The 69,431-nt window shown below is 40.1% G+C and overlaps 2 protein-coding genes across 25 annotated transcripts; one reads left to right on the top strand and one right to left on the bottom strand.

Moving 5' to 3' along the window:
• Positions 1-13,072: 13,072 nt before the first annotated feature.
• On the bottom strand, positions 13,073-21,309 carry ANAPC13 (anaphase promoting complex subunit 13). 8 transcript variants are annotated; one of them, XM_074312873.2, is made up of 3 exons: positions 21,181-21,309; positions 18,267-18,392; positions 13,073-14,094 (listed from the first exon to the last, which is right to left on the bottom strand). In XM_074312873.2, exons 2-3 carry the CDS (start codon positions 18,363-18,365, stop codon positions 13,969-13,971), a joined length of 225 nt encoding a protein of 74 aa, XP_074168974.1. In that variant the 5' UTR covers positions 18,366-18,392; positions 21,181-21,309; the 3' UTR covers positions 13,073-13,968. The 8 variants fall into 8 exon arrangements, with proteins under 8 accessions (XP_074168974.1, XP_019603793.1, XP_019603769.1 ...); XM_019748234.3 differs by lacking the exon at positions 21,181-21,309 and adding an exon at positions 20,960-21,101; XM_019748210.3 differs by lacking the exon at positions 21,181-21,309 and adding an exon at positions 20,900-21,038.
• Positions 20,851-60,584, top strand: CEP63 (centrosomal protein 63). Of its 17 annotated transcripts, none has more exons than XM_019748123.3 (16): positions 20,857-20,990; positions 23,582-23,619; positions 32,624-32,692; positions 33,640-33,817; positions 39,541-39,636; positions 40,484-40,606; positions 43,121-43,234; positions 45,820-46,053; positions 46,298-46,434; positions 47,307-47,444; positions 50,259-50,373; positions 51,258-51,455; positions 52,924-53,010; positions 57,056-57,261; positions 58,025-58,304; positions 60,192-60,584. In XM_019748123.3, the coding sequence occupies exons 2-16, from the start codon at positions 23,591-23,593 to the stop codon at positions 60,348-60,350; spliced, it is 2,163 nt and encodes a 720-aa protein (XP_019603682.3). In that variant the 5' UTR covers positions 20,857-20,990; positions 23,582-23,590; the 3' UTR covers positions 60,351-60,584. The 17 variants fall into 17 exon arrangements, with proteins under 17 accessions (XP_019603714.3, XP_074168970.2, XP_074168971.2 ...); XM_074312864.2 differs by having other exon boundaries at positions 20,899-21,019; XM_019748147.3 differs by lacking the exon at positions 20,857-20,990 and adding an exon at positions 21,038-21,134.
• The last annotated feature ends 8,847 nt before the right edge of the window (positions 60,585-69,431 follow it).

Genomic DNA, 69,431 nt, shown 5'->3' on the forward strand with positions numbered 1-69,431 from the left:
GATGTCGTTTAGTTGTGGAATTAACCAGCCCTGGTCTGGGTTGGTTATATGAAATAATAAATCTCTCCTGCTAGTTGAATTTCATCTTACTTGGAACCAAAAGTCTCCTAAATGATATAGCGATATTGTCGTTTTCCCTGTTGGATATAAGACATTACCTGGATACAGTTTATTTGTTGTTCTTCTACATTTGACAACACAATACAAACTGGAGTTCAACCTATTCTGGTTCAGAGTTTTCATTAGCGTTATTATTGAAAAAGTCCAGCATCACATAGGTTTTTGGCACAAACAAGTGATATTCTTCAATTTCATACAATATATGTAGAACATCTGAGTAATAGCTCCAATATTTTGGTTACTTCTTCTCATGAAGGCTAGAAGCAAGCTGAGGGGACAGGCCAGGGAGGGGACAGGAAAGGGTCTGTGGTTCTCACTCCGAGCACATCCAGTACTTAGGCGTCTGCTTATTCAATAGGTACAATCTGGAGTTGGTCAGAAAGGGACACCTTGTCCGGAGAACTCTTTCATATGACAAACATTTGGGAACCCGGGGCTGAGATGATTTGCCTCTCAGGCCCTTTCAACGCAGTCAGGCTAGCACTGTCATCTAATGGTGTGGGGACCACCATGCCAACAGCAGGGGGCCCTTTCTCTCAGTGTCATAATTATCACTGAGATAATGAAAACCTTAGTGGTAAAGATTTTTTAAATAAAGGTTTTCATGAAAGGATAAAAGTTTTTTTTTTACCTTTTAAAAATCACTGAGACTTAAATAACAAAATTAAACAGTGTAATTATTATTGAGAAAAAAAACAAACACCAGCCCATGGTTTCCTTTTAAAGAGTAATCTTTTTAAGGGCTAAGAGAATGACCATTTCAAAATGCATTGGCTTCTCCCATCCTTATGCCCTGTACCTCACTTTTCAAACGATGGATATGAATAGTTTTTGCTTGCCCTTCTAGCTTTTTAAAACGAAAACAGTTTCTACTCCTTCCCTCCCACACACACTTTCTCACGAGCAGATACATACTTACATGAGTACTCTCAGACCTCTTGTGGATCCACATATTTTGGACATGTATATAAAGCCATTTATAGGGTTTAATCCATGAATCATAAACAGAAGATTCTCATTAGGAATGGGCAGTGGCCTCTTTAAGCTTTCATAGTACTTAAATATTTGAAGATGGACAACTCTCAACATTTTATGGGAGGCTCATAGATTCCCACCCGACTCTGCATTTTCGTATTAAAAACTCAGATATGGTATTAAGCCTGAGAGACAATAATAATCTGATGTGATCACAGCACTATATTTGGGGCCTGGCACAGAGTAAATTGTCACAAACATTTTCTAAGAAAATGAATACCCCTGTCCCCATCCAGTTTTAAGGATTGAGTAAGGGAAATAGGGGTTTTCAGGATAAAAAGTTACAAAGCAGAGCTTTAGGGAAAATCAATGACTTCAGGATAAATCATAAGAATTCCGGTATTCCTGGCTTGTTAAGCACTGAAACAGTTTTTAAATTTCTCTGTTAACTTCAACAGGGCTGTAGACAGTCTCATGCAGATTTGTTATTTTTCAGTGAATGAAATTTTGTCTTTAGTGTAAAACTGGCTGCTTCTTGAGCCCATTTTTCGGGGTTGTAGTTGTTTTCAACAGCCTTGCAGGACCTGGGTACTCACTCCATTGCTGGGGCTTATGCTTTCCCACTTGCTCTCAAATTAGCTTTACTGAAATCCTATCTTTATATGGGTCAGGGCTTCCTTTTTCCTTAAAAACTTTTTCCTCCCCACTTTAAAAACAAACAAACAAAAAAAACACCCTCCTGTTTCCAGAAATTCCTTGGACTTCTTATTTCCTGTTGGCTTATTGAGGGGCATTTTTTGCTAATGAAGTTTCGAGATGATTTCTTGAAACGGTTATAAAGTTATGTAACTTGACTTATTTAAAACTATCTTCTTTGCTAAATTCTTAACCGTTGAGTCTCTTTCTCTTTTCAGAACACAGGCTCCTTCTGGACGACTGTTGGTTATAACAGTGAAACAAGAGTAGATTTTATACATATTGATCTCAGTTTTGAAGAATGCCAATCCATTATGCATTTTCCCCCCTTTTCTGATCCCAACGTTAGCAATCCTGTTTGTTTGTTTGTTAAACTTTTACTTATTATTTAAGTGTGTTTTCCCAGGACCCATAAGCTCCAAGTCAAGTAGTTGTTTCAGTCTAGTTTTGGAGGGCACAGCTTACAGTGGCCCATGTGGGGATCGAACCAGCAACCTTGCTGCTAAGAGCACCGCTCTAACCAACTGAGCTAACCGGCGGCCCCCACAAGCCCATGTTTTGAATCCGTTTTTATTACCTCCTATTTTTAACTCTGCCAACATATACTATTTCACCTAAACCCACTTTCGAACTCCAAGGGTCTGCTATGGAGTTATTTCAGGCTCCTGCAACATGCTGTCAGGGAAAGAACCTTGTCTCAGGAGCCAGAACATAGGACCCAATCCCGCAGTCTGACTTGGTATTTCCATCTGCAAAGCAAGGAGCCTGCAGTGGATGTCTTTATAGTTCCTTCAGTCCCAGGCCCTGATTCTGTCCAGGCATGATGCTAGCCATTGTAGTTCTAAAGGCGTCAGAGGAGAAAATTCTAGAGTCCATGGGTTCTTTTCTTTAATTTTTCTGCCTAGTAACTCTAAAAAAATTTCTTTCTTCCATCACATAAATCTTTTCTCATTCAACCGAGGCCTGCTTTTCTTCAACCACACGGATAGATGGCATTTACACACAGATCATGTGGCATCTAGAATCCAGAACCTGGCTCCCCCGTGACCATTGGGGTGCTGGGCAGGGAGCGTTTATTGGGAACACTGCTGTTCCCTCCTGGGCCTCCCCCATCCCCGGGTTAAAAACAAGAAAACTTTCCTGAACTTTCCCATTCCTCTGTGGCCTGGCTGCGAACGCTGAAATTCCATCCCGTGTTTGTTGTCACTCGCGGGCCCGTTTCCATGGTTACCCAGATTCCAGGCGCTGGCCCAGGGCCCTCCACGACCCATCCCTCAAAGTCTCCTTGGCAGAGCGGAAACATTCCTCCTCACTGCTGAACGCCAGAACCAAGGAAGGCTCTCTCCTCTGCGCTGCGCAGCCCCGCCCCACCCCCGGTTGTATGTGAGGTGCATGTTCTAGGTGGTTCTGTTTGGCATTAGTTTTGGGGGTAAGCACCATCTACCAACTTCCTCCATTGCTCTTTTCCTCATTGAAGCCAAAGAATTACTTTCTTGTACCAAACATTACATCCTTGGCAAACACTCCAGATGGTTCTCATTAAAATTCCAATTCCTTTTTTTGCAATTCCTCTCCCACCCCAACCCCCAGTTCTCTTCAAACTGCTATCTCAAAAATAAACATCAGGTTGAAGACTGAGGCATCCTGAGTATACCAGCTTGAAGGAGTGGAATCTTTTCAGAGCCCCCTGTTGTGGCCAGGAAAGAGCCCCCTCCCCCCCCAGCTCCTCTTCTTACCAGTGGCCACCTCCCCTTTCATAGAGTTGGCATAACTATGCACTTGGAGCTGAGGGGGAAAGATGTTAACGATGCCCTTAACCATGGGCTTCTGCCTGTGTAGGGAGAGGAGCAGAGGAACAGCTAGGTCCCTGCTCCCCCACAGGCCCTGGGGCTGGGGAGAGGGCTGCTGTGCACCCCAGTTAGTGCACACTGAGGCGTCAGCAGGCTACTCAACACACTGGCTACGGGAGTGAGAGACGCTTGCTCTAAGAAACGGGTAGGAAAGATTGCTAATGCCTTTTGGCCACAATTGCAGCTGAGCAAGCCACAGCCGTTGCTTCTACATCTGGAAAACTCTGCTTACGCAGGAAAAGTGTGTGTGTGTGTCTCTAAGGATGTGTATTTGCTGTATTTTTATTTCCAACTTTATATTACGAAAAAGTGTTAAAAATACAAGAAAGTTGAGAGACTAGTGCAATGAACACCCATATTCCTCCACCTAGATTCAGTGTTACATTTTGTTGTATTTGCTTTCTTTCTTTTTCTACTAGAGAACGATTGATCAATCTCTGTATGTCTTTTACAATGTTTTACAATCTTTTATGTATCAATATAATCATCTAATATATGAATACATCCTTGTAAAATATTCACACGTTGAAACAGAACAGACATTTAGAGGTTAGAAGCAAACGCCCTCCACAGGCCACCCTTAGCTTCCCCACCCCTACCCCGCAGGATAGCTTGGTTTGTGCCCTTCCTGACCTTCGTCTGTGTTGATGCGGAAATATGCATGTTTAAATACAAACATATACTTTTGTTATATGTGTTTTTAAACATAAATGAGATAATACTACGAATGCTGTTTTTCCTCAGCTGTGGAATGGATACCCTGCATCCCGTCTACAACACTCACAGAGCATCTAGAGCAGGGGTGTCCAATCTTTTTTCAACGTTTTTTACCAAGGGCCATATGTGGTAAAATACGCAAACAGCTGGGTGACTTACTCGAGGTGAAGTACATATTGCCTCACCTGGTTTATTTAAGTAGACTAAATATATTTTTGGAATTTGTTGCGGGCCAATTAAAAATGGATTGTGGGCCGCAGTTGGCCTGCGGGCTGCAGTTTGGACACCTCTGATCTAGAGACTGAATCTAGACACTGAGATCTCTGCTATGTTGATGCAGGAAAACCATTAAACCAAACCAAACCAAACCAAACCAAACCAAGCACAAAAAATGAGAACCCCTTCACCCGATGTGCCAGCAGAGTCAGTAGATCTCTTGGTGGTACGTCTGCCCCAGGGGGAAGCCAGGTCACATGCAGAAGCTCAGCCCTAAGGGAACCTGGCAATTGTAGGCAGTGCTTTTCAGGGTCCAATACACAGCAAGGCAATCTACAAAGTGGTAGGCATGGAGTTGGCGGAATCAATCCGAAGTATCCGCCATGATCATATTTTCATGTTTTGTATCTTTTTTTCTGTGAATTTCCTGATTACACCTATTGCTGAGTTTTCCAATTGAGTTGCCTTTTTTAAAAAAAATTAATTTATAGATGTTTTATGGGTTATCTGGAAAATAATCTTTTATATGTTATATATCTTATTACCACTTCTATTCTTTTAACATTGTATCTTTTGTCATGTAGAAATCTTAAGTTTATGTTGTTATGCTTTCTGGTTCCTAGGTTTTATAGCTTAATTAAGAAGGCCTTCCCAACCCCAAGGTTCCTAAAGTATTTAACTACATCGTTGTAAATTTTTTTATGTTTAATTCTTAAAACTGTCTTGAATACATGCCATGAAGTAGGGATCTATTAATACCTTAGTTTTGGGTTTTTTCTTTTTTTTTTTTTTTTTTTTTTGCTTTTTACTTTTCTTAAATGGAAAGACAATAGTCCCAGCATAATTTGTTGAATGGATTTATTTTTGTCATACTTTAAATTTGGAGGAGTTTTTAAAATACAGAATAACCTCTTAGCTTAAAAAATTGCTTATCACTTCACATTTGGTTCTCTAAAAGCCTTTAAAAAGTAGGGGTTTGGAATATCCTAAGGCACAGACATGACAAGATCATTCCCCTAATCAAAAACCTTGACTGGGTCTCCCCTCCCTCAAGATCAAAATATAATCTCTGTTGACTACCCCTCTGTCTACTCAGCACCCTCTACGGGCCTTTCCAATCTTATTTCCCTGTTCCTTTGCCTAGAAGGGAGGTCACATCATTTGATTTGGCTACAAAAGCAAAAAACGTGTATAGATATCTATGTCAGCACTTTCTTTATGACCTTGTCTGTTTATGATACTTCTCTCACCTACTGGTATTTCTCAATGTCAGTATTTTGGATAGAACAAGTCTTTATTGCAGTATATGTTTAAAAGCTCTGGCCAACATACCACTAAATGCAGCAGTTTTCTCTGACATCCCCCTTTCCCACCATCCTCATTATGGTGAAAACCAAAAAAAATTCCCACATTTCCCCAAACACATCAGCTCTGCCCCTTAGTTGGACGGAAGGGAGAGAGAGAGAGGGAAAAACTGGTATTGAATCAGAAGTGACATAATATCACTGCCATGAGGCACCTTCCTAGCTCTCCTAATCTCTAGATGTTCAAATCAAACCTGTCTTTCAAAGGCTATCTTTTTCACAAAACTTTCCTGCATTCCCTCAGCTGTAGATCTATTCTGATTCCCGACTTGCATGGTATTATCTCTATATCTCCATTCATCCATCCACACACTCATCCTCTATCCATCCATCCGTCCATCCGTTTGTCCAGGCACACCGACCACTTAGAGTACACCAGGCACACTGACCACTTTCTTCTTAGGTTATGGCTCTTTGCGCAGTGTCTTATTTTGTCTAATACATTATAATCTCAGGTATAATCCCATGTTTGAGCCACCTTGGCATTTCCCAGAGTGCTTCATAAAGAGCGGTGCTACTGCTGAATGTTAGTGGAAGGAAAGTTACTGAACGCTGACACAAGTTTTAACGTACATTCCAAATCTTTATTCAAAGGCGGTGAGAATAATTTTTAAAATAATGATATTCTGATTTTTGCAATATCTACATTATTGTTTTTGAGAATTTCCCATAACCCCAACACTTTTTCAGGAGGAAATAAAGATGTTACAATTTCCTTCCCCAGCCACTCTAAATCTTGCCCCTAGAGGCAATGACTGCCAATAGTTTGCTGTCTTTCCTTCCAGATCTTTAAAAACATATTCATGGAAATTCTCATACAGCTTTGCCTACCTGTACATTTATTATGTTTAAATTAGCACATATATTAAGAGTTAGTATATGAAATATGAATTTGAGAATAAATGACGAATTTACAAAGTAAATAAATTAGGATGTTTAACTTAAGTGTATATAGTTTTTTATAACTACAAAACAGATTTTAAATGCATTGTACTCTTTTTACTCCCCAGCCCTGTGATGTAGGCTCAGAGAGGTTGACAAGCAGACTGCTGGTCACACAGCCAGTACATGGTGGAGCTAGGATTTGAACCCAGATCTTCTGCCTCCTTATTTATTCTGTTTCTACTACGCAAAACAATCCCTGAGGGTTATTTGGGAATGATTATTTACATAATGAAGTTATTCTTTGTTTGATTTTAGAGTATCAATGTAGAATTCACTTGAAAGCTTATTTTATTAAAACAAACAAAGCTAGATTATCAGATGCTTACCATGTGCCGAAACTATTCTATGCACTTCACTTGCGTTGTCTCATTTAATCCACCAAAAAGCCTATCATGTAAGCGGTATTTCAACCCTATTTCCAATGAAGAAACTGAGGTTCAGAAAGGTAAATAACTGATTTGGGGATGCTGATGGATGCTGTGCTGGGTTTTGAACCTTGGTCTCTAAACTCTGTACTCTTAGCCACTATGCAGCAGCCTTTATACATTTTACTTATGTGTAATTTCAAATAAGTAACTATTCTGTAAAATAAAACAAGAAGCAAGCTTGATGTGAGCTGTATTTTAAAAGTATTTGCATTACGAAAGAAGAAAGATAATTCCAGCGCACAGAGTAAAATTATTTAGATAAGTGGCTAAGAGAAGGGAGAAAAACAGCAAGACAGAGAGAAGTAGGAACATACACAGATAAAAATTGATTGCTGGCTTGATTGAGAGAAAGAGAGAAAGTAGGTGAAAGAGATTGGAAGCAGTCAATGGGAGGAGAGGGGGAAGGACCAGCGCTGCAGCCCTCTCCTCTTCTGCTGAGAGTCCAGTCCATCTGGGATTCTTCAACCCAATCAGGGGCTCACTTTTCTTGTACTCCTGGAGCCACTGCTGCCTGTAGTCCTGGGTTAAGAACTTGGACTTGTGAGCATCTAATCTCCCCAAGAGCAGCCCTGGGTGAGCTGGAGCTGGAAGTGGGGAGGAAGGATTATGTCTCAACATCAGCACAGCCTGGGGAGAGGCTGGGAGGAGAGCAGCTGGGAACACAAGAGCCAGGAAGATGGGACTAGAGAGAAGCCCTCAACCAGATGGGCCCATTGTCCTTTCTGTCTGGGCTGAGAGGGGCGTGGCTGTGTGGGGTCTTAGTTGGTGACAGATGTTAGGGCATCCCCACTAGCAAAGAGGCAGGGATGCTGCCACCTCACTCTTCCTCAGGAAGTCCTGCACGGTTAGATTGTGTGCCAGTTAGCATGACTACCAATCTGTGAGCATGGGGGTGGGGGCGGAGAACTGATTGAAACTAAGGTGAAGGTGGGAGGAAGCATGGCAGAGATGCCAAGAGAGTGGAGGTAAAATCGTAGCATGGGTGGAGGAAAACACCTTTTGTCCTTGGGAGGTGGCAGCACGAAAAAGGGGATCTGAGTCACCAGGGAAGGCATGGAATAACTGGGATGGGTTTATACATCAACCTCCCTCACTTCCTTTCGAGTCATTTGGTTGTTTTCAAATTCTCCACCCTTTGCCGGCTCCCTGCCTCTCCCCATAAAATCCGGTACTTGTCTGTTGTGCATATATGTGTTTGTGTGTATATGTGATTTGCTGGCTCTAGATAAGAATAAAATGAGCTAAAACCATAGGAAGTTGTGACTATTTTTGACCTATAAAATGTTTTTTTTTATATGGTTCAACATGATAGGGTAAATTAAAAAACCAAGTAGAAACCCTTCATGAACTAATGTGTTGAACCATTGTTCCCAGCTCTGTAATTGTGCTGTTTGTATCATATTTCAGTCAGAGGTTCTGGTCTGAGACTACTGCATTGCTGTACCCAGGATGATAGAAGGCAAGTTCACGTAGTAGTTGGCTAAGAGCCAGAGGAAATTGAGGCAAGGGCATGCCCTGGGGTTGGGTGATAACCTTGCTTCCAATTCTCTTAGCTGTCCACAAAACCTGTCTTGCTGCACTTCCAGCATTTCTTCTATACCTAGCCCTCACCCCATGGGTCAGTTAGGCTAGCTTTCAGGTGGCAAGAATGACACAGGTTTCAGTTGAGCTCAGGAAACAATTTCAGCAATGGTAACACCTTTCAGGATGCCACAGTGAGCCTGACATCTTCCCCAGCTTCTCTCCTGCTTTGTCTCCTGGACCTGCCTAATTTTCTGTCACTCCAAAGGCCAATTCTCACAGGGTCTTGAATTCTCACTCCCAAGGTGAGGGCATTTACTGGGTCCCATTAGTCACTGTCCAATAGGGAACTCCTACAGATAGCTACCATAGTCCAGCATACCAAGGACCAGCAGTATAATTTATGGAGCCTGGTACAAAATGAAAATGAGGACCCCTTGACAAAAATTACTGATACAATTTCGAGACAGCCACAGCAGGCCCTTCTGAGTGTGGGGCTCTGTGTGATTGCACAGGTTGGATGTCCATGGAGCCAGTCCTTGTTGGCTGAGGTTCAAAGGCCAAGGTCATAACCTGGAGCCAGGAAGGCCAAGATATGAAGCCTTCTCAAGAGACCACCATTTGCATTTCCATGCCAGCCTGTAACCCCCCACCCTCACTACTTTCCACAGGAGTTCACTGATGGTGTGTGTCGTGGCAAAGAACTGGGGAAAGAATTTAACTGTGGGTAAAGCAGGGCCAAATCCAGAAAGGAAGCTTTGGAAAACAGTCATTCCAGGGTGAAGCCTAAATTATCCAAATGATTTAACACAAAGAGCTGGGGTAAAGCTTAATGGAAGAGTCCCCAGGCCTGATGAAGAGTGTAATTTGGGGTTCACAGGCAGGCAAAGTTCTGACGTGCCCTAACCTTCTGTGTGCCCTCACTTGGCCTCCTACGAACCACGAGTGAGGAGCCCACTAGGTGAGCTGCCCAGTCCAAGTGTGGCTGGCCAGAATCCCAGGGATTCACATATGCAGAATCACTTCCAAGCAAAACACCACGTTTATTCAGTATCCTCAGTTTCAAGTTGACTAAAAGAGCTGCCTGCGATTCAGACTTTCTCAAAGGAATTGAGCGCCCCCTGCTGGGTACTAAGTAGCATTGATACTCAGCGGTCCACTCCCAAAGCACCAAAATCGGAAAACGACACCTTACGGATTTAACCTTGTATGAAAACCAGTGACAACAATGTTACTCATGCTGGAAAAGTTAGGAGTTATATGGATTTGGTAATAGATTGAATTTTCAAATGTTTCATGACTCCCAGATTTGTAATAAAAATTACTGTTTCAGTTCTTTATCTCAATTAGAGAAACAAGGTAAACATTTTGAAGTTCAGAATGTTGCACTGGATTTTCTCCCAAGAATGGAATGTTCACAGAAGATTTTACAGGGGAGGTCACATGGTCCAGGAAAAGGACATGAGTTTTGGGATCAGACAACTTGCACTGAAATCCATTTACTATTTGAGTGACTTGGAATAGGTCCTTTAACTTGGAACATGTCATTTAAAGTCATCATGTCCTGATTAATAAAGACAATATCCACTTTCAAAGTGGATGCAAGGGCTACAGATCATGTGTCTACAGCACACAGAAGCACTCAGTGAACCATGGCTGCCACTGTTATTGTTACTATATCAGTAAGTTAGGCTTCAAAGGATGGGCAGCTCCTGGACCCAGATTCTATTTCTAGACAGAGGCTGAATCCGGACTCGTGTTTCTGGTTCAGAGAATTCACCTCTGGGTCACAAGGGCAGTGCTCGTACTGGGCCCTCGAGTCTCTTCAGAACCACACAAACACGATACAGGGTGCTGGTCTTCATGAAATACCTCTCACTGGGCACATCCGGACAACTCTACCTCTAAGACATAACCAAGACCCTCTATTTCCACCTCCACCTTTCTAGTCCCAGCCACCATCATCTCTCACCCGAGTCAATGCAAAGCTCTTCTGTCTTTCCACTTCTATTCTTGCCTGCTGGAACCCAGTGACTTATATTTAAAAATATAAAATATTATCTGATTATGCCACTCCCTCATCTCCTTCTGCCTGGCTGCCCACCTTGTAACGCCAGTCCCATCTCTAGGTTTTATGTAACTTGCCCTCTCTGCAATCAATCCTCACCGCCCCCACTACTTCCTCAGGCTACTCCTACCCATCCTGCAGGTGGTGGCTCACAAACCTGAAGGAGGGTATAAGAAACATCACATTTTATTTTCTTTAAAGCAAATTGAATCTTTTTGGCCTCACTGTGCTGCAGCAGAAATTAAATCTGTGGTCACTGCAGTGTCCTGTCCTTCTCTTAGAGTCTCACAAGCATTTAGGGTGCTCACGAATGACCTGTCACATGGGCGAGGACCATCGGGGTCCCCACTGCTATCCTCACTGCTGACTGAGAGGCCCTGGAGAGAGGTGGCTCCAGTCTTCAGGGTCTTTGTCTCGGCTGGAAGACACAGTGTTGAGCTTCAGGTCTCATTAAGTTTACCATCTCACTGGGTACCACCAGCGAATGGGGGACAGCTTTCCACTACGCCTAAGAGGCACCTTCTCTCCCTGCCACCCGCTTCCCAAACAGGGGTAGGCTTGTTTTTGAGCACATCTGCTATGTGGTGTGAACAGTAAGCACAAAGGACCTGGCCACTTCCTCGGAGAGTGGGAAAAATTCAGAAACCACATTAGTATTTCAAATTATGTGCTGTAAAAGCTACTTATGACAAGGTCTTGCCATAATTACCCAATCCAAATCAGGTTCCCCTGGTCCTAACTTCTACCCTGCACTAGTCATTGTCATGGCCCAGAGCCCCGTCACCTGGTTTCTCTGTGCATCCATTCCCTGGGGACTGTGTGTTGGCTGCCAAGAGCTCAGAGCTGCACTGTTCTCTGAAGAGCCACCTACACCGGCAACGCCTGGGAGGTTATGCTCTCCCTGGGGGATGGTGGGAGGGGCAGAGCCAATGAGTGACCATCACATACTGAGTACAAAGGCCTGACCACTGGTCTCAGTGGGAACACTCTTGGTGCCATCATGTCCCACAGCTCCCATGGGATCAGGCTGAGGTTCACTTCAGCTGAAGCCACATCTTTGCTGACCTTTTCCCCGTCCTATCCTGCTTGCCCACAGGTTTCCGGAGACCACAGGTTTCAGTAAGTCCTTCGCAGGAGAAACGCTGCCTCAGGCTTTGCTTCTGGGAACTCAGTCTGTTACATCCTCTATTTTTCCTTCACGGAACGTCACAATTTGAAATCATGTATTTGCACGGCTATTAGTTTAATGCTTATTTATCCTACTAAATGAAGGCAGGGGCCATACTTATTGTGTTCACTGCTGTCTTCCCAGCACCTAGCTAGGTGCCTCCCACAGAGGAGAGCAATGCTTTGACCTGGAAAGCTGTAGGCACCAAGGTACCAGAGTCTCTCACTTCTCTTTGCAGACACTTTCCTCCTTGGGTATTTTGGTATGTTGTTTGAAAGCCATCCTACAACAGCCTCAAATCTCTCGTGCCCACCAACCTCCAGCCAGTCTTAGAGGAACAGATTCCAAAGTCCCCACTGACAGTTTGGCCTAGGTTTGGTCACCTAATTCCTGATACCCTGAGCTATGGCTCTGACCATCCCACACAACTTGGCGTGGGGGCAGTTCTCAAATGAGGGTCGTAAGCCAAGCACATAAACTGACAGTTGTCTACCTTACAGGTATCATACTCTTATTCACTTGAAATCAAGACAATTTTCCTATTTTACTGGTCTAACATTCCTGGGAAAGGCTGAGCCTACAAGCAAGGCTGGATTCACATGAACATCGAAGTTCCTAGATGTCAGTGTTTTAGATATTACATACCACAAATAAAGTTGTGGTGAAACCCTCATTGAACTAGAATGTAGAAGAACATAATAGATACTTTAATTTTTTGAAAGGCTTTGTTTTCTCTTGGTAGAAAGCTTTCTCGACATCCGAATTCTTTTCTACTGGGTTGTCCTTGGTTGAGGACTGGTGCCTCGGGTCTGTATTCTGAGATGAATGGCTTCAAGGCAGGACACCTACACAGGAATATGAGGCTGGATGCGTCTGGGTTATGGCAGAGTTGCCACAGCCATGTTTCTGATTGAAATTCTAAAATCAACTCACTTCTGTGATCTACTTCCTCCCCCTAAAAGATGGGCACACAGAAAGACCCAATAAAAAAAAGGACGAGAAGAGAGATTTCAATTATTCAATGTTTTCAACGAGGGATACAGAAGTATGAGCCAGAGCCTCTTCCCACAGAGTTTACAATCTGGATAGAAAACAACAAGACAGACACCACTCAGTGGAGGCAAATAAATCCAGGAGATAAATATACATGAATGGGTTTTGCAAAATACAAGTTTTCATGTACATGTATAACCGAATACTGACTCCCTGGTGTTTCAGTTACGTCTCAAAGGGCTTTGAGAAAATAAATCCCATTACTGGATAAAACTAGTGGTCCATCTAAGAGCCAAAGATCCTTTCCAGAGGCACCAAAATGGTAGGGAGAGCAGAGGAACATGTCAGATACCCTTTTAATTTGTAAATGTGTCCAAAGTTTGAAAACACCATGAGGAATCTAAGGAATCCCAGCAGTCAGTGAACGGGCTTCGAAATACATTACACCTACAGACTTCATACACATCCACTGACTGCTTCTCCAAGCCGGGGTATATGAGAAGTGAGTAATTCTCCTTATGTCGGCTTTCTCTTTCTTAGCCTTTTTCTTTCATATCTTCAACCACTTCTGTCACAGGACAAATATAAGTAGATGGGAAGTGTTAAACTCTGAGTAAAGCAAAATTAGAGTTAAAGGCAAATGTTTAACTAAACATGTTTAAACACAAGCTAGTAAATGGAAAACTTTAGGTTCAAAGAGCCAAATAGTCTGCATTCCTGAGAAATCTCAATCAGTTTCTCATTCTGGTAAGTATTTCCACATTGCACTTTGCTGCCACAAACTAAGTGGATGTACATTTTTGAGTGCTGATCTAGCATTCAAAGATTTAAATTAGGAGACTGAAAGAAAACATTTTGTATCTGTGAATTAAAAAAAAAAATCCATCCATGAAAAAGGATCCAGGTGTCAGTTTCCTATGGGGGGAACGTTCTCATGGAGGTACTGTAAGGCCAAGTCCGTCCACTTCATTTCTTGTTCTTTAACAGATTCTGTGGTGCCACCGTTGTCCTGCTCAGGTTCGGGAAGCTCATTCTGAAAAGGTACAGTGGACATTCAGAACGATGGCGTACTGTACATTAACAAACTCCTTAAAACGCAAGATCACGTCGAGTTAAAACCTATGAGTTCCTACAAATAAGGCAGCACAATTGATAGAAATATATCTTAAAGAAAGAGCTAGAATAAAAAGATGTAAGGAAGTACCAGTAGTATTGCTTAGGGATCTCCAGAAGGAATGATGGCTTATGGCGCTAGCACTTGTGCAGGAGGCCGTGTGGCAGAAGACTAAGGGCACAAGTTTCTGGAAGCCCCTGGGATTTAAAACCACAACTACATGGTTTGCTGGGTTACTTGGGCAAGGTATTCAAACCCTTAGAGCCTTTGTTTCCTCTCTGAAAATAAGAGAAAAAAGTAGGCATCACCTCATAGGACTTTTGTGAGGACTAAATACAGTAATTTAGATCAGTGCTCAAGGAATATTTGCTATTATTAGTGGCTGGGAAAATTGATAAGAGCCAATACTAAGTATTTTTGGGGGGAGGCTGCCTTAATAGAATACCACGTTTGCCGGCATACTCTTTAAACACAAGAAATGTATTCTGACTATCCTGCATCCAACATGCCTATATTATAATGGAGGTAAATGGGGAGACTGAAAACATAACATGACCTCCCCCTAGTGGTGGAGCCGGGCAACATAAAACATGGCAAATGACCAGTCATATCCAGCCAGCATTTTCTTAAAATGGTAAGCCAGGAGCCATACTTAGTGTAGAATCTGGGATAGTTTCTTTATATATATTTTTCCCAAGCTTTATTGAGATTTATTTTACATATAACATTGTGTAAGTTTAAGGTGTACGTGATGATTTGATACATATATATACTGTGAAATGATCACCACAATACCCTTGATTAACATTCATCACCACATAGTTACCATTTGTGTTTGTATGTGTGTTTGTGTGTGTGTGTGTCGTTGAGAACTTTAAAAATAGTTTCCTTATATTTGAAATTTAAATTTATTACTACCAAGACTCTGCTTTGTATCAGACTTCATTAATACCAATAAATTTCCTTTTAATTATCTGTATTTATACTTTTTTTTTATTTTTTAGGGCTAGTGAACTGCTAATATCTAGACTCATGATTTCCTACCGGATTCCCATTTGCAGTACATGAATATAATGTTTTTCTCCTTTAGAATTATTTTCAATATATATAAAATTATTTACTTATAACATGACAAGTATATTTGAATCACATATATCTTGTACAAATGTTAAGACTGCAATTCAAACATACTTGTACTAATTGAAAAGAACTACAGAGTGCCAAAAAAAGTATACACATTTTAAGAAAGGAAGACTATTAAAATTGTAATACTCAATATATACTAATAACAAAAGATGAATACAAGTCACGTCTAACTTCTGCAATTACAAGAGGTGCTCAAAGTGGTTACCATCAGCATCCAGACACTTCTGATTACGGTGAACTACTGCTTGAGCAACATGGACCAAAGTATCCACTTGTATAGATTTTTTTGGCACCCCCAGTTTTATTTATTGTAAAGCAATAATATGCTGAAACTTAGAGAAAATTTGGTTCCAATAATTACTTATAGCTGACAAAATATAAACAAATCCTTGCTTAATGAATTACTTAAGCAGAGGCAGGCAACTTTGCTTAATTTCATCCCATCTGTGGTATGTGTTCTAAAATAATGTCTTTCATTTGGTCACTATTGTCTCTTGGCAATGAATGATGTCAACATATAAAATTGCGTATGTGCCTGGAAGACAAACACAAAGTATCATACATGCAACCATCTATTATGGTATATTATAAAAATGGCCACAATTCTTGGCGGCCATTCCGATGAAAAGGCAGAGGCTATTTCCCTAGTCTTAGGTTGGGACTGGCCAGGTGACTTGCTTTGGCCAATAAAAAGCAGCGGCAGTGCCAGTGGGCCAGTTCTTGGCCTAAGCTCCATGAAGTGTGCAGTTTCCTCTCATGCTGCTCTTAGAACCCTGAGATGGCCATGTGAAGTCTGGGCTAGTCTACTGGATAATGAGAGACTGGCCTAGTCACCTCATCACCTCAACTCACAGCCTGCTTAACTGCCAGACATGAGGAAGTGTCCTGAACTACTGAGCCTCCAGGTAGCTTGCTGCACAAACAAGTCCAGCAGGGATTAGCCAAGCTAATGAAGACCAGAAGACCCTCTCAGCTGAGCTACAAAGTCAGGAGATAAGTAGCTACTGTTTTTAAGCCACTATGTTTTAGGGTGACTTGTTAGGCAGCACCAAAAGCTAACTGATACACCAATGCCTTAGTATCACAAGAAGTGCATGAGCCACGCTACAACCTGGAAGTCAGCATGGAAATTTACCTCTCCCTCATTCCCTGCCACACAAATGATCCCCAAATCCTGCCATAAGCGTGTCCAGAATTTGGCAATTCCCCTCCATTTTCTTGCCATTGTTCAGGCCCTCCTCCCTTGCCTGGGCCACTGTAATAGCTTCCTAATTGGTCCCTCTGCCCTGTCACTTGCCCCTTACTCCATGGCAGACATCCTCTGACAGTGCTGCTAAACTGATTTTCCAACACCTAAATTTGAGTGTGGCAGACTTCTATTTTGAAGACCACTCACTCCTGGATATCCCCTGGATGAGGTCTAAGCACGGTAACAAATATTCCTCTCGAAATCTGGTCCACGCCCAACCGTTCTGCCGACCTTATACAACAAACGTATTCTCCAGGCACATTGAATACCTCACTCTCTATTAGTCTTTCAGAACTCTGAGCCTCTGTACATCTGCCCCCGCTGCTGGAGGGCCCTGGTCTGTCCCCACTAAACTTCTGGTCTTTCCTTATAACCAGCTTAAACTTTACATTCGCTTGGAGGTCTTTCCTGACGCCCACCAGGCAATGAGCCACTTCCTATACTACGGGGGCTGTTCATGACCCCACTTAGAACCCTTATTATTATACAATTTCTTTATATGTGTTACCTCTCTCTAGATCCCCAGAGGCAGAAACTGTATCTTATGTTCACATAGTCTTATGGCACACAGAAGGCTTCAAAGAAATGCTGGTGGAATGAAAGAAACAAAAGTTTACAGGACAGGAGCTGGAGCCTCCCAGACTCAAGTATGAAGTCTGACTTATCAGCTACCCAACCCTGAGCAAGTTCCTCTCTCGGATCCTGTTTCCTTCCTGTGAAATGGGGATACCACCACCAACCTTGCAAGGTTGTTTTAAGGATTAAGGATAATGTATGTCAAATTTCAACCTCAGTCCAAGGCATAAAACTGGTATTCAATACGTGGCAGCTATAATCCTCATTACGCTCTCTTTTGACTATTTTTCTAAACTTTAACTAAGCTGCCTTATTATTTGATATGTGTATTACTCATTGAACTTATTATCACATCTTATTTGTAAATAAAAATGTGGGTGAGCTGAATTTTCTTTCTCTGTAAACAGCAGCCGTAGTCTACCTGTAAGCTGTATTTTATTAAGAACTGTTTTCAGAGCAGTCAGCGTGTTCTAAAGAGAAACTGTCCCTAGGCCCTAATCTTTGTCCTCTGTTAGGCTTCTATGACATAAATAAGATATTTAACAAGCATTTATACAAGAAAAACTTTTAAGTCATTTATGACGTAAGGTTTAACAAACTCCTTGCAGGACTGTATGCCACAGATCAGGAAAGAGTATTCCAGGAGCCTGTTGGTCTACATGCAAAAGAAGAAAAGCCAAATGTCTTCTGAATATTTTCCAGGGAACTTAGGATAGGTGAGTGTTCCAAGAATGTTGCGTTTTTAAAAATGCCAACGGACTGACAAACCATAGGTAGAGAAGACATACTGTATAGCTTATATGACCCTGCTTCCTGTTCCTCCCCACCTTATGCGTTAAACTCTTCTTATCTGATTTTTTGGCTTTGGTGTAGTCAACAGAAAATGGCTCAGAAGGCCTGGGTTCCAGACGTGGCATGACTCCTATCTGAGCTGGTCACAACAGCTCTTTGAACTCTATTTCTCTTCAAATAAAAAGTCTAGATGCTTCTCGAGTTAGTGGACTTCACAGCTTTGATTTCTTTGTCCTACTAGTTTGTTTGTCCATTGACATCCTACCTCTACTAGGCCCCACCAGATCGTATCTTTTACCCATTATCCTCAGCACAAATTACAGCCTACCAGTGGTATCGCAACATCCTCGTAAGGCAGCTTATCTTCTCGCCAAGCATCGTCAATCAAATCCAGGATCCTTCCGTCTCTCTGTACCTCACTGTCCATTCTCCTGCAGCTTTAATCTTGTCAAATCTGTAAGCCAAAAAGGTAATTTCTTCAACAAGACTGAGGAGATGATGTAATCAGCCCTAGGATTCCCCAGGCTTTTTAGCCTGGATGTGTCTTTTGGCGTAATATCACCCTGGGGAAGATCCATCTTCTCATCTGGGTCAGATGACAACTTATTTATAAGATCACAGTTCCTCCCCTCCCACCCCAGCTGACAGATGCTCTATAGTGTACACTGGACAGACATTAGACATAGCCCAGCGGACAAACCGGTGTCATAGTATGACAAGATAATATATTTGAGGACCTCCTTTACGAGGCCACAGCACATCTAGAACGCAGCTTTTCTCTCCTAACTTGCACATTCCCCTGGTGTCTTTGATGAATCCTTGACTCATTCATAATCAAGTCTCCTCTCTGGCCCCTCTACTCTCTCCTGCACCATTTTCACAAAAGTCTCCACCTGCCTTGGCTCTAACCTTGGCATTCTTTGGCACAGGAGCTAAATGAAGCACAGGAGCATAGTGAGATCCACACTGAACTGGGTTATACAAAGTGACCAGCCACAGACCTGCAGAAATCCTCAGCTGAGCTTGTGAAGGAAATGGCCTTTCTTAAGAGGGTACCCAGGCTGAGCCCTGAAAGGAGCACCTCCAGGTGAACAATAGTGGGACAACCCCATGCTGCTTGTTTCTTCTTCCCTTTGGGATTCCTTCCTCTGATTCTTAACGCTGTGCCCCCTTTGATGCCTGGCCCAAGTGGTCAAGATGCTTCCTTAGCTCCTTGACAACGGCCGAGTCCCCATTTTTTTTTCTGAACACCAGTAGCCAGCTTGGAAAATACCTCTAGACTCTGTTTCCAAGTGTGGACTCTGCTTCTTCATCACAGATATCACTCTACTGTGCTCCCTGCTACAAAGCAGCCATCCTAATGGTCTGGAATTCAGTGGCACCAAAGGCACTTTAGTCACTCCCACTTCTGAGACTGTGAAGACTTATACAAGAAAACAGTCTTTGGGGGTGAAACCCAACTCCTTCGTATAGGCCTGTGCTTGTCCCCAACAATATGACTCCAAGATAGCACTAATACTTGGGTAATAAGGATAGGCTTTTCCCCCCATGATAAGGATCCAGGCAAAACCGAAACAAAAGATGCCCAGCTACTCTGCCATCAGTGAGCCAGATGAAGTCTTAATGTTTCACTACTACTTCTTAGTAGTACGAGAATTAATCCAGTACTACTAAGTGGATAACTCACAAGCTGAAGGATCCTGTCTTCAGGAAATTTACACACAAGGGGTCCTTTCTCTCAGTTCCAGTTATATTTTTGGAGACCCTGTCATACACAAGCCCTCCTTTTTCTCTGCTGCCACTCCTTTGTCCTGGATGCTCTGACCTCTGGGATGCCCTCCTCCCTTTTCTCTGATCAAAACCTGATTTTCCCAGGCGCACACAAATTTCACCTTTTCTGTAGTTTTCTCAAATCACTCCAGCTTCAGCAGGCATTCTGCCCTCGAATGCTTCCTTCTTGTCCTTATGACCCACTAAACTAGTTAGGTCAGCCTTGTGACAAGACTGCTCAGGTACGTCTCCAATTGTTAGGTGTAAATTTTCTATCAATGACCCCTTAATCCATTTCCCCCCAATTTGGCCTCAATCTGTTTTCACCTGTTCCTCTTCTAAACATCTCTAGCCCTATCAGACTTTCCATGCACTTAAAAGCCTTTCCCCCGTGTACTTTTCCTTCCAAACTCAACGTGGGCGTCACATCATCAGGGTCAACTCCCCATTTCCCGAGTGGTGTCTTCACTCTTAAGGGGCTGGAAGAGTGGAAAGCATCAAAAGAGGCAAAGTCCAGGACACGGCCCCTGTCACAAGCACTGGCTACACTTGACAGCATTAACCACTACCAGTTTCCTGAACAAACTTTTCTTACACGTGTGATAGCCTCAATGCCTGGAAAGCTCTTTCCCCTTTATGTCCCTGATAATCCCTGTCGGTCTGAAAAACTTGGTTCCCGGGTCACCTCCTATAGGAGGCTATTCAGGTCCCCTAGTTCCCCGGGAATAGTGAATGATCCCGACTGGGAGCTTGTCACACTGGCTGTTTCTTGCTTTCCAGACAGGCGGCGCGTGCGTTCCTTGGGGCAGGGGCACGTTTTATTCCTCTGTGCTTCAGAATTTTGTAAATACACAATTACATGATCAAAGCAGGCAGCTTTTTTCTCGCCCCCCCCCGCCCGCTAAAAATGACCCTCGCAGGCCACCACCATCCGTACAGGAGTGTGAGCCCGCCTCACAGCCCCGACTTCCGGCTCGAGGCTGGATATACCAAGTGTGGCAGCGGGGGAGGTCCAGGTCCAGGCCCGCCACCCAAGTTTCTTTCCACGCGATCCAGTGAGCGGTAAGGGCAGTGATGAGGCTGAAATGAAGACATCGGCCTCGGTCGCAGGGAGTGGGGGGAATGCGACGCTGAGGAACGAACGCGTTCTCGCCCTCCAGAACCTAGGCTAGGGGCGCGGGAAACCCTTACCAGCACCCGACCCAGCGCAGCACCCGTGGCCACCGGAGCCCACCCTCGGCACCACGTGACCGGCACTTTTTCCTCCGATGCCCGGATATGGGTGAGCCCATTTGCTTGCGCGGAGGGGAGGTGAGGCAGGACGTTTATTGCCATTAAAAGGGAGGGAGCAGGGGGCGGAACGAACGTGTCGACGGCAGATGCTGGACGTCAGGTTGACGGTGACGCGCGCGCGCCCCCGGCGGAGGTAACGGCGGGAAGGCTCGGGGGCGCGCGCGCGCTAGCGCCCTAACCTCATGTGCGCACGGAGGACGGGCGAGGGGCGGGCCTGTGCTATTCCTGAGGCAGTCTTGGCTGCGGCGGCCGTGGTGCCGTCCGCCGCGCGGCCCGATGGCTCCGGGCTGGCTTCCGCAGCTGTCCGCCAGCCGCCAGGCCCGCCCCCGCCGGCCCAGGCCAGCTCCGGCGCCCCGCCCTTCGGCCTCGTCGCCCACACCCTGCGGGCCCGCGAAGGCGGATGTGGCCTTGCCGGGCGTGCCATCGGGCCAGCCAGGTGGTCAGCCCTTCCCTGCGGCCGGGCCAGCGGGAGGGCGGCGGGTGGCCAGTTTTCTCTTCTAGGGAGGGGCCGCCGGCACAGCCCTCCCGCCCAGCCTGTCATTTCTGGTTAACTTGCTACCGTAGCTTGGTTGTGACTTAAGCCAGCCACGGCGGGTGATGCCGGTTCGTTTATGGTGGGAAGTTTAGCAATTTAAACAGTGAGTTGGCTTAAAAACAACGTTGACACGGGAGAAATGGAAATGTGAAAGAAATCGTGAAGGATTGAAGTTGGGGCACCTCTCACTTACGGATTGCTCCATAGAAATCAGGGATAGGAAATAAGTGATAGAGCCATGGTTTAAAAAGTGACAGTTCCTTACGAACACTAATCATGAAGATATTTGAAGACAGTATAGATAGGCTCATAATAAGGTTTTTCCTATGTCCCCTTACAACGTCGGAGAGTGAAGATGAGTCTGCTGTCAGTGACTAGTCTTCATTTATAGTTACAGTACGTTTATTTGCACAAAGTAGTCTTTCTTGAGCTTTACATACGATCACTTAAACCTTAAGTCTTACAAAAATTATTCTTTTAATAAAGCAGTATTGTAGGGTAGGTACCCTGTAGTTAGTTACACAGTTCTCCACATGCTTGCTTTTTATTTTATAGCTAGGAGGAAATCATACAAGGATCACCAACACATTACTTTCAGATGTTTCCATTTAGATTCATCATAGTTGTAACTTAATGATAAAATTAAGTATTATTTTCTTACGTGGAATGCGGTATCATCTTTAAATTGACTTTTATCCTGAGCTGCTTGTCCTTTCACGGTATCATCAGTGATCAATATAGTAAGACTGAAAGTTAAATGTGTTAAGAGATTTATAAACATTCAGACAGTTACACTGTCCTTTAAAATGTATGTAGATTCAACTTTTAAAAATTATTTGTAATAATTGTGTATGTTAATTGTATCCATATACCATTTACCTCCCATTAAAAGGTAGAAGACCTTTGCTTGGTCCTCCTTCCTGTTCTCATTTATGCAGTAGAGGTGGCACATGTTGACTGCATCAGCAGTCCACTCTATCAGAGCTTCCTACTTTAAAAAAAAAAAGTCAGCTTGGTTTGAAAGTTGAAGCCAACATTTACATAGGTTTGAGAAACTGAATTTTTGATTTTTATGTTTAGTTGGGTTTTTTTTTCTCTAAGAGGTAAGTTTGTTTTTTTCACCTCTACAAAACCACAGTACTGCTATCCACCTATGAAAATTAATAAATATTCCATAATGTCAGTATTCAGTCTGGGTTCAGACTTCCCCGCTGTCCCTTAATGTCTTTTTACAATTAGCTTCTTGGATCATAGTCCTGTTCAGATTCATGTATTGCATTTGGTTAATACACCTTTTAAATCTTTTTAAATATAGTAGTTCCCTTGCCTTCCTTTCCCTCCCTCAGCATTCTACATTTAGCTGATTGTATCCCCATGGTATCATTTAACATGTATATCTATTTCCTTTAAACCAGTAGTTAGATCTAGAATTGCACTATCCATTATAGCAGCCACCAGCCAGCTGTGGCTATTGAAATGAATTAAAATGAAAGAAAACTGAAAATTCAGTTCTTTAGACGCATTAGCCATGTTTCAAATGCCAAATAGTCACAGGTATCTCGTAGCTACCATTTGGTGTAGATATAAAACATTTCCATAACTGCAGAAAATTCTGTTGAATAGCACTGATCTAGAAGCGTGATCAGATTCAACGTTGAAATTTTTTTTTGTGGAGGTGGGCAAGAATATTTCCCAGATGGTGCAGTACACTTCCGGTTGCATTGATTATCAGAGAGGCACACAATGTATGAATTGTTCCTCTTTTTGTGATACTAAGATTGAGCAGTGTACTGATCCATCCATCATGAATTTCCCCATAAGCGTTGCACTTAATGGTGAAATCTTTTCATGGATTTAGATTGCCTATATCTATTGTTGCTTTAGGGGTTGCAATATGGTGATTTTCTAATTTTGTCATTCCTTTAGTATTTATTAGCTGGAAATCTTTCAGGAAGAACTTTCTCCCACCAGCTACTTGACTATCATCAGCTATTTGAAATACTGGAGGGCAAGAAAAATGCTTAATTCTTTCCCTCTATTTTCAGACTGCAGTAATGAGTTGGTGGCCTAACAACCTCCAAAGGTAACCGTGATGTTTTTGCCTTTTTAAAAAACCAAAAAGGTTTTTGCCTTTTTAAAAAAAATCATCATGAACTTATAAGCTTGAATATATTTAAATTGTTTCAACCTATTGCAGTCTTTTTTTTTTTAATACTCAACTTGTCCTGTCTTTGGCCAGTGGCAGCAGCCCCTTTAAGTTGACTCCTATCCACTTTGATATGACAAGTAGTCTTTGATAATTTATTCGTTTGCTGGTTAAGCATGTTCCTGCCTCATTTATACATTTCTGGCCAAGAACCCTGGTTCCTTTGAGTTGGAGATGGTATTTAGAGACCACTGTCTGGGAACTGTGCTCTTGCTGCTAGGTTGGTCATTAGTTGTAGGATTTACAGTGATCAGAGTTAGGAAATACATTTTTTAAGAGAGAAATATACAGAATTTACACTATTTCCAATTTAATTTGATTGTATAGGGTTTTTTTGCATATTTGATTTTATATTTATATCTTTTTTGCTGAAAATATTGATTCCTAATGTCATTAACATAATTACTTTTTTCTTATCCTGTTATATATAACTGTTTGAAATTAACAATATCAGTTTATTAGTAACAATATGATTCCTGAAGAGTGTTTAGGATTTCTTTGTAGTTCTTTTTTATCCTTAGTATGTACCCCCTTTAGGATATATACAGTAAAATTATTGCATTTTAAAGGCATATGAAACAATTTGCTTTATGGTTAGGCTGCCAACTTGATATCTAGTGTTAGGCACGGCTGGAGGAATAAGTTGCGCGAGACCAAGATTGGTCTATTAGAATTTATTTGGTGTGTTTGAGCTGAGGAAGGTCAGGCTAGAAAAGACCGTAACCTCCCTGAGCAAAGAGGAGTATGGAGTTTTATAGGAGGGGGTGAACGAGGCTGTTCCCCCTTCAATGCTTCAGACGGTTTTTGTTGACAAAGGGTTTCAGGGCATAGCCAGGCATTCCAGCTCACATCCTGGCCCGAGGTTGCATTGGGACAGCTGGGGACAGCCCAGGCCCGCCCAGGCGCCTAGGAGATAAAGCAAGACAGAATCATGACAAGATGGCTTTTAAGATGAGGTTTCTGCTCCTGGCCTAAATATGGCTTAACATCTAATTGATACTTGATTTATTTCATTTTATTTTCAATTTTATAATACTGCTTTTTTTTCTCATTTGGATTTTTTTGGGGAATATTGGGGACTAGTGTATTTCTCCAGGGCCCATCTGCTCCAAGTCGTCCTTTAATCTAGTTGTGGAAGGTGCAGCTGAGCTCCAAGTCCAGTCGCCATTTTCAACCTTTGATTTTATATTTGTATCCAACGTTTAGTTATAAGGGGCACAGCCCACCATCCCATGCGGGAATTGAACCGGCAACCTTGTTGTTGTGCTTTAACCAACTGAGCCATCGGCCACCCCTCCAGAAGCTGAGTGGCAGCTCATTGTCTTCAGTCTAGTTGTGGAGGGCACACAGCTCACTGGCCCATGTGGGAATCGAACCTGCAGCCCTGTTGTTCAGAGCTCGCTCTCTAACCAACTGAGCCATCCGGCTGCCCCTGGATTTGTTTCATTATATAAAAAAATATTAGCATAGTTTCTATAAAACAAGTACCTGTAAAACAAAGTACATCCAGACAAGTTGAGTTTTCATCCCTGTTTTCTCCACCCTATTCCCTTTCTTACAGGTATCATATTTACTAGTTTTGGGTTTATCCTTCTATGAAAATAAATGTACCATATATATGTATGTATTCATGTATATATGTCACATATACATATATACATATACAGACATATACATACATATATACACATACATATTTTTCCCTTTCTTAGATAAAATGTAGTATTTGCATATACTGTTTTGTATCTTGCTTTTTTCACCTAATAATATACGAGGTTTGACAATTAAGGATGTGAACTCACATAGAAAAAGTGCTACATACCTCATTGCTGAATATCACTATGGTCACCTTTAAAGAACTCCCTTGGGAAGCTATGTACCGATTCCAGCACCTAGTCCACCCTTCAAAGCAATTTTGGAATTCTTTTTCTGGAATGACCATCAGAGGTGTCATTGTATTACACTTGATGTCCTGAATGTCATCAAAATGTGTTTCTTTCAATATTTCCTTTATCTTTGGGTAAAGAAAGAAGTCATTGGGGGCCAGTTCAGGTAAGTAGGGAGGGTGTTCCAATACAGTTAGTTGTTTACTGGCTAAAAACTCCCTCACAGACATTGCAGTGTGAGCTGGTGCATTGTGATACAATAACCACGTATTGTTGGCGAAAAGTTTGGGACATTTTCGTCCTTTTCATGCAGCTTTTTCAGCACTTCCAAAGAGTAAACTTGGTTAACTGTCCAGTTGGTACAAATTCGTAATGAATAATCCCTTTGATATCAAAAAACGTTAGCAACATTGTTTTGCCTCTTGATTTGGACTGATGGAACTTTTTTGTTCGTGGAGAATTGGCTTGACTTCCATTGTGCACTTTGATGCTTTGTTTCGTGGTCATATTGGTACACCCATGTTTCTTGACCAGTGATAACACGGCCCAAAACATCATCTTGCCTCTCCAAAAGGTCTTGGCAAGCTTTGACTCTCCTTTGCTTTTGTTCATCAGTGAGCTCCTTTGGGGCCATTTTTGCACACACCTTTCTAATGCCAAGATTTTCCTTTTTCTCTATTGATGTTTACTTGGTCTGCTGTGCTTTGCACACTCAGCCGAAGATTTTGATTCACAATTCAGCGAATTTTTGCAAATGTTTGTTAGTTCTGCTTGTTACTGGCCTCCCTGACCTCTCTTCATCAGTGACACATTCTCTCCCCTCAGAAAAACGTTTAATCCATTTGTACACTGCTGTTTTCTTCATGGCACTAGCCCATAAACTTGGACTAACACGTCCCTGATTTCACTTCCACTCTTGCCAAGTTTAACAAGAAATTTAATATTTGTTGGTTGCTCTAATTCAAGCTCAGACATTCTCATGACGGCACACAAAAATGTGCAACATGCACGCCATTCAGCAAGACACTGCCACATGTCAACACGAGCACAGCTGTGAGACACTGATATACCAAGGTTATGAAACCTTAACTGAGCTGTTTGTACAGTGCTGCCAATGTCAGCGCACTATGGCAAGTTCACGAACTTAATTGTCATATCTCCTACGCCTTGTAGGTCCCTCTACAGAAGTATATAGAGAGTGTTATCCCTTTTTGCAGCTTCATAGTATTCCATCAGTGGATGACTATTCAACTAGTCCCCTGTTGATAGGCATTTGTGTTTTTTCCTACTATTGCAAATAGTGCTGCAGTGTATATCCTTGTGCATATGTGATTTTGTATTTTTGCCAATGTGTGTTTGGGATAGTTTTCTAGAACTGGCATTTTTGGATCAAAGGGTAATAAATGCATATACAGAAGATGTCAAAAAATGTGTACACATTTTAAGAAAGGAAAAAACTATTAAAATAGTAATACCCAATATATACCTATAACGAAAGATGAATACAAGTCATGTGTGTACATTATTTTGGTACCTCTGGCATATCAGTTGCTAGGTATTAACCAAAATCCCTTTTATAGTAGTTGTATCATTTTGCATTTCTACCTGTAATGTATGTGAGTGCGCATCTTTCCATGCCTTGTCATCAGAATATATTGTCAAACTTTTAATTTTTTTTTAAAAGATTTTTTATTTGGGTAAGGGGAACAGGACTTTTTATTGGGGAACAGTGTGTACTTCCAGGACTTTTTTCCAAGTCAAGTTGTCCTTTCAGTCTTAGTTGTGGAGGGTGCAGCTCAGCTCCAGGTCCAGTTGCTGTTGTTAGTTGCAGGGGGCGCAGCCCACCGTCCCTTGCAGGAGTCGAGGAATGGAACTGGCAACTTTGTGGTTGAGAGCCCACTGGTCCATGTGGGAATCAAACTGGCAGCCTTCGGAGTTAGGAGCACAGAGCTCCAACCGCCTGAGCTACCGGGCCGGCCCAAACTTTTAATTTTTGATTAATGGAGAAGAAAAGGTAATTCAGTGTAGTTTAAATTTGGTGATGGTAAGTAAGGTTGAGCATATTTTCATATGTTTTAGGTCATTTGCATTTCTTTTTCTGTGAGCTACTTGTTCATGTCCTCTGCCCATTTTTCTATAGATTTCTTTTCCCCCCCTCAATATTTAGGTTCTCTATGTAGTTTGGATAATTCACCCTTTGTGATAAAATTTTGAAATATTGTTGTCATTTGTCTTTTAACTTTGATTACAGCATTTTCCCCATGTAAAAGTATACTTTTATCTACTCAGATTTCTCAGTCTTTCCCCTTACTCTTTTTTTCTTTTTTTAAGATTTTATTGGGGAAGGGGAACAGGACTTTATTGGGGAACAGTGTGTACTTCCAGGACTTTTTTCCAAGTCAGGTTGTTGCCCTTTCAATCTTAGTTGTGGAGGGCGCAGTTCAGCTCCAGGTCCAGTTGCCATTGCTAGTTGCAGGGGGCACAGCCCACCATCCCTTGCGGGAGTCAAACCCGCAGCCTTGTGGTTGAGAGGACACACTCCAACCAACTGAGCCAGCCGGGAGCTCAGCAGCAGCTCAGCTCAAGGTGCCATGTTCAATCTTAGTTGCAGGGGGCGCTGCCCACCATCCCTTGTGGGACTCGAGGAATCAAACTGGCAACCTTGTGGTTGAGAGCCCATGCTCCAGCCAACTGAACCATCCAGGAGGCAGCTCAGCTCAAGGTGCTGTGTTCAATCTTAGTTGCAGGGGGCAGAGCCCACCATCCCTTGCGCGACTCGAGGAGTTGATCCGGCAACCTTGTGGTTGAGAGCCCACTGGCCCATGTGGGAATCGAACCAGCAGCCTTCGGAGTTAGGAGCACGGAGCTCCGACCGCCTGAGCCACCGGGCCGGCCCCCCTTATTCTTTTATTCTTTCCGGATTTTGAGTTATAGTTTAGACAGTATTTTAAAATTTCATTTTTATTTTGGAAAATTTCTTTGATACTTTATGTGCTGATTTTTTTTTTCCCTCCTTCAGTTTAACTAGGAACCTTTCTGGACAATGGTAAATTATATTGATTGTTTATTGGAGCAGCCATAGTATATCAGACACAGCCACAGACCTTTGTAATCATAGTAACACCTGTTAAGTCCGGGAATCTTTCGCCCCTCAGAAAGACAGACACACACGACAATGCAAGTCACACAGCGAGGTTTATTTCCAGCTAGCTGGGGTCCCCCGTCTCTGCCCGACGCAGCGGGTTTTAACAAAGGACCCCTAGCCTACAAAGCTAAGGGTTTTTATAGCAATTCTAGGAGCTTAGTAATGACTAAAGTCTTAGGGAGTTCAGTATAGGCTTCAATTCTCACATAACTAAGACATTCTGTGATTTCTAAAGTCTTAGGGAGTGCACATTGCTATGCTTCAAAGAGTTTACAATAGATACGCTTCAAAAAGCTTCTATATCAGGAGATAAAACACCTGGTCTCTATGCCCACATCTTGGAACTAACAATTAGGCCATTAGGATGTTTTAAGCTCAAGGCTGTTAGGCTGTTAATCTTACTCTGACTTTAGAGTAACAGTCCTTGAGCCCAGGGCCGCCAGGGCTGTTAACCCTATCTTAACCGTGAAGCGGCAGGCCTTACTGTTAACAGTCTCTTACACACCAAGGCAGGTAAGGGACAGGGAGCATTGATAATATCCTCCTTTAAATGAGACTTGATGGGTATGCATATCCCTTTTATTAGTACGTTCATTAGTAATTCTGTCCAGAGTTTTTCTTTTCCTTTTTCCCATTTTATGAGTGATTTGACCTTGGGCATATACTCTAGATATTTTTCCTGATCTATAAAACGAAGAAGTTAAAATTGGAGGTCTTAAGGTTCTCGTAGCTCTTAAATTTCATTATGTTAATAAATTTTAGGGATTTGCCCATTATCAGATATCCTATTTGGATTCTTTTTTCCCTGATTTAAAGTGTGCTTTCCCTACTTCCCAGACTTGGTGAAGACTTTAACCATCCTGTTCCAGGTTTCACTTAAAACAGTTTCATTCAAAGGAAAGTTATAATTAATAACTTTTGTTTGTTGGTATCTTATTCTGACTGCAGAAATGACTAAGATTGTCCTGTAGCAATTGTAGAGCTGCACAGTTTCCATTTAACCACATTAGCATTTTATGTTAATGGCCAGGAGTAGCAGATTATCAAATAGTAGTTACTAAAATTTGTATTTAATATTATGAACAAAGACTATCTAACTTCACATAATTATCACATGAACAGGCAAAGAAGAGCAAAGTGACATAGTGCATAGAGTTGACTGAGGGTCAGGTTGGTGAGGAAAGGACTTAGTGATGTAACTATGAGAAACTCAGATGAGAAAAGTTCACAGGAAATCTGTGTCCTTGCTATTTATGGGCACCTGATCCCAAAGAATGAGAACTGATGGTGTTTGGCAGCTACTCAAGCACGTGGGGAAGGTATTGTTAAAGAAACACGTTACACCGTTAGTAAGATTATTTTACGCAGGGAATGCTGCGGGTATCCTCCCCACATTCTCCCCCCCCCCCCCCGCCTTTTTAAAACAGATCTCTTTGTCTCAGACCATTATTTTGATTTCTGAAATGGCAATCTTCCCCTGTATGGAATATTTTCACTATTGTGCTGCTGCCACCGGTGGCCACGATGGTGATGCCGTACTTCAGTTTGTATTTTTTTCCTGTGTCCGACTTTTTGAGTTGATTTGATTTTGTTTATCACGAAGAAAACAGTATGAAACCAAAAGAAGATATGAAGGTATTTTAAGATCTGGACTACTGTAAAATATATAAAGATTGCACATTGGCCCTCTAAGCCTCAGTTTCCTCAAAGTAATAGTGTCTAATCTTTTATGAGTGCTGTGAAGAATGAATTAGTATATATAAGGCAGAACAGTTGAGCATTCAATGACTTTTAGCTTCTGTTGTAAATATTGCTAATTATTAAATAATGTCATCCAGAAAATATATCAATGTATTATATATTACTAAATGTGTGTTACTAATATATATTACTGAATATATTAATGTTAAGAATAACATGACCTCAAGAAGTATAATTTTACTAATGATCATTTTGAATGACTGTAGTATCACTGTCCTTAGGAACAGTACTTTCCGACATATTTAATGAATATTCTGTGTAGCGATCAGGAGCATACTGGTTACAGTGGACATTTAATTGGCTATCAGAACCCCATGAAAAATCGGGAAGAAACCTTGGAGATTATAGTTCAGCCCCCTCATTTTACAGATGCAAATACTGAAGTGCAAGGACACAAAGCTAGTTAGCTACAGAGCAGGACTATGTGGTGGGTCTCCGTCCACGGGGTACTGTGAACTCTGTACTACCTCTCAGCTCCCGAGAGTGGGCCAAAGCATGGAATCTGGGTTGTGTTCCAATGGACCATATCGTGGTTTGAAAGAAAGTGGAGTAGAACATGAAAATCTTTTTTTTTTTTTTTTTTGGGGGGGGGTTATTTTGTCTAAGGAAGGGTAAGTCAACTGGAAAAAAACCTCTCTTCCATATTTGTGCGTAAATAGTTTGATACCCTGTTAGTAACTTTAGAAATAGATGCAAATAACACACAGTTGGTTGTATTTTCCAGTTTTCTCATTCTCCTCTGTTTCCAGGAGAATGCCTCTGGTACTACATTTTTTCACTCTGGGAGAACATTTGTGGTTATTTTTTCTTTCCCATACTGGACATTAATTCTTTGAAAATGGCCATGGCTTACATCACTATGTATCTAGTGGTTAGTACACACTGAATTCTTTGTTGAATGAAAGAATCCCCTTCTTACAGCAGTATAATTTTTAGATGAGGCATTAGGACAAAGGGGCAGAAGCTCCACACCACAATATTTCGGAATTACCTAAAAGACTAATTCAGGATTGAGCCTTTGAAGGTTTAAGGAAAGAAGCAGTTTCTCATGAGTGAGAAGTGGTTTGACACTGATTAATGTTTTGAACATTTGTGATAAGAGGTGAGAAACCTACTGTAGGTATTACTACTCATTGGTACTTCCAAATTTAGGGGTGATGTATTTCTCTCTCCTCACTTTTCTTTGTGGTGTGTCTTTCCCTTTCATGGCAGTCTCTTCTGTCTCCCTTCCCTTCTTTCTCTTCTCTGTAGTTCTCCAGCTATGACCAGTTTGCATAGAGATATAGAGAAAAGGGAGGGGAATTGATTTAAGTTCAGCCAAAAGCATCCAGCACATGCTGTGTTGAAGTGCTACACTAAGCTCTGAAGCTGTAGGGATGAATAAAATTAGTTTTATGCCTTTGAGGGATGGATAGTAAGGAGAACGGATGTGTAAGAGACACATTCCACTGTAGTGTACGTCCTATGAAAGAGTCTGTTAAGGATTAGGAACCACGAAGTGTAGAAGAGGGAGGACCCACATGGCTGCCTTTCAGGGAAGGGAGTGTGTTTTATCTAGGAAGCTTCATGGTCTTGTCAACGGGAGAATAAGTAGGCTCTCCAGTGATGGACCAAGCAGTTCAAGGTCAGGGCCTTTAACCTGTTTATAATATCTTTTTTAAAAAACAACAACAAAAAAAGCTATACTTTTCCTCCAACACGTGTGACCTCTAATTTCTTCCCCTCATTTTGTAAGGGGGTATGTGTCAGTGTCTCTGTGCTTCTAGCACCCCACATCCATCCCTGGCCCACCCTTAATATTAGGAAGTAGGGACGTAACAGTGAAGTGTTTGATTTCAGTCCTGCGGGGAGAGTGTCAACAGCAGTCAGCAGTTCAGATCATTTTAAGTTATTTTGGTCTGAAATGTATTTATTTGGTCCTAGTATTTCTTGAAGTGATCCTTGACTGTTTCTACAGTCAGCCTAAGAAGTGCTGAATTTTCTCATTGTTATTTGCGTGCTTTCATTCACATTTTTAAGTTTGTCAGTTGGAATGTTAGAACTTAAAAAAAATGAATTTTATCTTGACTGATTTTTTTTCCTTTCCCAGTTGCCAAAAGAAAGGGGATTTGGCGATGGAGGCTTTGTTTGAAGGAATACAAAATCGGGGACATGATGGGTAAGATTGCTTTTGACCTTAAGCTTCTCACTGACTTTATAAAGCATATTAGAGTTATGCCTCTGACTGTTTTGTGCTTTTGGTACAGAAAAAAGTGTTGCGCCAAAGCTAAGCTGATTCACGTTGTTTGTAGACAGCCTCTCTCTGTGAGGTTTGCCTCTTATCAGCAGTGCGAAGCTGGATGCTTGCCTTCATCCCTCTCTAAACGTTCTGCTCTTAAAAAGCAAAAGTAGAAGTACAGAAGTTTTGTGACACTAAGAACAAATGCTTTTTTAAAAAAGTACTGAAGCCTAAGTAGTTAGACCTCTCTGTGACCATTCCTGGGAACCTCTTGGCATCTAATACATCTGTGTCCCCTTCTGTTCCCAACTCTGTCTGGCATCTCTTGAAATTTTGAAGGATAGCAATAAGTTTACAATAATCAGGTAGGTAAATTTCTGTATTAAATTTCTGATACTAATAATATGGGAAAAATATTTGAAATCAGTCTGGCTCGAGGATGAATTTGTTGAAACAACTCTTAAAATTGTATTATTATTTTCCCAATAGCCTACTGGCTTCCAAGGCTTTGTATTTTGGCTGGCTGAGAATGTGACATGAGCTAGCCTGGATTCTTCCTGAAAGCTTCCCTAAAATATTACAAAAGCGCTAGTTGATTGTGGAAGTCTCACTCACAAGCCAGCCTTAAAACATCGATGTTGCATTTGACCAATGACTTAGGCTTTAGGTTGGCTGTTAGAGAAAGACAAAATATTACGTGGAATATGTAACCACCTTAATATGAACATTAAAAGGCAAAGCTCAGAAATCCTTTTCTTTGCTTCTGATTATTTATTGACATTGGTCCTCCTCAGGTAGGTGTATGTCTGCTATACTTGTACATCTGAAAGATGAAAAGCCACTTTGACATACGTTCTGTGTTCTTAGGGGTCTGTTCTTATTTATAGGGGGTTTTTGACATCCTGTGAAGCAGAACTACAGGAGCTCATGAAACAGATTGACATAATGGTGGCTCATAAAAAATCTGAATGGGAAGGGCAGACACATGCTCTACAAACTTGCTTGGACATCCGTGAACGGGAACTTAAGACCCTTAGGAGTCAGTTGGATATGAAACACAAAGAGGTAAAACCGTTGATTCAGTCCTCTTTTTGATATTTTTGATATTTTTTATTAAATATGTTTCTTAAATATTTGTTGAGGGAAGCATTTTTGTGTCAAGGTTAATTTCTTTTCTATAAAAAGATTTTTATTAAAATATAGCTAACATACAATATTGTATTAGTTTTAGGTATACACCATAGTTTTTCAACATTTATATACAGAAAGATGTGATCACATAGTTAAGTCCAGCAACCATCTGACACCGTATCATGTTATCACAGTATTATTAACTATGTTCCCTATGCTGTATATTACATCCGCATGACTTATTTGTTTTAAACCTGGAAATTTGAACCTCTAATTCCTCTTCACTTTTCCACCCCTTTTTTAATTTTTCAATTATAGTTGACATTTATTATTTTATATTAATTTCAGGTATACAGTATAGTGGTTAGACATTTATATAATTTAAGAAGTGATTCCCTAACTAGTCTAGTACTCACCTGGCACTATATGTAGTTATTACCATATTGACTGTATTCCCTATGCTTTAGTTTACATCCCCATGACTATTTTATAACTACCAATTTGTACTTCTTAATGCCTTCACTCTTTTCACCCTATCCCAACCCCACTCCCATCTATCACCCCGATAAACATATTACCTATCTGACACCATACATAGTTATTACACAATATTGTTGACTATATTCCTTATGCTATACCCTACATCCCCATGACTACTTAGTAGTCATTTGTGCTTAATCCCTTCGCCTTTTTCACCCATCTCCAACCCTCCCATCTGGTATCTATCAAAATGTTCTATCTATGAGTTTGTTTCTGTTTTGTTTGTTTGTTTTGTTCTTTAGAGTCCACATATAAGCGAAATCACATTGCTTCTGTCTTTCTCTGTCTTACACTCCACTCAGCACAGTACCCTCCAGGTCCATCCATGATACCACAGATGGAAAGAACCCATTCGCTTCCCCTGTATATTATTCCCGAGCAATATTCCATTGTATATATGTACCATCTTCTCTAGTCATCGATGGACACCCAGGCTGTCTCCACATCTTGGCCACTGTAAGCAATGCTACAATGCACGTATAGCTGCACATCTCCAAAGTGCTAGCGCTTCAAGGAACCTGGATAAAGCAAACCTACCTTTTCTCCAAAGGAAAAAAACACACCATTCTGGGTCTTAAATTCTTTCTTCGAAGAATTTTTTCAAATATAATGCTTGATAACCCCTGAGAAAGTGACCTCAGACACACAAGGAGTCAAGATAACAACAACAACAAAAAGACAAAACAGCAAAACCATACATGCAGAGGGCCGGCCTGGTGGCTCAGGTGGTTGGAGCTCTGTGCTCCTAACTCCAAAGGCTGCCGGTTCGATTCCCACATGGGCCAGTGGGCTCTCAATCACAAGGTTGCCAGTTTGATTCCTTGACTCCCGCAAGGGATGGTGGGCTCCGCCCCCTGCAACTAAGATTGAAAACGGTACCTTGAGCTGAGCTGTGGCTGAGCTCCCGGATGGCTCAGTTGGTTGGAGCGCATCCTCTCAACCACAAGGTTGCCGGTTTGACTACCGCAAGGGATGGTGGGCTCTGCCCCCTGCAACTAAGAATGAAAATGGTACCTTGTGCTGAGCTGCCGCTGAGCTCCCACATGGCTCAGTTGGTTGGATCGTGTCCTCTCAACCATAAGGTTGACGGTTCGACTCCCTCAAGGGATGGTGGGCTGTGTCCCCAGCAACTAGCAACAGCAACTGGACCTGGAGCTGAGCTGCACCCTCCACAACTAAGACTGAAAGGACAACAACTTGAAGCTGAATGGCACCCTCCATAACTAAGATTGAAGGGACAACAACCTGACTTGGAAAAAAAAGTCCTGGAAATACACACTGTTCCCCAATAAAGTCCTGTTCCCCCTCTCCAATAAAATCTAAAAAAAAAAACACCAAACAAACAAAAACATACATGCAATAGAAGATAGAAACCAGACCCAAGGTAAATATAGATATTTGCACTGTTATGCTGACTTTACAATAGCTGTGTTGATGTGTTCAAAGACATAAAAGATAAGATTGAGCACTTCAAGAAAGAATTACACACTAAAAAAATCCCCAAGTGAGTGGAAATTAAAATACTGAAAAATAGAATAATTGAAATCAAGGCCTTAAATATTGATGTGATTAGTAAACTAGAAGATAGTACAGAATAAAATATAGAATGAAGCATAGACAAAATGATAGCAAATATAGACAAGAAGAAAGAGGATACAGTGATAAGGTCTAATAACAGTGGAAAACTTGAAGGAGAAAAAAGGGTGATAATGGGCAGAATATTTCAAGATAAATTGCCTAAGATTTTGCCAAAAGTGAGGAAGGCCATGTATTTAAGAAGTCCAAGAATCTCAAGCGAGATAAATAAAAAGAAATATTTACCTGGGTTGAAAACTAAAGACAAAGAGGAAATCTGAAAAGCAACCAAAAAAAAAAGCACCAGATTATCTACCAATAAAAAAAAGACAGATTATCTATAAACAGTTCCTAACAGCTGACTTCTCAGCTAAAACAGTGAAAGTCAGAAGACAGTAGAATATCTACAAACAAAGAAATGATATTGTTTTCCCCTGCCAAACTGGAAATCTATACCCAGCGTAAGGTGAAATAAAAATATTTTTATATCAACAAAAATTGAGAGAATTTGTCATTAATAGACCTGCACCAAGGAAATACTAAAGACTGTTCTTGAGGTGGAAGGAAAGTGATCGCAGGTGGAAGTTTAAGAGCTTAAGGATGAAATGAAAGGCAACAGTAAATAAGTAAATATGTGGGTAAATCTAAATGAATATTGACTGTATATAAAACAATAACAGCCTTTTCAGTTTAACATATATATAAGCTTATGAATGTATTTAAGTCAGGTTGAGAGTAAATGGAATTGAAGTATTTCTGTAGTCCTTGTGTTGCCTGGGAATTGGTAAAACTAACATTACATTTGTTCAGTTACAAATCCATGTTTTAATCTTGAGAGAACCATTAAAAGTATATATTAATATATTACTCAAGTATTACTAATACATTAATATAGAGAGTATTAATATAGAGTAATAAATATACATAGAGTATTAACATATTAATACATTAATGGGATAATAATTAGTATATTAATAGAGTATATATCTTCCAAGCTAATAAAAGGAGAAAAATGAAATGATAAGAAGTTATCAGTTCCAAAGAAGGCAAGAAAGGAGAGAAGAAGGAACACAGCTTATTAAGGACAAATGACACTTAATAGGATGATAGGTTTAAATCCAAATAGACCATTCAGTGTAAATGCACTAAATGGCCCAATTAAAAGATAAAAATTGTCCAACTGAGTAAAAATAATTAAACTCAATTATTTGGTATTTATAAAGATACAGCAAAGTTGAAAGTAAAGGTGAAATAAAAATTTGTACCATGTAAACACAATAGAAATATTGTATAGGTATATTAATATTAGAAAAAGTATACTTGAAGCAGAAGCAATGAACGAACATCACTAAAAGTGAAAAGAAACACTTCATAATGATACAATATGAAATTTCAGGATATTTAACTATAGCGGACATTCTTTGTGTCCTGTACCACATTTTCTTTGCCTCCTGATTTCATCTTTGCTATAACATACCGCTCCCTGTGCGCTGCCACCGTCTCACTACACTATGCTTCTCTCTCTGGAGCCTTAGAAAACTGCTCCTTAGAAAGGTGAAACCTCGAAGTGTGTGTGGGGAAGTTAACGCTCCTGGCACAAGCCTCAAGCAGTAGAGGGACTGGAGTGGGTGGATAAATTCTCCAGCTTCTCATCCCTTAGATGGACAGGCAGTTCTGAAACACATTCTGTCTGGTTCCTTCGTGAGAGCCCAATGGAGATAGCCCACGCTGCTTAACTACAGAAACCAACTCAATAACACACCTTTTTTATTGGCTTTTGTTCCTTCCCTGGGTCTCCCTCTCCACTTCTTCACTCTGCTTCCTGGGATCACCTCCAATTATCTGCTCGAAGTCCATGTTGCAGGCTACACCTTTGGGGGAACTCAAACAAAGGCAAAAAAAAGAAAAAAAAAATCTAGATTTGTAAATATCTAAAAAAATAGTCTTAAAAGAAATTTCTCTCTTTCTCTCATCCTTATCTGTATGCAAAAAGTGGCAGAACTATAAGGAGAACTAGATGAAGCCACAATTGTAGCTGGGGATTTTAACCCACCTTTCTTAACAACTGATGGGACAAGAGACAAACATCAGTAAGGGTATGATCAACACACTTGACCTAATTTATACATATAGAACATTGCACAAGAGAACTGCAGAGTGTGCATTCTTTTCTAGCACAAACAAAACTCTTTCCAAAATTGACCATTTGCTGGGCCAGAAAGTAAATCTCGACACAATACAAAGGCTTGAAATCACAGAGTATGTTCTCTGAACATAGTGGGAACAAGTTAGAAAAAGATACCTAAAAATTAAAAATCCTTTGATATATTTTGATAAATGGTTTTCTGTTTATTTGCTTTTTAATTTTAATGGGATGTTTTAAATATAGAAGTTTTACATTTTTACATAGACATTATCTATTTTAAAATGAGTCATTAGTTTTACACTCAGAAAGTTCCCTTCTTCCCAGAAATCCAGTAAATATTCACTTAGACCTTTTTTTAAAAGTAGTTTTCTTTTTTCCATTTTATTGGCTATATTTGATCATTCTTCCAGTTTGAACTTCAGAATCACTTTTTCAAGTTAAAAAAAAAAAAATCCTGTTAGAATATTTAATTGGAATTGCATTACCTCCTTGTTCTTATAATAATTTTATTTGTTTTTTTAAATTGAGGTATAATTATATTAGTTTCAGGAGTACAATGTAATGATTCAGTATTTATACATATTGCAAAATGATCACCACAGTAAGTCTTAGTAGTGTCCATCATCATACACTGTTACAAACGTTTTTTTTTCTTGTGATGAGGAAAAGATCTGAGTTGTTTTGTTTTAAAATTACCATTCTGTATTGTGATTGAAATTACTACCTCCTGTTCCCTATTCTCCATCTTCCTCCTCTCTTATTAATAGATGATATACTTACTAACTGGTTATCCAGAGATATAGGGAAATACTGATGGAAATTGATGGAGGTGAAACTAGCTGTGGCTGGTTTCAAACCATTGAAAAATGGGTTAGGACAACGCCCTTACTTTGATTGGTAGAACTGATTCCTCTGATGTGGGATAAATGGTAAAGCAGGTACAAGTCTCCTACCATCTTTCTTTCTGAAATAACTATTTTGCACTTTGATTTATAGAACTTATTCTTGATGTTGCACAGATTTTTGTTCAATGTTCTTAGTTTCCAAGGTTCTTATAACGTGATAGCTCTTAATTTTTTCATGAGTTTTTTTTTTTTTTTTTTTGATAAAAGGTTGGGAACAATAATTCAGACAGTGAGAGCAAGCTTTCATTTAAACCGAGAAATTCTGGAACAGTTGTTTGTTTTCCATTTTTTGGCAATGTTATGGATCATTAAATAATTAGATATTTAAGTTACTGAGAAGTCGGTATTACCATATACAGTTGAGAAATGGGGTATTAACCATATACAGCTTGTATTTACAGATAAGTACAAAGTTTATTTCCTATTTTTATGTTTCAGAAATATTATTTCAATGCTAATAATGAAAAATACTACCATCTATCTGCTTTTAGGTTGGAATGTTGCGTCAGCAGGTAGAAGAACATGAAAAAGTCAAGCAAGAGATGGCGTTGGACTATAAGCAGGAGTTAAAGAAACTACATGAAGAAGTGAGATTTTCATCCTGTGTTGTGTAATTCTGTCTCTTTACCCTTGAGAATTTTGTTAAAGGACTTGTTTATACTTTGTAAAGTGGGAAGTACATATTCCATGGGAGCCATAGGAAATCTATTTCTCTGTTCTTACATCCAGGCAGAGAATGTTGCCTAATTATATGTTTGATACTACCTAGAACTGAGATTCTAAAATGTGTTTCTTGGTTGAGTACCTGAAAGAAACAGAGCTATTTTTGTATAATACTGTGAAATATTGATACCAAAAACTTATATTAAATATTAATTTTTGAATTAAATCAGTTACTAGATTTTAAATAATGGAGGATCCAAAGGTTTCAGAAGCATTTTGGAATAAATAAGAGACATGAGAAAATTCTATTACCTCAATTTTATTCTTCAGACTGGGAAAAAAAACTGCTTTTTATTTAATTCCAATGTATTGCTTTCCTGCGTACTGAATATCAGTGTTTCACAGGACAGTGGTTCAAGAACCACAGGCCTAGAGCAAATGAAGAGTTTTTGTTTGCTGCTTGCATTGGAAGGGGGAGGTGGTGTGAGTTGGGGGGCCCTTCAGTGCAAGGCTATTGTCATAAAAATGTTGTGTTTAAAAAATATTGTTTCTTTTATTTTTTTCTTGGACTCATTGTATTTCTTTTCTGGCGTTCCTGTTTTATATGTAGTTTTGAGTTGTTCTGTATTTCAATTTGCAAATCTAACATACTCTTAATCTATTTTCAATAGTACTGTTTAGAACTGCTCTTGCTTTCATAATAACAATTTATCCTACCACCACTGTTTACAAATTCTTAAATTTTAAGTCTAGAAATAACTGTGTCTACAGTTAGACAGACTGAAGAGAAGCTATGAAAAACTACAGAAAAAGCAAATAAGGGACTTCAGAGGAAACTCCAAAAATCACAGGGAAGATCGGTCTGAAATTGAGAGGTTAACTGGAAAAATAGAGGTATGTTCACAGTAATAATCCCTTCATAGTGATTGTCAGCCTTCGTGTAGCAAAGTGCTGTTTCTAATAGTGCTAGTTCCTGAAATCAATTTTCTGCCATCTCCAGGACTGCCACTGAGCTATTTCAAAGGTCGAGGGTGATCTACTATACATCCTATCATCATCTGGTTCCTTGTGGTTCACGGGGTTACTAGTTATCAGTAATTCAACAGGGCTGTACCACCTTTTGAGGGCATTTGGAAATGTATGGAGACTGGTTTGTTTGTCAAAATAACTGGGAGTAAAACTGGTGTTTAGAGGACAGGGACCACCAGGGACACCAAACATGCTGGGGACTGTTCCCCACAGAAAGGATGATTGTACCCCAAGTGCTAATATTGAGAAACATTGACCACCAGTCACTAGCAGTCCTCCGTGGGCAGTGTCCTTATCTTATTTAGCACCTAATAGAATAGGGGCTCAGTAAATGTTGAAAGTACATGGCTCTTCTGTACCGAGTACTCTGCGTATCAGATTGTTTATCCTCAGTTCCCATTTAGATATAGTAAGCATTTACCTCCCGCTTTGCTGACTTTGTTTTTATTAAGACTGAGTAACTCCATGATTGTTGTGTATGCTGTTAGCACTGCCAAGAGTAGATGAAGGAGCAGCACTGGGCTGTCACTCTTTCCCCCTCGAATCTGCCACTCCCCTCCTCTGTCTATGTCATCGGTGCACCAGTGCACCTACAAATCACACAGGGTCCTCTTTAGGCTCTCAGAAATTCTGATGCGGTAGTATGACATAGGACCTAGGAATCTGCATTTTATCCAGCTCCTCTAGCTGATTCTAATTCGAGAAACATTGTTCACCATCTTTTTATGATTACTTACAATGTTCTATTCAGAGTAACCTGTCACCCACAAATGTCAATACGTTATTACTACCTAGAATTGTAATTTCTGTGTTTAGTATTCTTTTACTCATCATATCTCAATATTTGTATATATTTGAAGAGCTTAGAATCAGAGGACTACACAGATACTGCTTCCTCTCCAGCTTTCTTCTGTAATAACTGTTTTTCCCCCACAAAACTCCTCATTACCACTTCCTGACCGTTCTCTTTTCTTTCTGCCTCAAAAATCCCATCTTTAATTTTCATGCCATCGCTTACATCACCAACCAATGTACATACAACCAAAGTCGTCATCTCCTGATCCCTGGATTGCTCCCCTGGCTTAGAGATTTCAGCTCCCAGTTCAGTCACTCCAAGGTGACTCTTACCTTGATTCTTGAGGCTTTGAGTATCCACAGGGATGATGCTTATTATATTCCAGTCTTTGAGTTCCTTGGTGTTCGTTCCTCCATCGATATTTTGATCTCCCTGTCTCATCCACCTATTCCCATTGCCATTCTTTAGGTGTCATTACCAACACTCGCACCCCTCCTAGAATTATATTGTAAGCATTGCATTCTCTCACTACCATCCCTGTCTTTTCAGCTTACTTTCTCTAGTCCCTTGACTCTCAATAATTACTTGACCCCATCTGTTAAAGTGATTGAATTCTGCCACCTTTTCACTGCTCCATATCTACCTTGTATCCGCATTTACCAATCCTTACCCAGTTCTGTGGTTACATTTCTTACATTCCCCTTCAGCTCCTGTGCCCCTTTCTTGCTTCATCATATTTACTTGGCAAAATCATAACTCTGCATAAATCTAGCTTTCTGCTCACTCTCTACTTGTCGTGTGTGGCAGAACATGGGTGGAGAAAAGCATCATGCTGACTGGCCTCATTTTAAATGTGTGGTCACTCACCTCAACTGGGTACTAAATGGTACCCCATTTTCATAAACATTGGGCTCATTTTCTTGATCATGCAACTCAAAATTACCATTGCTCCATCATTAATTTTGAACTGTTTGGCTTTGGGTTACAAATATCTGTTAAAATTTGGGACAGATTTCCCTTGTTATTCAAGTCTGTAGTTCTCCTGTTGAGATAGTAAATATTTGTATATCAAGGATATTGTTTTATCTGGATCTGTTTGGTTCTTGAATTTTAGAGACTGAGAAGTAAGAATTGGGCCAAGGGACTTCTCTGAAAATTTATCTGAAGCTGTTCAATTCCTGGGTTTCGATATCAAGAATTTGGGTAGTGAGGGATATCCATAATCATAGTTTGAGATTTTAGTTATCTTGCTATCAGTTTTCTGAAAAATCACTAAAAAATTGTAACAACCCTAGATGGCAGCAAATCTATGAAAATCATCATGAACCCAGTGTTAGCTTCTGTGTTTCATACTCTTTACCGTAAGGTTGTTAAACTTAGAAAGACAGATAATCCCGAAGCACAGTATGTAAAGAATTTAGTATTACTCTATAGTTCCATCAGCTAAGTGAGTAATGGGGCTCCTGCTGTGGAGAAAGGTGCGTGTGTACCCAGGGATGTGGGGAAAACTTAAAGTGAAAGTGAGTCTGCGAAGTAGTGACAGCAAGGGCAAGCGCTTAGAAGTTACCTAATTGCCTCTTCAGGAATTTCGTCAAAAATCACTGGACTGGGAGAAGCAACGCTTGATTTATCAGCAACAAGTATCTTCTCTGGAGGCACAAAGGAAAGCTTTGGCTGAACAGTCAGAGATAATTCAGGTAGGTTTAAGACATTTAAAAAGAATGAGAGGCAGAAGGGTTTTGATTAAATTTGAACTAGCTTAATGCTAGTACACGTGTGCTAGCATCATGTCCACTCATGTCCTCGTGCCCACTGTTTCTTTGCTTGCTGGCTTTCCTCCCTGGCTTCCTTACCTCTTCCCTCATGCTCTGTCTCTTGCTCTCTCTCTCTCTGTCAGCATCTGGTATTCTCATGCTTGCTCTCCATTCACATTCATGTTCACGCTTCTAATCTTGCTCTCTGCTCCTCTCCCGCCGATTCTCTCTTTCTATGCTTGTTCTCTCTCTGTCTCCTTCCCCGTTTCTTTGTTTCTGTTATTGGGTCTCTGGCTTACTTGTTCAGGCTATTTCTGGCTGTTGCCTTGGCTCTACTTCTGTTGGCATCTTGCTCTGTGTTTGTGATAGCTGGGGTCCTTTGGCTGAGGCGTCTCAGCCAGGGAGCCTCAGCTAGCCTACCTGGACACAAACGCTGAGAGAGTCGTCTGGGTTGGCGTGCACACTAATTAAAAGCAGTATCTTTGTGTCAACAGAAACACTTTTTAGAACACTAGTAGAAACCTTTTTCCCCCCTTCTTGTGCTCCTCCTTCCCTCCCCGCAAGCCATTGTTTCTCAGTCTAGTTGTATAGGACACAGCTCCCTGGCGACTGCTCCTGGCAGAACACGGTAGCCCACAGCAGCACCCAGCAGCCTGCAGCAGCTCACACCGACCTCCGTCTGCTCAGGGCAGCCCAGCTCCAGGGAGAGCCGTTGTTCACAATCTTAGTTGTAGAGAGCGCAGCTTACTGGCCCATGTGGGAATGGAACCAGTGACCTCGGCGTTAGAAGCATGGCGCTCCAACCACCTGAGCCACCGGGTTGGCCCCAGAAACCTTTTTTTAAGGAAGAATTAATGGCTTCAGCAAAACCAAAAAATAGGCACCTAATTTAGGAATATTTCTTCTTAGGACACAGTGTTTGCTTTATCAATTAAAAGCCAGGAACATAAAGGGAAATGAACGTAGAGGGAAACGAATATTTGTGACCATGTGTCATGTGCTAGACACTCTCAATGCTTCTTCTACATGCCGTTCTCTAGAACATATAGTTCCATGTTATGTGTTTAATATGATAATCTGTCAAGATCGGTGGTTATCTCAGTTTTATAGAAGGAAGGAATAGACTGGATAAGTTAAGAGAACTGGAAGGAAGCTTTTTTTTTTTTAAACAATCTTCATTATTTTCTGCTTTAAGTCTCAGTAATGTATTGGCTTTTGATCATCCTCCTGAAATATCAGTTGGCTGATAAACTACCAAGAATAGCTGTGCTGTGAATGATTCCACTTAGAATGGCAGGAGGAACCCACAACAACCTCAAGGAAGAACATTATTTTCAAAGCTGCAGCAAGCTCTGCAGCTGGAATGGGCTAATAAAATCCTGGCTGTCTAGACCTGAGTTTTTTGACCTAAACTAAAACCCTGAACAAACATAAATAGCTATAAGATATTGTTATATTCTAATTATAGCTTTAATATTGGCAAAAAAGAAATTTGAGTTTTAAATTTTAGTTCTCAATTGTTCATCTGTGAAGTGTACTTATTATTGGTTACAGATACTTTTTAAAATTTCCGTTGTGATTTTTCTGCATAATTAAAACTTTATTGTTTATAAAAATGAGGTTTTTATTTACCACTGCTCAGCTAGGGCAAGAATAATAAATCTTCAAAAAGCTAACATTTGTTTTCCTTTCTAAGGGTATTTGAATTATTCTTCTGATATCTTTGTTTAAACTGAAACTATTCTATTTAGTACTCAAAATATGTTACTTATAATATATTTCTCTATCTTTTAGCAAACCAAACAAAATCAAATCTTTTAGTGATTCAGTATGTAGCAGTGCTCTATGGTCCTCATTTAAAAAAACACAAACAAAACACTTTTAAATGAACTTCTGTTTACCTGTTATCCAGCATTAATAGTTATCATCATTTTGCCAATCTTTTTGTTTTTTATCGTGGTAAAAAACACATTAAAGTTTGCCATCTTAACCGTTTTAAAGAGTATAGTACAATAATGTTAACTATATGCAGACTGTTGTGTAACCAATCTCTAGAAAGTTTTCAGCTTGCCAAACTAAGACTATACCCATTGAAAAACAACTCATTTGCCAATCTTGTTTCATCCTTCCAATCTGCATACGTTTTACTTCCTTTTCTTGCTTTATTACATTAGCGGGGACATCCAATGTGATGTCGAAAAGGAGTGGTGAGAGGGCACAACCTTGCCTTGTACCTGATCTTAGTGGGAAGCTTCAAGTTTCTCACCACTAAGTAGGATGTTAGCTGTACGTTTTTTGTAGATAGTCTTTATCAAGTTAAGGAAGTTCCCTTCTAGTCCTAGTTTTTTTCATGAGAGGTTTTTTTTTGTTTTTTTTTTTAAACCATGAATGGGTTATTATATATTTTTAATGAGCTAATGCTTTATGTTTTTATGGAAGTAAAACTCAATTTCATTTTAGTTTTCCTTATTCACTGATTATTCTTTTAGTATTTCGCTTTTACCTGTTGGTCATCTGTGTGTTTCTAGGCTCAGCTTGCCAATCGGAAACAGAAGTTAGAGTCTGTGGAGCTGTCTAGCCAGTCGGAAATTCAGCACCTGAGCAGTAAGCTGGAGCGGGCCAATGACACTATCTGTGCCAATGAGCTGGAGATAGAGCGCCTCACCATGAGGGTCAATGACTTGGTGGGAACCAGTATGACCGTTATGCAAGAGCAGCGACAAAAAGAAGAGAAATTGAGGGAATCTGAAAAACTGTTAGAGGTGTGTTTTAAACTTTCCATAATTGGGGAAAGGTATGTATGCATGTTTCAAGAGAGAATAATTAACCTAGAAGTAGGTGCCAAAATCTATGGTTTCTTCACTACTGTATAGCCAATGGATCAGATATTGATAACCGTATTGATATTGTCTCTGTTATGTAGCTTATAGTCTGATTCCCTGGCTTGCTTCTCTTGAAATAGAAAAATTGGAATAACATCTGACTTTTTTTCTGAATATTTTGCAGGTTCTGCAGGAAGAAAAGAGACAATTGAAGGCAGCTCTTCAGTCTCAAAATTTCATTCATGAGGCAAAAATGCAAAAGGAGAAGCTACAAGCAAAATCACAGGCAACCAACACTCAGCACATAGTAGAGGCCATAAGGTATCTTCAATCTTATATATTATTCTTATTAATAATAATATTAATAAATTAATAACAAATATTATTAATCTTAAATATTATTAATAATGTTATTTTGACATTAAGCACCAATTTTAATATTCATAATTTTGTGTTTGATCGTATTATGGGTTTTCTTATTCAGTTTTAATTTCTGAGTTAAATTTTTGTAGTGTTAAAAAATTTTGTGCAGTTAGTTTTTTCTGCCTCCAGTTTGGGTCCCGAACCAAGAGAATCTGATGTTTTGAAAGTTAGAAACTCCTTGGTCAGTCCATACCGTTGGTGAAATTCTGAATATGAAATGAATTATAGTCGACTTCTCCTGGAAGGCCTCCCTTCCTTAGTAAAAATAGGCCATGATTATTAGCTGTTTATCATCAATATCATTGCTAAAACAGCTATTGAGATGGCTGTTAAAAAAACTCCTAAGGCTGATTTTATTTCTATGTACGAATGACTGCTATGAAGTTTGTAGAGGAAAGAAGTAGAAGGAGCTCTACTCCTTTATTTCATTTTATTTAAGTCTGGTACACATTTCTATTCTTGTGAGAACGCTCCTGTAATTTTCCAGTTTCTTTGACTCAAGGAATGAAGTGTCAACAAAGTGATTTTTTGTCATTTTGTCTTTTTCCCTTGAAAACCAAGCCAAATTCCAGTTGGGAAAGGAGTAAACTGCTGCTGACTTTTGAGAAGCATCATCTCTTGCCTCTTTACTCTCCCATTTTTCTTTTCATAAAGCAGGAGACAAACTGAAGAGTTCCAAAGACTTTCCCTACCAAAAACAGTTGGGAAATGTGAATGGGTTGCATGTTGCTTTTGTTCGCAAAGAGAAAATGCCTTGTGTCCTTTCCTAGGTCACCAGAGGAGTCTCAGCCAGACAGGATGTGCACCTCTCAAGAGCAGGGGCATCTAGAGAGTGTGCTCTCCCAGCTGGATTTTACCCACACCAGTGAAGAACTTCTACAGGCAGAGGTGACTCGACTGGAAGGCAGGTAAATAATTATATACACATTTCAAAAATGTTTAAGTCGTTAAAAATGACTTTTGATCATCCTGTTAATGAAGTAAACTAACGTAATCATCTTAGAGAAAAAAATAAGTTTTTTCCCCTCTAACATCCACAAATGGCCTAACTCCTTACTTCATGACAAAACAGAAGCAGTTAAAGGAGAACTTCTAATCTTTTTGCCACCAAGTCTACCAGTCTGCCTGTATCTGTGCCCATATTCTGTTACAGTGGATTAATTGATGGAAGACATGTCTGTGTTCCTAAAACTCCATTTGTGTTACTTTTCTGCAGTTTTTTTTCCCTTTTACATCATAAAGTTCTCCCTCTCTGCTAAATCATTTCCGCTGGTATAAAATATGCTTTAATATTTCCCATCTTGGGAAAAAAAATTAAAACCCTCCTTTAATTCTATATCCCCGTCAAGTTACTTCCATATTTCTCTGCTCTCCTTCAAAACCAAATTCCTCCAGAGTTGTCTGTACTAATTGTCTGTACTTTTTCAACCTTTCACCTGTGTAGAACCCCTTCAAATAGCTTTACTCTCTACCAGCCACCTCACTGGAGCTGCTCATGGTGAGGTCTCACTGGGTACAAGGTAGTCCTTCATTTCTGTTCTGAAGTGCTGTTGCTATTTCCTTGGGTGTTAATTTAATCCTGACTTATGCTATATCATGCCTAGCTTACTTGTATTGGTGTCATACTTGTGAGCTTTTTGTTTGTCATACCTCTAAACGTTTTGATTGGGAAGAATTTGATACTCTGTTTTAAACATGAATCATGGTCATTTGTAGACTAACATTTTCTGTGTCTTAAAAGGTAAAATATATAAAGTATTAGCCTTTACGGAAACACACAACAAAAAAATTGCTGTTTTACCTTTTTATTTTTAAGTAATACATTTTTTGTTTTTATTTTTATTTCTGTTTTTGGACAAGTATTTTCTTTACATGTTAAATATGCATGCCTATACACACATACCCAGTTTTTGTTGTATTTCTTTTTCATCTTGGAATACTTAAGATATTCCTGGTTATCATTATTGAGGTATATGTGCACACCTTAGATTGAATAAAATAAAGCTTATTAATTTTTTTGACAATAGAGCTAATTTTACATTTTTATCATAGATTTTCCATTGATTGGCTTTTGAGTAATCTTTCACATGTATGTATATTTTACTATGCTCTTATCAGGCTCTGAAGGCTTGCCCCTTGTTTCTGACTTGCAGTGTGACCCTGGATACCTTAGTCTCTTTAGACCCCGAGTTTCCCACCTGTAGATAGGACTCGGTTATCCTTGATTTTTGTAACTCGGTGATTGACACATTGTAATCACATACTAAGTACCAAATAAATGAGCATTCTAGGATTTTTAGAAATAGGTAAAATTGGAATAAATGGATACAAACACCAGTGTTCAGTACTAAAACAGTGGCTTTAAAAAATTCTTTTTTTGTATCAAAAGACAACCAGAAAAAGGAATTCTTTTAGACAGTTTATTTATGTTTTTCAGTTTTAACAAAATATTCCTTAAAACAGGACCTGGAGCAATTTAAATAATTGTTTTTGTGTTGTTGTATTGCAAAGATGGTATTTTTGAATGATAGCTTACCTGGTAAGTTGGTTATGTTGGTAAAACAATCTAGGTAGTTACTAAGTATTTGTATTGAACAGTCTAGAACCCAGGGATTCAGGGGCTGAGGGAATGGTGGACAAAGCTAAAGGGGAATTAAGAAGTAAAAGACATTATTTTAATCATAGAATTTGTAGTTCAAGAGACAAAATATACACATTAAAGGACCTAAGAGTAATTTAAAGTAGAAGATTTAAGGTAGAAAATTCTAGAAAATGTCTATATTCAATCTATAAAAATTGAAAATAAACTGTATTTCCAACTGGTAGTTACAAAATAGTTACAGGGATGTAAAGTACAGCATAGGGAACATAATCAATAATATTGTAATAACTATATGGTGCCACGGGGGTATTAGACTTATTGGGGGGATCACTTTGTAATTTATAGAAATGTCTAACCACTGTGCTATACATATGAAACTAATATAATATTCAATGTCAACTGTAATTGAAAAATAACATTTTTAAAAAAAATCTGTTTTTAAGGCGATTGGGGGAATGAGGGTTGGGGTAGCTCTCTTAGGTAAATGTTGATCTGATTCTAGAAAGGGTGTTGACCTTCCATTGACAGGCGGGAGGGGAAGGTGCTTGGTGGTCATGGAAATGGTGGTATATGACAAGACAAGAAATCAGGCATAGCAAATGGAACATGGCAGACAGTAAAGCCTATTGATTTAGAAGCAAAAAGATTTTATTACCAGAAATGAGCAGTGAGATAAGAGGGGTATGGTGCCCCTGAGGTTCTTACATCTGATAAGGGGTTGATTCTTAAGTAAAGGTGACAACTTGGAAACTCTTTAAAGAAGATAATTCTGGCAGCTGTGTGTAGGATGGAATTGTAATTAAGTGTAGTGAAGATTTAGATTATGATGGCAGCTCCCGTACAACTAGAGAGGAAAAATTTGCTAAGTTGCTGTAATCTTTAGAATTTTGTGATCAGTTAAATTTTAAGCAGAAGGAAAGACTATAGGTAAACACAGAAAGTGCTTGAATTGGATTTAGCTACCTCTGGTGATAAGGAAATTGGAAATGAGTTTTAATTTGAGGTGCGAGGTAATGTGTAAGATGTGTCTTAGACATCAAAAAGGTAAGTTAGATAATTCATTTTGTGTGTTTCAGTGTTTTTGTTGTTTTAAATATGTGAACTTATTTTTGTCATACAGCTTGGAATCTGTGAGTACTACATGTAAACAGCTGAGCCAAGAACTAATGGAAAAATATGAGGAATTGAAGAAGATGGAAGTACATAACAATGAGTACAGGGCAGAGATTAAGAAGGTAAAAATCTGCATGCTTGGGATTGCAAAGTTTGTATTTATGGACTGAGCTGTGGGTTGGGAATTTATAGGAGTTATTTTTAATGAATGAAAAAAGTATCTCAAAGGGCTACTTGATATTCAGGAGTAGAGGAGCACCTGGAGTATGCTTAGGGAAAGTGTCTTTCTTTGGCATCCTCAGGGATGCCATACAAATATTTTCAAGATAATTAAAGCCTTCCCCCCTTTGAACTCTAAAACTTTATTTTAAGCATGTTTTTATGAAAATATTTCTAAAAGATACACACTTTTCTGCTTGCAAAAAGATATTATATGCACTAGCATTTAATATTTTCTTACCGACTAAAGGTGGTTTTGGATATGTATTCTCTTCTATGCTGTGACGTAGTTAATGTTCTTATTGGCTGTTGAGGTATGCAGAGCTGTTTGTCTCCACATGAATGGGCCCTCGCTGTCTTGGCTGCTGACTCATATTTTTTATTACTTCTTTGAGATTAATTCTAGCCCTTTTCTTTCGTCTTGTCTTTCTCTTATTTTCTGTGGACCAGGAAACCATATAAGCAAAATTTTTAGATTTGTAATAAAAAAAAAAGAATGAATGTCACAGGTGCTGTCCTCTAAATTAATATATGCATGGACTTTGATACTAGTTCTTAGTATTTGAATAACTCATCTCTCCCTGTTTTGAGATTGTGGGTGTAACTAGCTGACCTTCAGTACAGATATGCAACTTGGTAAATTGCTAATGTCTGCAGATTTAATCTAGGGAAATATTCATGTCTTGAGGTAAGGTAAAAATTACCTTATTATTTTAACTATTAATGTATTTTTCTATCTACATGCTTTCTCTTAATTTTTCATGCTTTCCTTTCTGTTTCTTTGTAGTTGCAAGCACAGATTTTACAGGCAGAACAAAGTTACAGTTCTGCACTAGAAGGAATGAAAATGGAAATCTCCCAACTAACTCGGGAGTTACATCAGCGAGATATCACTATTGCTTCTGCCAAAAGCTCTTCCTCTGACATGGAAAAGCGACTCAAAGCAGAGATACAAAAGGCAGAAGAAAAAGCAGTAGAGCACAAGGTGACAATTGAACAAAACCCCTTTTTATTTGAAGTTTGTTTTGGAAGATTGAATTTATTAAAGATATAATTTCCATAGTATTCAATTCAGTAAATTTTTATTAGACACCTGCTTTGAGCTGAAGCTATGCTGGGTAACAAGAATTCTAGTGAGGATTGGTGGGGAGGTGAGAGTAGACACAGATAAGTAAAGAGACTGTTTCCGTGGTGTGTGGTGAGAGTGTGACATGTTCACTGTGACAAACTGGAGTGGAAAGTGGAAGTGGGGCAAGTGGCAAAGGATGAGGCTGGAAAGCAGGCACTACCTCCTAAAGGGCCCTGTCAGCATGTTAAGGAGTGTGAGTGCTATTTTGAGTGTTGTTAGCATATGTATTTAAGCAGGATAGAAGGGCTACACAGTCGTCATATGGGGAAGAAGGAAGGCGGCAAAGAGACCACTTAGATTCTGTTTTAACAGTAAGATGGCAGCCTGAGCAGTGGGCAAGGGAGGTGGCTGGAAATGGGTGAATTCTGGAGATATTTGGCTGGTAAAACTGACTGGGTTTTGTATTTGATTGGACAGGGAGGGTGAGTTAGACAGAGTTAAGCAAAGATGTCACTGGATTCCAGCTTGGGCAACTGATTGGAAAGTGATGCTTTTTACTGAAATAGAGAAAGCATAGGGGGCACACTTGGGGAAGATAGTGAATTTGTATGAAAGGTGTACAAAATAGGAAAGCTGACAGAGGGGACATTGTTTCGGCACATTTGGCTTGGGATAAAGCATGGACTTTCATATGGAATTATCTAATAGTCAAATGTCACAGAAGGCCTGAAGTTCAAGATTAAAATCAGAGTAAGACTTTTAGCTGTGAAAGTCTTTACATGAAGTTGGCGTTTTAAACTGCCTGAGAAACTTAGAGATTATAATGAGAAAGCATGATGTATTAAGAGCAGAGACTTGAACCAAACTTAGGATACTATTCATTTAGGGTGAAAAAATGTGTTGGCCTGGAGCTACAAAAAAAAAAAAAAGTAGCAATAAGGAAGGAAACCAGACAGATTTCACTAAGGAAGCAGGAAGCCAGGGAAGATAGGACTCTTTGCAATTAGGAATGGTCAAGCAGAAAAACTAAGGAGAATGAGGACTGAAAATAAAGTGTTATTTTGTTAAAGGAGTATAATCCACATGATGTTCGAGGTAGAAACCAAATTAGAGGAGAGTGGGTAGGGATTTCCCAGTGAACTGATTCTTCTTCTTATAATAATATTTTAATTACACATGCATTAATTCATCTTGAAACATCTTTTAAAACATCTTTTAGAAAAAAAAATATATATGTATTTGTGTATATTTATATATATATATACTTGTAAATCAATAAAGAATGTAACTTTGCCTAATGGAAATTACATGTGGAATAATTTTGTAAGATGTACTTGATTTATTTGTTATTTTTTACTTGTTTTTTCTGCTTTTCCCTTCTCAGGAGATTTTGGACCAGCTGGAGTCACTCAAGTTAGAAAATCATCATCTTTCTGAAATGGTGATGAAATTGAAATCGGGTTTACACGAGGTACATAAGTAGGAACTTAAGTTTTGTACTTTCCTAGCCTTGAAAAAAATCACTTTGTAAATATTGATATTGTAAAGAGAGAGTTAAGATCAAACATGGAATGATCCTTCTGCAGAAACTTTCTCAAATAAAATATGTCGAAACAGTGATGGAAGTGAGCAAAGTATGACTCTCCACTCCAGCAACGTGAGGATATTTATAATGTTATGTATGTGAGAAAATACATATACAGTCTATGTTCTCAATAGAGAGAATGTATATAAAGGGCTTAGCATAGTGCCTGGCATTTACTAAGAACCCAGTAGGTGTTAGATGCTGTAATTATTATTGTAATTATTATGCCTACAGTGTCTTTCAGTGTAAGTGTATTATCTTCTAAATAATTTAGTTTTAATTATATTTCTATAAGATAAAATTAATTTATCAAATATTACAGCATCTTTTATGTTCAGAGCATTTTAGTTGATGATGTACTAGACACAAGGATTCTTGCCTTTAAGAAATTGAAAATAATCTAGTAGGGAGGGTAAGAAATGTGTATAAGCTCCCGTGAAACTAGAGAGCACCATTAGCTAATAGTGAGTTATAAACAATGTCGATGCTCTTTTAACTATTTTGTTATAAATTTTATAATTTGCAAAATGACCCATCTCTTCTGACCCATCTTTTCTTGATGTAGGGCAAATGTCCAAAGATTGCAGAAATTCTTTTTTTATGTACTTCCAAGAGAATTTGTGCCTCCAAAGATATAGGTTACCCAGTGCCACATTTGCTCCCAAGTAGTTCTAATTTCACAGTTATGGATGATGAAGGCGGGGGTGGGAAGAAGTGCAAAACACTCAATGAATACTTAATTTCAACTGAAAGAAAATACAGGGGACTTTTTATAATATTTTGGAAGGGTAAGATTCTCTTAGCATCATGAAACCATAAAAAATTTTACAACATAAGGAATTATACAACATAAAAAGGTAAAATTTCTAAATGGCAAAAGATCCCTTAAAAAAAGACTGATAGACTGGAGGAAAACAATTTATAAACAGATAAAAGGTTAATATAAGATATTAATGTATAAGTATTTCCTACAAAGATAATCCAGTAGAAAATGGTCAGAGGACATAAATGAATAATGCATAGAAGTAGTACTAAAATCCACTAAACACGGAAAGCTGTTTAACCTCCGTAATAGTCAAAATTAAATAAATATTCTTTTGCTAGTTGGATTGACAATGATTTTTAAAAACTAATATAGTGCAGTGTTGGCATTAATATAAAGAAACAGGCTCTCTCATGTTCTGTTAATGAGAAAGTGAATTGATAGAGCCTTTCTAGGGGACAATTTAGCAATATACATCAAACTTGTAAATATACATAGCCTATAAACTCCTGAATCATGTGTATTTCTGATTTTGATAGTCATTGCTGAGTAATTCTCCAAAAGGTCATATCAGTGTGCATTCCCAAAGAACACATCCTATAGGAGCAAATGTGCAGAAATGTCATTTCAGTGTTGTTTGCAATATCTAAAATTTTGAAATAAACTAAATGTTAATCTGTAAAGTGATGGTTAACTTGTGGCTTTCTATACTATAAATATTATGCTGTCATTTAAGGTGGCAGATGAAAATATGCATCTAATCTTGCTCCCTCCCCCAAACCCTCTAAAACTATAATGAAAGGATTTTTAATTTTAAAGCATTTACCTACAAGGATGGGAAAAATAGGAAAGGATACAACAATTAAACTTTTGTAAGGGAGAAGATGAATGGATGGATGTGTGGATGGATGGATGGATGGGTAGATGGATGGAAGGAAAGTGACTGTATGCCCTAATAAAGCCAGTACTAAGCTACCGGGTTTTCCTGAAAATAAAACTGGGTCTTATATTAATTTTTGCTCCAGAAGACGCATTAGGGCTTATGTTCAGGGGATGTCATCCTGAAAAATCATGCTATGGCTTATTTTTCGGTTAGGTTTTATTTTCGGGGAAACACGGTAGTAGTGGAGAAAGCCAAGAACTAACCTGGTTTACAGCACAGAATCTTCAACAGACTCAGGATTTGGCAATACCTGACTGAGAGAATCTTCTCTTATGCAGTGATTACCTGTTCATATATAAGGGTTGGGAACTCTCAGGGGTGCTTAAGCCAGACTATGACCAGAGATTCTGTTCAGCTTTAGTTTTCCATTTAACAGTGTAAGTACTGTCCTTTCTTTACACAGCCAGGTGTGTGTTTGCTACACAGTTTTTATATTACCTTTCATATTCATTTATCTGTAATTGTTGTTAATAAAATAACAAATTTGAGAAAATTTAAAAAGATGTGCCCCGCAAAGGCAAGCATTATCTTTTTTTTAAAAAGTATGTATGTTTAATGACATCAGACATCAAACTCTGGCTGGTGAAAATCGTGTCAGCAGTTTAAACTTCCTCTGGTTTTGAAAGTATACTCAGTTTGAACATGTTGTACATATTAAGAATAGTTATAATAAAGTGTCTTTTTGCATTTTACCAGGAATGTGGAATTGCTTTTTACAAATGAATGTTTGGGTTAAATAACTATTTTAATAAATTAATAATGAAAGCAATAGCTCTGATAAAATAAATTATTTACCACATTTAAAAATTGACAATAGTTAATTTTTGTGTTCTGCAAATTTTTTGTTTTTTGAGATTTTAACTGGCATTGATGACTTATGAAAAGATTTTATAACTGATTATCACTACTGGTACACAGATAGTTAAAAGGTTGTATTTTAAAGTTTATGTTTTTGTTAGGCAAATTCCGTTTGTCAAACCACTCTTTATCAGCTTATTTTCAGAGAATTCTTTACAAAAAAGACCAAGCTAAACATCGTATTAAACTCCGAACAAGATTACTATAATTTTTCAGAATGCTAATGAAAATATTTTGGCATTAGGCAAAAATGGTGCAGACTACTTTTTTTCTAGGTACTGTATTACCAGAAAACACCTAGACTTGAAGAACAATAAAATTTATGAATCACAGAACTCAGAAGATCAGAGTAGTAATTCCTGCCTTATACTTGACCACTGCTTTATCATGTCCACATTTATTTCACAAGAATAGGTGCCAACAGTATGTAAAAGTATTTAAGGCCAGAGAGTAATTATTCAAAAGTTGTCCCTTCCAGCCAGATTTCCTTTTTTTTATTTATTTAAGATTTTATTGGGGAAGGGGAACAGGACTTTTTTGGGGAACAGTGTGTACTTCCAGGACTTTTTTCCAAGTCAAGTTGTTGTCCTTTCAGTCTTAGTTGTGGAGGGCACGGCTCAGCTCCAGGTCCAGTTGCCATTGCTAGTTGCAGGGGGCACAGTCCACCATCCCTTGCGGGAGTCGAACTGTCAACCTTGTGGTTGAGAGGACGCGCTCCAACCAACTGAGCCACCCGGGAGCTCAGCAGCAACTCAGCTCAAGGTGCCGTGTTCAGTCTTTAGTTGCAGGGGGCGGAGCCCACCATTCCTTATGGGACTCGAGGAGTTGAACCTGCAACCTTGTGGTTGAGAGCCCACTGGGCCATGTGGGAATCGAACCAGCAGCCTTCGGAGTTAGGAGCATGGAGCTCCAACCGCCTGAGCCACCGGGCCGGCTTCCAGATTTCCTTTTTAGAACATTCTGTTCAATTTCTTCCTTTGAGCTAGGTCTCTTGATTTTCTTCCACGGCGTTCTGGGGCTATTCAACCCTATCTGTTTTGAAGAACCCATGGCTGCTACCTTTCTTTTTCCCTGTTTCTGATTCTCACTTGCAGCTTTCCTCTGTGCTAGTTCTGAGCCTTCCTCCTGCCCCTTGCATATATATCAGGAAAGCCCATTGTGCTCCAACTTTGCACCCCACTTACTATAAGAAACAGAACCCCTTTGCTCTCTCAGTCTTAGAGGGCCAAAAACAAATCTGTACTTTTTCCAAAGTAAAGCCATAGATGAACTAGTTACAACTAAAAAAAAAAGTTTTCTACCAGCAGTATCATAGCTCACAAGTATTCTTATACAAATTATGTGACGCCAGTATTCTTTTTTATTAGGCAAAAGAGATTTCACTAGCAGACCTCCAGGAGAATTATATTGAGGCATTAAATAAATTAGTGTCTGAAAATCAACAACTACAGAAAGATTTGATGGATACCCAATCTAAACTGGAGATTTCTACTCACATGTGCAACAAAAATCATGACAGGATGTTTAATCCAACACAGAGCAGAGCACCTGAGTTCAAGAATACAGAGTTCAAGTAAAATTTCTTTGCAGTTTATTTAAAATGTGTATCATTGTAATGTAATTCTCATTTCTCTGAGAGTAATTTCTTACTTATAGATATTAAATTTTCATCAAAGGACTGTATATTTAATTCTGAAGTACAGTGTGCACAAGTAAAGCTACTATCAGGTTAACAAATGGAGGGAGTTATATAGCACTTTCATTTAAGCTTTTGTTTTAGATAATTTGGATGTAGGTATAAACAACATCCTTATTTCTCTGAGCCTTTTCATGCTGCCTGCCACCTCCGCTACCCCACTTGCCCCATAAGAAGCTGGCTTTTTATAAAAAGCTTCCTTTGTATTTTTGGTCAGTTAATTATAGGCTGTTACTATAAGAAATCAATATGAAATGAAAAAACCACCTGGTGTTAGCTCTTATTATATGGCTCACATGTTTTCCTACCAAAAACCTTTCCTGACACCCTCAGCCACATTCCCACTTCCACCCTCAGAGGAGGTAGGTGCCGTCATGTGCACAGTACTTCCCCTTATCCTAGCACTAACACACTAGGTTATTCTGGTAGCTTGTCTGTCTTCCTTGCTATATTGTAAGCGTGTGAGGGCAGGGGCCTGGATACTTGGAACCTGAAAGAGGGGGCTGCTCATTTTGTAAATTACAGCCTTACTAGTTAGCCTTTTCATTTATTTTTAAGTGAACTTCCTATAATATTTCTGTTTTAAAAGAGAAAAGTTGCTACAATTTTTATTTGTTTTGTTTCCTAATCTGCTATCCAGGCCAACCCAAGGCCAGCAGAGACATGATGGAACAAAGACTGAGCACTACAAAACAGGTCTTCCTTCTCCAAGAGGACAAACACCGGATAGGATAGAGCCCATGTCCAGGGCCCTCAGCCCCCTGAGTCCTCGCTTCAGCCTTTGCAGCTCCACACTGTCTTTGACTTCTAACTTTCTGTGTAAAGCTCACTCTTTGCCTTCAGTGCTAGATACAAATGAAGCCATTTGTTCTGACACTATCTCTGAGAGTATAAATGACCAAGAAGAGTTTATGTCTTCGGTATGGAAACCTTCTGATCTTACTAGTTTATTAAGTTATTTAATTGGATTTTATCTTTTATTTTAAGGGTGAGCAGCGTGATATTTTTGTTTTGTTTTGTTTTCTTACTTGTTCTCTGTCTTAAGTACCCTTAATTATTCTTACGGATTTCTGCCTTACGGTTTTGCTCGTGAAAACACATTTAGCCATGATTACTTTTCAAAATACGCCTTAGTTCTGAAATATGTGTATAACTTTAGTTATAGGTGTTCATTTGTTTTCAACCTTAATTGGGAATTCCCTCCCTTTCTTTTTCAGAGAGGGTCAATTTTGTGTTGGAACGGTTGGTTCATGGAGTATCTCTGGATGCCAAGATAGTCCTGAGGCATAGCCAGTGAAGAAGGAAAAAAGGAACTGCTGGAAAGGGAAAAGGGTGGGAGGTGGAGGAAGGAATTGTATCTGGCATGTCTAGCATGCACAGTGGTGACCTGGACGGCAGAGGTTGCCCTTTGGCACTGCGCTGGCCCCTGGCTCCTTCACTGCTATGACGACTCCATCTTTTTTTCCTTCTATACTGAAGTTCTTGCCTCGGGCCATTTGTTCCCATCACCAGTTTCAAAATAAGACCCCGCTTCACTTATATGTAATTCTGAAATCCAAAAAAGTCTTGAAATCTAAATTTCTTCCCAAGTTTGGCAGCAAAATTTACTTGGCACTGGAACCTGACCTGACCTGAACCGATGTGAGAATATGTATAGGTTTTATTTATTGCATTTAGCATTTTACTTCAGAAATATCAGAGTCCCCGAGGGTAATAAAGTCGATCCTCAAGCATCACGGATTCTGTATTTGTGAATTCACCTACTTGCCAAACTGTAACCCCAGTCAATACTTGCCACGCTGCCCGTCTGTCATGCGCCAGTGCAGAGCTGCAAAAGTTCTGAGTCCCCGGACTTGCACATTCCCAGCTGAAGTTGGCCATGGTGGCTCTGCCCTCTGCTTTCAGCTCTCATGTGTAGATGACCCGAGGCTAGAGTCCGTAGGGGCAGCGCAGTGTAGTGCAAGAAGCTCAGATTCGGGGGCCCCTTGAACAGGGTTCGAATCTCAACTCTGGCATCTCTTAGTAGGACAGCCTCAGGCAGCTCACTATTTCCCAACCTCGTTTTCTCTTCTGTAAAATAAAGGAAACAGAATAGAATCTACCAGGATGAGTTGTGTTTAAGATGATAATCTCTATGAGGTGTGTGTGTGTGTGTGTGTGTGTGTGTGTGTGTGTGTGTGTATTTCCCATAGGAGCAATGAATCTGTATTCACCAAGCCAGTGTTTGAGGTGACTTGATAGAAAACAACTACTGCCGGTGAGAACTGACTGTGTGTGGTGTATGCCCTGTAGTACCTTCCTCAAGTCAGAACTCCAAAATACCACTGGCCCCCAAGGGATTCAGAGGAGGGACTACAGATGGAAATTTTGGAGGAGGGAAAAATAATTGATTTTAACTGGTGTCTGATACGTTATAGGCAGATTTTCTGTGGTTTAAAGTGAAAGAAACACATTCAGATTTTAAAAGTGCATTTGTGTTAACAGGCATCATGTCTGTTCTCTTCTGAGGTATAGAAGGATGTGCAAGTCTAAAACGAGACATTCTTCAGGCCAGTAATTAATATTTTATATGATACTTTATGTTTATACAACTTGAGTCAGAAAGGAAGAGATTTGTGTTAATTTTTGCAGTATTTTTTTTTTAAGTATGCTTGTCATTAGGATAAAAACAAAAAAGTATCCCCTTAGAGGAAAAAGTGTTTTAAAAAAATTACCTTTTACTATTGCTAATTAGAAAATATGATGCATTATATGTCTTAGAAATATTCTATTCAACTTATGTATGTCAACATTTGTTTCTCTTCTAGTGTCCCTTGCCTGTATCTCCTCTTGGTTCAATAGCTGCAAGATTTTTGGAAGAGGAAGAACTGAGGTCTCATCATATTCTAGAGCGCCTGGATGCTCATATTGAAGAACTGAAAAGAGAGAGTGAAAAGACAGTGAAACAATTCACAGCCCTAAAGTAACCTCTTAACAACATCACAAACTTGGAAATAAAAAGAAACACCGAAGAGTTACTGTCATCTGAAGTAGCAGCTCTTTAAAAACACAAACATATAAAACTCGTCAAGACGAGGCATACTGAAGCTATTATGAAGAAATCTGAAAAACGGATACTTCTCTAAGGCATTTGCACTGCACTGACTTGTTGGAAGGACTTTTTCCAGCAATAACTTGTAAGAATAAACCACTTGGCTAGACTTTTTTTCTCATTGATGTTTCTTATCATGAAGTGATGCTTTCTCTTGATGACTTAAATGTGAATAGCTATAGACTAAAAGATTTTATGGTACATGTTGAAAATAAAAAACTACAGGAACTTCTTTAAGAGAAGTACGTAATGGAAGTATGGATTCCGAGTCTAACTGATCCGAGTGGATATATTAGTTTTACTACTTAATAGCCAGTTGGGCTGGTAGTGGGCAAAGTTGGACTGGAAGTAATATAAAGGGGCTAAAGAACTTTGACAGGAAGGCCTCTCTTGCTCAAAGCCCAAGTATAAGAGGGAGGTGGAGGGAGGGGACACAGATTAGTTTTCGTGAGTGGGAATCCAACGGAAAAGTTCCACACCTGCATTTCTAAGGAGAGGCTTAAGGGGAAGACAAAGATCTCACTGTGGAGGAGGCATTTGAAACTTGGGAGAGTTAATAAGATCGACCATGGAGGGATGGAGAGAGAGAAGAGCAGAATGCTGGGTTGGGTCCTGAAGGATGCCAGCTTTTGAGGATCCCAGCAAACAGATGAGCAGAGATCTAGAATGTGCAATTGGAGAAAGAAGGTGAGGCGTGTACTCGTCCCCTCAGGGACGTGGCTCCTGCGACCCCCCTCTCCCCAGTGGATCTTTCCCACCAGCATACAAACATGCTGTGAGTTTTCTTTAAAGCAAAACAAAACCTCGGTTCCATATTCCTCTCTACCTACTGCTCCATATATTTGCACCCCTTCAACCAAACATTTCTGCAGTGACCGTTTACACTTCCTCACCTCCCTTCCACTCTCCTAACCTTCTCCAGCCCCACTTCCATCCCCACCATCAAAGTGCTGTCTTGCTCTTGAGGTCACCAATGACCTAATTAGCCCCTCAGCATCATTTCACACAGCTGGCCTGTCCCTCTTCCTCTCTTGGCTTCTATGACCCAACACGCCTGGTTTCCCTCCTACCTCACTGGTCACTCCATCTCATACTTTTCTGGCTTTTCCTCTCCTGAGGCCCCCTCTCCCAGGGCTTTGCCATGGATTTTCTCACTCAACATACTCCTCTAGAATATTCCATTTGATTCTCAAGCTTTTAATACCATATATAGGCCAATGACCGCTACATTCAAAACTGATCTTGATCTCTCCCCAGAGCTGTGTTAGATACCTAACTGCTTATGGAATATCTTCATTCGAAAGATAAGTATCTGATGTTGAACATTTCCAAGTGACAACTCCATTTCCCCTCTTGCTAAGATCCCATGTCAGGACAGCATCCTGTTTGCCAATTGCTGGGAGTTACCCTCATTCCTTCCTTACCCACACCTCCGTATCCAAACCATTGGGAGGTCCTGTCAGTTCTGCCTCCATAATCTACCTCAGATCCAACCATTTCTCTTTTTCTCCACTGCCATCACCCTGAGCCAAACTAACCCAATGCCTCACTTACTCTCGAGTAGCCTCCTAACTGGGATTACTCCCACTCTTGACCTCAATAATTCATTTTCCTCAGTGCCTTCAGAGTCATCCTTTAGAAATGTAAATGTACAGTACAGTAAATGTACGACCTCCCCTAAAAGCCTTCAGAGGCTTCTCACTGCACTCAGAATAATTCCGTGTTGCTCACCATAGTCTACAGGGTGCTCGGTAATCTGGGCCTGCCCCATCACCCACTGCATCACTCTCTGTCACTGTGCTCCAACCATGCTGGCCATTGTTTGCTGCAGCCAGCTCTAACCTGTTAGGGCCCTTGCTGTTTACATGGAATCCCTTTCTCTCACTTCGCCCATGATTGATGTTTTCTCTCAGTTTGCCACTCAAATGTCCGCTCTTGAAAAAGACTGCTGCATCAAAAACCGGTTTCTCCCAGTTTTCTAGCTCGTTGCCCTGAGTTATTTCCTTCATAGTACATACCACTGTGTGAAATCATATTGTTACTTGGTTTGTGTTTTTGTTGTTTACCTCTAGAATTAAGCTCCTGGAGGGCAAGGACTTTGCTGTTTCGTTCATGGCAGGGTCCTTATCACCCAGCACAAGCCCAACACTTTGGAGGTGCTCTGATAGTTTGAACCAGTGGGTAAAGGTCTTTTCTCAGATGCACCACTTTCTCCCTTCGTGCCTTTGCACGTGCTGACCTTTGGGTCAGCGTCCTCTTCCCACACACTGTCATTTGCCTCTATTATCTTGCTCAGCAAGCTTTCCTACATCCCCTGACCAGACTCAGGGCGAGTTTCTCCTCAATTCTCACAGTGCCCTGTGTGTGTCCCTCTCAAAGCACTAACCATACTGTTTTTCCTCTTTAAGTTCCATCTCTCCCACTAAACTGAAAACTCAGAAGCAGGGGCCAGGTCCTGCCTAGATCCTCGGTCATCATGCTGCCTAACACATAATGGGTACTGAGCAAATACTGGATGGATGAAAATCACTACCAAACTGGGCTTCATTGTACTTACCTGTAAAATGGGTATAATACCTCATGAGATTAAGGGGATTTACTGAAAATAGATTTCAGACTGGGCTTTGCAGACTTTAAAAATATTGTACCCATGTGGATTGGTATGAGGGGATTTCTGAGTTTCAGATTGTCCCAAGCTTCCTCTTAAAATATGTAGGCTACAACGCCTGCTTCTGAAATTGTCACAGGACGTGTTGACTGGGAGGGACAATGACAGATTGTAGTCACTGCAAATACTTGAGGAATCAGGAGGTACTATGTACTCCCTTAAATGTAATACATATTGTTTAAAGTTGAAGTAGTTAACTAGATTACTAACTGTCGAAATTTGTCAGAACGTTTGTAATTTAATCTCTCAACTTCACTTTCAAAAAGATATGCCAAGTAGTAAAATGTGTAAAAACTAATTTTGAGTTAATTTTTTAGTACACATTTTACAGAACCACTCAGTGATTAGGGTACCCAAATAAGATGGAAAGATGAGGAGGCTGTAGTTTACTTTTGGTGTTTCCAGACAATATTTTGTTGAGTTATAACGTCTGGATTCCCAGTGAAGTTTTGTCTGGATTTCTGTGCAGATTTAGCTGAAGAGAATCAAGTTTAGTTCCCTTTGTGGGTTGACCACCACCTTTCCATGGAGTCTCAGTTGATCTCAGCAAGTCTAGGAAGCAGTAGATGTCATTGTTCCTACAGGACAGGGAGGTAACGGAGGATTTGAGTGGCTTGCCCAGGGTCCCAAAGGCCAGCCTCTTTCTAGCAGAGCCTAAGGGTGAGAGCATGGACTGCAGGCAGACGACCCTGTTCCTACTCTTACCTCTGCCATTTATTAGCTGTGTGACCTGGGGCAAGTTAATTAACCTCTCCATGCCTAAGTATTCTCCTCTGTAAAGTGGGGGAAATTAAAATCATACCTATACACTTGAAACTAGTTAAAAAAAAATTATCAGCCAAAGCAATAATCGTACCTACCTCAATAGGGTTTTTGTGAAGATTAAAGTAACATGTGCAAAGCACTTAGATCTGTGCCTGGCCTCATAAGCACTATGCTTGTTGAATAGAAAAAATACAACTCTGTGTTTCTGTTATGTCTACTTAACCCCAAAACATTCTACCTTCCCTCTCATACACAGACATGTAACACCTGGTAAACTGGGGGTGATGGCTGCTTGTTTGCAAAACACCCTTGAGTCTAGTACCTAAGAGTTACAGGTGAGAAAAATAACCATGCAGTAAACTCTGTCATTGACAGTATGCACTTTCACCTGCAGATTGGCAAGGTTAGTAAGAGACATTTGTTGACTTGTTCTAGAAGCGGTTTGAGATGGCAATACAAAAATGCATCAAAAAGGTACAAACGGTAAAATCAGGACAAGGGAAACGAGGGCTGTAAATGTTGCTTCACAAACGAACATGTAGTCCAGTCCAGTTGCTAGAGGCAGGCAGAAAAATTACCTGAGCTTCTTAAGGGCAGAAGCAGAGGAAAAACACCATGATTTAAAAGCTTTATGGTGCCCACAAGATAAAAACAGACCGTGGATTCAGGAGAAGCACATCATTTTCCTGTGTGTCTGAGCGTTTGGCTGGGCGTCTGAGCATTAGGAGAGGTCCCACGATATTTCTGTAACTGGCGATAATTAGAATTTGCACAGATTTCTTGCAGTGCGCTTCAGTGCGGGCTGACGGCATAAGCCTGAAGTGCAGTTTGGAGGAACCAGCTCTAAGGGTCCCAAGCATGATGGTGGAAAGCTCTCGTGGCCTGGCTGGATCAAAGGGGGCAATTTAGAAGAACGATGGACTACAACAGGCCTTTACAGTAATGTCCAATGAAAGGTATTTATAGTGCAATTTTGCTAATTTAAATAACACAGTTCACTCTTTTTCTTGTCCGTGGGAACCTAGAATTTAGGAATTTATATTACCCATTAAGGCCATGTTCAAATGATTTGACAATCCAAGCAGAAGTAAGTTTATACTCTTCTTATGAAAAGAAAGAACCTAACCAAGGCAATGCTTATATGGTGCTAAGTCCAGAAACTCTGATATTAAGTGCAAAATGTATAAATCTGCATATGTACATTTTTCTGAGAGAGTCCACAGTTTTCATCAGACTCTCAAAGATATCTATGAACCAAAAAGAGATTAAGAACCACAACTTTAGGGACTGAAACTCCCCAAATTGTGTTCTGTTTGGGTGGGGGATGGGGGACTGGGGTGTATGGGGAGGAGATAGAAATTGGAGGAGCCCAGCCAATTCCTGTTGGGCCTGAGCTTTAAAGTGCAGTTGAATAACCATTAAAGGGTGAAGGGGTGGCGACTAAGGATATAGGATTTCCTTTTGGGCTTATGAAAATGTTAAAAAAAATTGACTGTGGTGATGGTTGCACAACTGTGAATGTAACACAACTAAAAACTATTCAAGTGTACACTTTAAATGGGCGAATTATATGGTATATGAATTATATCTTAAAGCTGTTACCAAAAAAAGACTCTGATGGGTAGCAATGCCTAAAAAATTCAAGTTTATATTCAGAAAACATCACAGCACACACAACACATGCTGTACTAAAATTTCATATTTTCCACTCTCACTTTACACGCAGGAGTAACAGTGCAAGCTCTCCTTAGGGAGTGGCGATGAAGCTCCGTCTGAGTAATTGCTGTGGGTGGGGTGGTTCTGTACCCTGAGATAATGTGAGTAGGGGCTTGGCCAGGGGCCCCCACACTGCAGGGCTCCGGCTCTGACTTTAGTGGAGTACGGTCCTGGGCTGCCTTGCTGGGGAGCAATTTGCAGGATTACTGAGGGTTCTGGCAACCAAGTCTGTACTAATCAGCCAGGCAGAGCTTGGCTAAGTATATCGTAGGCAGAGGCTGCAGGAATGCTCAGCCCTCACCTCAGTGATTAGAAGGCTGTTTGCAGAAGGTTTTAGAGCGGGTTTATAGAACACTGGTGGGGAAATGTGGGGATGTGGGACTGCGCCCTAAGACGGCTTGGCAAGTCCCGCAATATCTCTACAAGCATGATGGGGCAAAAGAGAGAAAGAGAAGCCAGGTACATTTATTACATAAGCCTGTCTTCAGCTACGGAAAACAGATCCGCTAAGACACCATTTGACACTAGTGTGCTCAGTGCTTTAATGGAACAGCTACTCCTTTGGGAGGCATCCAGTGTGGATGAGCTCATCACCAGTTCCCAGAGCTGTCCTGATGCCCATGGCACTGGCTTGGGGAAGCAATGGGGGCCTCTCAGTGGGCCATGTTTTACACTTCTCTCGCCTCTGATGTGTAGCATAAACTAAAACAATGCACTAGATTCTGGACCTTTCTGCAATGTAGGGCATGTATGTCAGATGTCAGCCTAAAATTAAATGCCACAAACAAGGCAAGAAGTGTTTTCTCCTACTTAGTCCCTTCTGCCACGATTGAGCATAGCCTTTGCCCCCATGTCCCCATGTAACCAGCAGAGCACTGGCTGGGGCAGGTGCCCATGGGCTTCCCCAGTGACCCCCCTCCTGGCTGACAGGCCCCTCAGCCCAGCAAGGAACCCTAGCAGCAGCCTGTTTATATTAATAAGTACTGGACCATGAGCAAAGGATAGGAAAGGCTCTGGATCGCTGATATGTTCAACCTGTTACCGCCTACATGGGCTACCATTTATAGATAAAGAAGGCCTCACCTGATCTCTTTATTTTGCTCCAAAAAGGTTTAACACTATCACAATTTTGAACAATACCAAGCGATTCTGGTTTCTTCCCAGGCTAAGTCATTCCTTACATCCACATTTCTCAAACTGTCTTCCAGAGATCCAAAATTTTTCAATGTGTTAATAAAGTGTTCCTTCGAAATATGCCAAAGCAGAATGGGAACGCTGCATATCATAGCCCTTACGGCCAGGTAGAATTGGGAGACGTCCTTCTCTTCCTCCCACTAGCCGGAGCCCTCCATCCCTCTCCCTGATGGTCTCTCCCCTATTGCTACCCAAGTCATTGGGAGTTGGTGGCCCTAGGCACTTAGATATTCTTAACCTTTTGTGTGTCAGGGACTTCTTTGGCAGAGTGGCAGAGCCTATGGACCTCTCAGAATAATGACTAAGTACAAAAAATAAAATAATGTTAAGAAAACCAATTATATAGACATTCAGTTATCAAGCCTAAGAAAAAACAAATTTGTGATATAATATTTTATATGCCTCTTTATTGACTCATTAAATAACATGACCAAGTGGCAGGTCTGTCACCTACTATGCTTTTGAAGCAGTGACGCATGGAAATAATATTTCGAGATGGCTGCTACACTGTAATGAAATATGAAAATATCTATGATTTCCATTGGAAGAAAGCCCCAAGTACTGCTAGCACTGCTGTGGCTTATGCCCTACATTCCTAATGGAATAAAAGCTCAATTTCAGAGAGAGCTTACTGAGAATAAGGATGTCAGTTTTTCCTATCCAAATTCATGCAGTTCTAAATTCTATCCTTGGACCCCATGGTAGGTAGTCTGTGGACTCCAGATTAAGAATTTGGAGGCTTTGAGCTTACTGGTGCTTTACCTCGTATCTAGTCAGTCTGGTTTTCTGTGAACATTCACTTGTGTGGGGGGGCAGCATTTGTGCTTAGTGTCATCTGTGACTCTAAGAATTTAGCCTTTAAATGGATGTGACCACAAACCTACTTACATACTCACTATTCTTGGCGTACCTTTGGGTATCTTGGAGAACTAGTGTTGTGCATGCGACAGGTCAGAGCATTCCACCTGGGTTATTGGAAGCCCTCCACATTTGGGGCACCCAGCTCAAGCCTGGCATAGTCAGAGCTTCTGGCCTGGGGCTCTTCAGAGGGAAGCCAGGTTTAGCTAAGCAGCCCACAGTATGTCTCTACACATTACAAGCCCAACGAATGGCAAGAGGCATCTTGGGCTTTTGCTGCATGTGACCAAGGAGAAGCTGGACCACTTGTATATCTCCTTTGATAGAGCTGCGGAGGGTGCCACAGTCCACTGTGGACAACGGGCAGGGCCCACGTCATCCTGGAGGAGCTGGTGCTCTGGGCACCCAAGGAGAATTTTGCAGCCCAAGCGCTGCCACCAGGCTGTGGAGGCAAGGGACGGTTTGGGGGTGGTTGGTGTAGAAAGGCCAGGTAGAGTTCCTATGGGTGCAACTCTAGACAGCAGTCCAAAGCTCTGTGAGTAGTCTGAATCTTTCTGGAATCTCAAGTCATATACTTTGAACTCTCAGCCTAAAATTAAATACCACAAACAAGGCAAAAAATATTATCCACCAATGGTCAGATAATCCCATGTTTCCCCAAAAATAAGACCTAGTCGGACCATCAGCTCTAATGCATCTTTTGGAGCAAAAATTAATATAAAACCCGGTATTGTATTGTATATTATGTTATGTTATGTTATGTTATGTTATGTTATGTTATGTTATGTTATATTATGTTATATTATATTATATAGACCGCGTCTTATAGTAAAATAAGACCGGGTCTTATATTAATTTTTGCTCCAAAAGATGCATTAGAGCTGATGGCCTGGCTACATCTTATTTTCGGGGAAACATGGTCAGAGCTGTCTGCTGGTGTAACGTGCCACCTCTCACCCCAGGCCAGCTACAGAGTGACGGCTCCACCAAGAAACAGAAGTTCTTCAAATTACTATTTTGCATTATTTAACACTAGATCTGAAAATGTTTGATTGGATTCAAAATCTATTCATAATATTACTAGAAACTTCAACAATAAATTTTTCAATGAAAGAAGAGGAATTACAATTAGAGGCTTTAAATACAATTTGTATTGTTGTAATCTTCAAATTAATGTTGTAAAGTAAATTATGACTACTTTTCAAAGTTTCTCATCCAAACAAACTATGAAGAATTTAAAGACATTGTTAATCAAAAACATCTTGATCAGAAATTGTGTGTAACAATTTCGAGCATGAATCCTGGTATAAAAAGTTAAGGTCATGAAAGAAAGCTCAGGGTTTTCATTAAAGTTTTTTGAAAAGATCATATTGGAAGTTTCATATAAATTCACTGTCTTTCCTAATACTTGCATTTTATTTTTATCATCATAATTAAATATTGCAGAGAAAATGTAATGAATTTTGTTCCATATAGACAACTTTAAATCCTCTTCAGTTTACCCCAGAGGGTTGTGCAAATATTATTGTCTGTGCTTTTCCTGGGAAATCCTCTCTTAAATATTCAGCCATGAGATGAGAGGATCTCGGTGGTGAGGGTCTGGGGGGGTGGGGGGGCTCTGGCTCACTGCAGGCCAGACTTTCCTTATCTTTATGCCTCGGCTAAAATATTTCTGCTGTTAAAATCTATTTTGATTAATGGTTAAACATATATGGGCTACTCAGTTGACTGTTCCTCCATTTGTTAATTCATTCA

This window comes from Rhinolophus sinicus, chromosome 5, assembly GCF_057876585.1.
Source record: "Rhinolophus sinicus isolate RSI-liver-muscle chromosome 5, RSI-T2T, whole genome shotgun sequence".
Classification (NCBI taxonomy): Eukaryota; Metazoa; Chordata; class Mammalia; order Chiroptera; family Rhinolophidae; genus Rhinolophus; species Rhinolophus sinicus.

Excerpts from the sequence above, each read along its gene's own strand:
- CEP63 (XM_019748098.3), top strand. The coding sequence starts at position 21,184 with ATGTGCGCACGGAGGACGGGCGAGGGGCGGGCCTGTGCTATTCCTGAG. Across the intron at positions 39,637-40,483 it reads TAAAGAAACTACATGAAGAA|TTAGACAGACTGAAGAGAAG; the intron begins GTGAGATTTTCA and ends CTGTGTCTACAG. Across the intron at positions 57,262-58,024 it reads TTCAAGAATACAGAGTTCAA|GCCAACCCAAGGCCAGCAGA; the intron begins GTAAAATTTCTT and ends TCTGCTATCCAG.
- ANAPC13 (XM_074312873.2), bottom strand. The coding sequence starts at position 18,365 with ATGGACAGTGAGGTACAGAGAGACGGAAGGATCCTGGATTTGATTGAC. Across the intron at positions 14,095-18,266 it reads AGGATGTTGCGATACCACTG|AATGAGCTTCCCGAACCTGA; the intron begins GTAGGCTGTAAT and ends GTACCTTTTCAG.